General features: G+C 36.7%; 1 protein-coding gene across 1 annotated transcript; it reads right to left on the bottom strand.

Annotated features, from left to right (window-relative positions):
* Positions 1-9916: 9916 nt before the first annotated feature.
* Positions 9917-60481, bottom strand: KHDRBS3 (KH domain containing, RNA binding, signal transduction associated 3). Its single transcript, XM_010149650.1, has 6 exons — positions 60339-60481; positions 53155-53294; positions 40621-40813; positions 29138-29220; positions 13907-13965; positions 9917-10522 (listed from the first exon to the last, which is right to left on the bottom strand). The coding sequence occupies exons 1-6, from the start codon at positions 60378-60380 to the stop codon at positions 10431-10433; spliced, it is 609 nt and encodes a 202-aa protein (XP_010147952.1). The 5' UTR covers positions 60381-60481; the 3' UTR covers positions 9917-10430.
* Positions 60482-62539: the final 2058 nt, after the last annotated feature.

The raw sequence follows: 62539 nt of genomic DNA, 5'->3' as shown, positions 1-62539 counted from the left end.
AATGCTTAAAAAATATATATATTAAAAAAAAAAAGTTTTTAAAGTATTTGTTTTTAAATTAAATAGGAACTCTGATCCCAATACATGTTTTCCTGCAAACCAATGTTTTTCTGGGAAAACGAGTTTCTGAGAAATACTGCACCATGATAAATTTCAGACTTGTTTTGGCTGTTGTGTATAGTGCAAAATGAACTACTTACATCACCTCTTCCTTAATACAACAGTGTTTGAAAGTTTGCGATTTCCTTATATGCTAAGAATCACAGAAGTATGAAGTCTCAAATTTCCATTAGCAGAACCATTGCATAACTCTAGTTAAAAGAGTTTCTGCAGCTATTCCAAAGGAGAGTTAATCTTATTTATACAGCTCTGGATAACTGGATAAGTACACTGGAGGTTTTTATTTTCCTTTTGTTTATCATCTCATGGTTATTAGTGGGGGCTGGATACTAATATTTTAGACACTAGACTTAAATAGGAAATATTTTACTTGCAAGTGGTTTAAGTTTTTATGCACAGAAGTTTAACTGTATTTTCTAGTCTCTAGACTTCCCTTCAGCCAATCCCATTTAAAACTTGCCTTTAAGCAGCGAGTAACAGTCATAACACAACCATAAATTCCCTCTTGTACAGCCAGTATTCTAGTTAATCCTTAGATTTAAGATGCTCACAAACAAACAAAAACATGTAGCCATGTTTAACAGAAGGCTCTGGAAACAAAGACCAAGTATGAAAATATCCTGATAAATACATATGCTAAGAAGGCTATGTCACAGAAACATTTGGAGCAGAAGCCATCAAAAGATACTCTACCTTTCTTTTCTGCTTACAAGCACAGCACAAAACTTTTGCTGAAGAAGGACAGACAGACAACGGGTAACAAACGTGGTTACGTACACATTCTCTTACCTATTCCTACTTATTTGGAATAGTCTCCTCTATACCCTGTGGCAACCTTCCACACACATTACCATGACAGTTGTCTTCAGTGATTTTCTCCAAGTATCTATTTCCAGATCCCATCAATTGCTTCTCTTTTCAAGGTATCAACAAAGCTGCATTTGGAACAGAAATATGAGTGGGATTCACCTCGCTGCACTTCAGATGTCTAAGGTTTAAACATCCAAATAAGTTTTATCACCCACATGAGTCAAGGGGGGGAAGAGCCAGGTGCTTTCAGAGGGTGAGTCACCTAATCTTAATGTGTTTCTGTCTCAAAAAAATAAGTTATCCTTTGAGGTTGTTTCTCCTGGTTGACTATAAGGGGACCCTGAGAAACCACTCAAGAGTTTGTCATCCTAACTGTAGATAAATAAATTAGAACTAAAAAGTCCAGTCTGCTTCTTTTCTTTAACAACATTTAGAGACTTCAGTTGACTTAAGAAGTAGATGCTGTTTTTCAAAAAGTGTAATTTGCAAGTTAACCATAGCAATATACAAGATTTCTAAATGTTGCTTGCGTGAGGAACAAGAATTGCATTGGTATGTTAGCATCAGTAAATACCAATTTACCATCGTTTTTACTGTTTGTAAAGGCAGTGAGGCATGCATTATACATACAATATATATACAGAAACAAAGAATTGATCCTTGTTAATAAAAGTTATTCTGATCATCTTAATTCCTCGCAGATTAGCCTACAAATCAGAGAAAATAAGGGCTTTGTTGTGTTGGTTACCTTTATTATACAACAATCGTGGATACACAACTTTCAAGTTCAGACACGGTTATTAGATCATTCAATCTAGCCTGATAGTTGGAAAACCAGCAGAAGCCCATTCTTCTGTATGTAGTTTACTGCTGTGGTTAATCACTCTCATTTGAACCTAATTTCTTATTTAAAACTGCAGGGTTTTTACACATAGCATTAGTTCTTACTTTTTTTTTTTTCCCCCGAATACTAGATTAGAGTAATTTAGTAGTTATTTTCTCCCTGTGCAAGCAATTATAAACCATAATCAAGCTTTTCAAGTCTCTCACAGTAAGATACCATCTTCCGTCCTTTGAATTATTCTTCTGAAGAGCTCTTACTAAAAACGTTAAATTATGTACACATGCATACAAATATTCAGAAGTACAGAAAGTGACCTTTGAATGGAATATTGATTGTGGCATTTACCAAAATTATCTGTTCATACCTTTGAAGGATATCACTAAAAGTTAATGAAGTTATTCCTACTATGTGAGGGATTCCAATGTCAGACTAGATAGATAAAGGTTAAAAAAAAAAAAAAATAGTTATCATAGAACATGCCTGCAACCTGTGTTTCTCTTACTTCTCTGACCTAGGATACATTACTTCAACTTCCTAACATCAAATATATCTAAATCAAGAGCAAACTCCAATGAATAATTGTCAGAATAGTCTGTGCCAAAAAATGTAATTTTAAAGATCAGATTATCTATTGCATGGCTTTCCAAACCAGCTCACGGAAGATATGTTCTTGAATATGCGATCTTTCCTCCTCCATTCCAGAATTTGAAATCCAAAATGGCTTGTAGCATTTGGATTGCTTTCTAACAACCTATCCTGCACATTTCCAATCCAGTTTCATTTTGTGTCATATGCTTATATTACTTTTCCTTTCTCATTTCCTCAAATCTGTAGTAAGTGTAATAAAAAGATAAACGCAACTCATGATCACCACCATAAAACATGCCACAACTTTAACACAATTCCTTATGCGTTTATTCCACAGTTCTTTCAAGAAGAGTAACTGCCTGAGGATCATCTCTGCTTTCTTGACTTATACATCCTTAAACCTATTAACCTTGGAGGGACTATTTCTGATGTAACAATATAGTCTTCAAGGGAATAATGAAAAAACTACACACACTTTTCTTATTAATATGCTGCACAAGAAAATCTTCACTGAAATATTTTAAATATCTATGGGAATTTTTGTCAAAGCATTTCAAGTTGGAGCCTCAAGTGCTGTAAAAAGGTAAACTTTTACTTAACAGAATAAGCTTAGTTTTCACAAGTGGATAATTCTGATCATCACCATTAGCCAGATGACTTCCAATATGCATGTAGGCAGCATTCACCATCGTTTATATCTGGTCTTCTCATTTGCTTTCAAGCGTGTAATTAACTATCCTGAAAGGTCTTTTGGACTTTTAAAATAGTATTTATATTGATATGAACATTCAAAATTACTTCATAAAAGACCAAAGTCTGTGAATGTATGTTTAGCAGTGTAATTCTGTAGTAGCTTTATTATCGGAAGAAAAAGCATCTTTCTTCATCTATGGATTTTTGAAATAGTAATTGCGTTATCAAAACAATAAACTTAGAGAAGAATGTATTTTCCTTCTTTTTTAATATATCCTTAATAACAGCTCTGAATTCTGTGAGATGGAATCTGCATATTTTCTGTCAGCAAGAAACACACAGGAAACAGCTACATCCACATGAAGAAACCCTAACTCTTAACAGAAGAATGAAGAAACAAGCAATTTGTCAAATGGAGAAGTGAGTGTTTAATCTTTACAAGATGCTTGGGGTGTCAGGATCTTTCACAAAGAGATCAACAGCAATAACACAACTTATCTCTTACTCTTTATCCATAGAAGACAATGAACTATTGAATTCATAGGTTGCTGCTTGAGTAAGCATTTGGAGCAGTTCACTATGTTTTGTCTAAGAGGGATGGAAAAAAAAAAAAGAAGAATCAGTCTGTGGAGATCAGTAAAACAAACACCAACATCCCTTTGCCTTCATAAAGGGGCCAGAATTTCTCTTCAGGTGAAAAATTTCTTTCTTGATTTTAAATTTCAGTAAGAATATAATGATAAGATCATTTAAACTATGTTATACCAAATGGTTCTGGGCATAAATAACTAGGTGTTTAGCTTTGCAAAAGCAGATACTCAACCCCAAGGACAGATTTACATTTGATTTCTGTCAGGGTAATAAGAGAACATTATTTAGTCAGGAATTCTATCTCATTACCTTTTGATCTTGAAAGAGCATGAGTTGCTTTCATTACTGGACATAAAGACTCCTGAGAAATCGTCATATACTTTTATTACATCTAAATTATTTTAATTTCATAATTTTCAGGTACATCTTTGACTAAAAAGTGGACATTTCCATTAAGCCCATTCCCTAATTCGGTATTTTTAGAAATGAAGGCATTTCATAGTTTAATTTTTTGCCAGTAAGGAACATAAATAAGAACTACACAGCAAAGCAGCTTTATTTCTGCCCTCGGCTACAGTTTCTCAGCATTTTGCCAGAGATGTTCTCTTGACTCACAGTCACAGAGGAAGCCTGCCTGAAGACAAGGGTCAATGTACTGCAAACCCACTGAAGTATCTGAGGCTGCACAAACATTTATTATCTTAGCAATATGTGCTTTACCACTAAATACCATCAATAATTTCCATTACCAAAGGGGTTTTTCTCACTATTAAACAAATGCAGCTGTCTTGGACAAAATTGCTGAGCTTGGTAAAATAATTCTCAGCCTCTTCATCCAATAAATCTTTTCCAACTTCAAGATATTATTCTCAGTGTGCATTTAGTCAGCTGCAAGAGTACTGAGACTCTTGGTAACCTGGAAATTCTACTACAAATTGGGCCTTTTAGCACACAATTGTGAACCTGCTACGAAAAAATCTAACTATAATGCTGAAATAGTAAAAAAGACTAATGTTCTGTGTGGATAAATGGAAGCAGAAGCACTGAAAGGTAGATTTGATTCTATTTATCAGCAAACTTTTTTTTTTTTTAAGGTTAACTTTGTATTTTGATCCTTAAATTTTCAGTTCCATTGCCCAGAAGGATGAAGATCCAACCTCAACAGTACACTCTGCAACATCATTTAGAAAGACGTATGACCTTCAGGTTTGTTCTAATACACAGTCATAGAATATTATTTCATACATATTATGTACCCAAATGTGGGGACATCCCCACAGCAGTGAAAGATGACTCATTTGAATCGGTGGGCTCGTGTCCCTGCTCAAAACCTTTAAGTGAGGCAATGTGATGTATAACTGGTATCTCAGAACAGAGCATCAGGACTGTCTCACAATGTACGTTAGTCAGGAGCGACAGCACAGGCACGACGCACATAGATACATGGTCTCTTGAAGCGAGACTAAACTATTCAAATTATACCCAGACTGCACTCAAAACACAATCACAAGAAATACATTAATCTCAACTTAGTAATAATAAAAAACAGCAGAAAGGAAGTCCAAGCTTCAAAAACAGTCAGTCCTTAATTTTTTAGTGAAATCAAGCAAAGTATTTGCAAGACAAACAGCTGGATAGTCTGCAGACAACCCACTCTGACTGGACCCTAACAGTTCCTGTGTTAGGCCACTCAGTAAATCAGACAAAATGTCAGAAAAAATACTGGATTTGCTAGATAGTTTTGACAGTCACACATTAAAATCAGCCATACTAGCAAAATACTTTAGTATTGACGTGAAGAAGCTCGGTTGTTCATGACTCCAGAGTGGAAGGCTTGATACTTCACTCATTAAATAGTTCATAGTACTGCTCAAAAGAGATCGTGTTGGTAATCCTGATGTTCGGTCCAAATTACAGCATGTTAAATTGCATTCTGCTTATCTAAATTCCCTCCTCCGGTATCTACGTTCAATTTTTCTACTTGGCTAGCATTGAAAATGTTAGGTGCTGTTCCACACCAGAGGTTCCTGCCTGTCTGTCTGAAGGGAATCATTAGCATACATCCCTTGTTCTTATTCAAAGGTTTTGGGATTTTGCTTTTACTTGTTTAAATAATCACACTACTGCTTGCTGTGGAAGACAATACAGAAATGCAGTTGCAGTAGAGAGATGATGGCAGCAAAAATCTTTCCAGATTGTGAGATTAACTGATAAAATTAGTGTAAATATTTGAAAGTTAAAAATACAGACTTTTTTTACACTGCAAAGGTGTGGTTTTTTTTTTCATCTATTAAAAATGCTATCTTACTCAAAACACTTTGATCAGTGCCAAGATTAACAGGAAATCTTAATTTTTTTCACAGTCCCATGAATTTCAAAGCCATTCTTCAATAGTCAGCATAGGTGTCAGAAGTTACGAATACATGTTGAAGAGGAGGCATTTGTTGTGAACCTACCGAGCGCTACTGTTTATTTCCAAAATGAAATGACACACCCAAGTTATGCTGTCCTTGGGGTGAATCTGAGGTTCCAAAGAAAAATGCATCTGATGGAGAAATAACTGAGGAATGGGACACATACTCTGCAAGCAGCATTAAGAAAAAAACCAAGAAATTAAATTATCAGGATTTTATTTATGTTACAAATTATCACAGCTACAATTAATATAAAACAGAGAAAGCACTGAGAAAACATGACTTAGATACAAGATTTATCAAGGTGTAAAAGTCTCATCCAAGACCCTACTACTAAAAAACCTGTGACTGCATATTAGAGAAAACATTTCTATGCATCAAACACCAAGTGAAAGAGAATAAGCAGCATAGCATAATTGACAGGGAACAACACACCTTCATGTTATACAAGTTTCTGAAGGAAATGGAAGTTGGAGCATCATTTCTACCCAGGAGTCTTGTTTTGAGTAGGCCTGTTTACAATTAGCTACTAAGTAAAGCTTTAGCATAAAATACCAGTCTTTATTTTAACTTATCCATGTTGTTCATACATTAGACAATCTATTTCCAAAAGTTCTAGTCATGAGACTTCACACACTCTCTTACACTTGCTGCATAAGGCTAACAAGAGTCACTAAAGGAACATGAGGTTGCATTATTGCTTTGTAACAGGAACTTAGATGAAAATTCTTTATTGGGCTCCAAATAAATCATTGTTGCATCACTAAACAATGAGGAGTTTAAATATACAATTATTTTAAAAAGTGTATACTGTTATACACGTTAAGGCTTTACTACAAGAAATACTGAACAGGATTTTCATACTCCGTAGCCTGTCTCACTGCTGTCCAGGCACAAGGATAAGCAGTCCGTAATTAACATGGCAGAAGTTCCTGAAAGAGAGCAAAATATAATTTATGTGTATACATCCTCAGACTAGTGACTATGAATTCTCTGTAGACCGTCAGATTGTAAGTGGTGGGATCAGGCAATTACGCATATACTAAATGTATGTAGATTTACAGAAATCACTGCAGAAACTATTATAATTGAAATTCAGTGCAAATGTGATAAAAAGGTTCAATAAAGGCAAAATAATGATATGACTAATTTTAATTGTTAACATTATTTGTTTGACCAGTAACACAGAAACTGACCAGCATCAGAACACAAAATCCTACAGGAACGGATAAACATTCTGAAGTTTGTTTTTTTCATAGAATCATAGAATCACAGAATGGTTTGGGTTGGAAGGGACCTTAAAGATCATCTAGTTCCAACCCCCCTGCCACGGGCAGGGACACCTTCCACTAGACCAGGTTGCTCAAAGCCACATCCAGCCTGGCCTTGAAGACAGCCAGGGATGGGGCATCCACAGCTTCTCTGGGCATTTTTTTCACAATAAAAAAAGGCTGCCTTCTACACTAACTCTTTTCTATTAAATCTAGGGACCTTTTTAGATTATTTTTCCCTTTGTTCAAAACCTAACTGATTTCTTTGCATAGATTACTCCAAAGGAAAAAAATAAAACCCAAACCAAACTAACCAGAAATGAAGTGGTAGCATAACATAATTCTAGTGTATGTTATTTCAGGAACAACCAAGAGTTTTGTACAGCAAATACATAGTTTCTAATATCTAGTATCAGCTGTTTATGAAAATGAAAACACATTTTTTCCATTCATCCTCCATATAGGAGGTATTAAGGAAAGATGACGTAAAAAAAAAAGTTGGATAAATACTACAGAAGGTTGAATTCACTTCACTTTCACCTACTAGCCATCCCTGCTACTAGATATTTTAGTTACAAACCATCAAGTTTCATCTTACATGGTTAATATAAAATCTCATGCTTGCAAATGAAAACTTATGTAACTCATATATATGATTTAAAAGTGAACAGAAATAGAGATTTGACCAATCCCATTAAAAAAAAAAATTAAAAATATATTTATATACTCAGTTTTGCCATAGCAATTGGTATTGAATCTTTGCCCTTTGAGCCCCAGAAGGCAGAAATCTTCACGGCCTCCTAACCTTAAAAGGGTCCTTTGCTTTACATCTTTAAAAATTTGTTCTAAAGCCATTTTACATGTACAGAAAATTCCATTTAGCCTGTGACCACAGACTCTCGATTTTACTGTGGTATACAGAGGCAGCGTAACATATGTGGTATTTCAAAGTACAGAACTCTAAATCATGTCAACTAACAGCAAGGTCATGAGATCAGCATGAAGAACTATCATCCCAAGTAGGAAATAAAGGAAAAAAGTATGTTCTATGTAAAATATACAGCCCACTCATACTGTTATATTATTTCTTATTTTATATATTGAATGTACTAGAAACTATAGAATTCATTAGTAGAGCTGGCTGTTCTTCAGGCCAAAAATCAGTCTGCTCCTTGAGCAGAAATTCTTGACTTTGAACGCATTTTATAGAATGATTTTCTTGAGCTTTGGAAAACCATTTTAGACATGTTTGCTGACCAGATTAGAGTTTTAAATTCCCATTTGAACACTACTGGCATAAAATTACATTCATTTTTTTTTCCACTTTCCTCTCTCGAATTAAGTGCTTAACTGGTTGAAGTGTTGTCAAAGCTATGTATACCTTTCAATAAACAGAGGACAGCATCCACACACCGGGACAGTTTAATGTCCTGTTTAATGGCAGTTTAAAACTATGTCTTTTCCCAACAGAACTGAACATAGCCAATGATTTTTTTCTGGTCTAGAGCTGAGCACCTGTAAACATTACATAAATTAAGGCCTTGTGTATAAATAATTAGGGCCTGATGAAAACCTCCATTATTTCTCTAATAATTTGACAGATAAAAAAAGCTCCTTACCAAAGCATCAGACGATTAAGGTTTTTGTTCTCTTGGCTGTCCAAGGAGATGGGTTTCCTGTCAAGAGAAAAAAAGACACTTTTACTACATTTCAAAGATTTTAAAATAAAAATAAAGAAAACAGTGTAAATTAAACTATAATTAATAGAAATTTAATGATTGACAAAATGCTTTAGATAACATTTGTAATGTTTAAGTTACTGAATTTATGAAAAAAATAATATATTACAAACTATTTGTTATGAGGTTTTACAGTTTTTTAATAGGGAATAGTTTGTCCAAATTTAACTAGCTAAGCTAAGGCTTTTTAGATTACTAACACAAATTAAACGTTTTAAAATGAGAATTTAGGTGTCCTTAAAGTCTTTCCTACATTCTAAAATGAAACTTTCTAAGTTGTAGCCTCCCTGTTTTTATTGTTTATAGTAAGATAAATTAAGTGAGATTAAAATCTTATTTGATTTATTTACCTTTGGAAATGAAGACCGTTTTAAGGGTTACACATCCTCTGCCTCTGACGAAAGCGACCTCAATTAGTCAAGTCAGAAAGTCTTTAAAAGCTTTGTGTTTATTGCTTCCAGCACGGAGCGAAGTGGTCATTAACGTACCAAAATTCTCATAAAAATTCCAAAGTTGCACTAGTGAAAAAATGCTCAACAAGATGAAAACTAGTCACATCTTCTTCAGAAAATTCATTAGCTATTTTAAACCATTTTTTACAAAAATATTTTGTTTTAATGTGGCACTCAAGCAGATCCATACCATTTGGATACTTTAAAGAGCATTTATATCTACTGTGAGTATATATATACATTTAGGTTTATACCATTTTTTTTTAAAGAAGCTGTGCAATATTTAATAGGAGCCTTTTATGCTGATCACTGTTAAACGTATTTTTCCCTGTTTACTACTATTTATGAAGTTTTATTATAAGATAAAGCATAAAATTAATCTCACACACACTGATTTTCTTTCAAAAGTTTATTTAGTATCAAGCAAGGGTAAAACTTTGCTTAACACTACAGAACATTTCAAGACTTGAGTTACAAAATACCACATTATTTGCATTTGTAATCTGCTTCCCTTTTTACGCATATTTGCAAAGAGAAAAACTATAGCAAATGTGAAAATAAAAGCTAAAAACTAAAGTGTTGAAAACCTTTAAAATAAAAGGTTACGCTTATGTTAAAAGAATGGACTAACATATTTAGTAAACCTATTTTTTTTTAACACTAGTTAATCAAGGTTATTGTTTTGATCACCTATTTTTTCAAATACAGTTTGGAAATAACAAAGTTCTTTGTTTCACATATCTTTCTGTCCAGGTTGTTCTTTCAACAAAATATTTTAAGTTCAGTCCATCCATTCAGATTTTTAAACGCTATGATTTAATAAAAAGGGATTGTTCATAGAAAAAATTACTTTGAACAGTATACAGGACTGGTGGAGATTGGATATTTCACAACATCAGACAGTACAATCAGTATCTGGCATATGGCTGGTCTCTGTAGACTCCTTTTGTTGTCCTTGCAGAAGGTGTCTTGTGTCTTGAGTTGGTCCATTCTTCTTGCCCTGTAAGAAGGGAAAATATCATTAGACACCTTCAGTGTTCTCAGATGTTGTGCTTACTTTTTCCTTATTTAACTGTGAATTAGATAGCGACATGTACTGAAATCAAGGCATACAAAGTGAATTCTAACACTTGAACCAAAAAAATCCGTGTACAACACATCTGCATGAGCCACCCAAGAATGTTTTTCAGCATGTAACGGCAGGGAGTGTGACAGGCTTATGGGAAAAATATTTAGGACTCTACCATTCAGCTGGATCTGCTTGCTGCAAATACACAGAAATGCCAGCTATAGTATCAGACCCACAAATAATTATGGTAGGATGTAATGAATAGAAGATATTAATTATATATAAGCAAATAAACCCTCAGAAAAAAGTTTTTTTGCACAAGTACCAATTTAGGCTTCATTCAAATATGCAATCCAATAGTGAAAGCCTACAGTATCACTGCAAACACCTGTGGTTTCTAATAATCTACGGGCAATATTCACCTTCCCTGTAAACATACACTTCCTTTAAATGCAAGAAATAAAACAGTAATTTATAAAAAGTTTAAAAGGGGAAGGGAAAGTGCTTTTCTGAATTTTGACAACAAAATAAGGTTGCGAAACATTTGTGTTACATTTAATGCTTCATAGTTCCACCACATTTTAGTGGTAAATATTAACAAAAAGTAGCCACGTGTTGTCTCAAATGAGAATCAGACCTACTCTGCTAGGCATTTACAACAAGAGGGAAACCCAGACCAAATGCAGAGTGTAATAACGTGTACATAAGTACTGTTTCAATCAATTAAACAAATCACAGTACTTCCTCTGAGAGGGGGGAAAAACCCCAAAAACTCCAAAAAGCAAACACACTAGAAAACAGTGGATGTGCTTCCAGATCTGGTTCTGGAGAACTGCACTGCCCCAAGCAGACAGGTGTCCAAGTGAACACCATGCAGTCCAGAAATCAAGGCTGGAATCCAAATGACTAGGTATGGTAATCCAAAGTGTAGGCATCACTTTACCTGTCTTTCAAGTCAATTAAAAAAAAAAAGTCAAAGCAGCCCTGTACTTTTTTTGAACAGTAACTTCCACAGACAGTAAATATCTGAAATTGACAAAAAATCCTCTAAGTGAAGGGACCAATTTCACTATTTCTTCATAATAGCCTTATCATAGCTACTTTATTTTTAAAAGTTTAGGTGGTTAACCTGCAGAGCACAGGTTACATATCATACCTATAGTCAGATAATTTACCTAATGGATAAAAGAAACAAGTTCAAATTTGGTGTAAGGCTGAAAGAATTAAGCTTGTATACCTTGAACCTGATCTGGTTTAAGATGCGCCTGCTTACTGCAGGGGGTTGGACTAGATGACCTTTAAAAGCCCCTTCCAACCCAAACCATTCTATGATTTTATGACCTCAGCCAAATTCCACAGGAATCTGACAACAGAAACACACAAGGGGCAACCTCCTGTGTTTCTTCGACACACAGAGAACTAGGCTTATATTAAGCATGGAAAAGAACCCTAACCTAACAATAAAGGCAGCTGGCTGAGGGGTAAAAATTAAGGACTATCACAGCTTTTAAGCACCACTGCAAAAAACTGTTTAAATGTAAAAAGCATTCTTGGTTACAGTTTAAGAGGAATACTTACTCCTTTTCAAGCTTTTGGCTAAAAAGTAGTGTAAGGAGTCACCTTGCTTTTTACCGGTTTTCATTTTGGTGCCATTTAGGCATCCCAATCCTAAGAAACTGTTACTGTCCCTACATCCTCTGGATTGGCACCTGAGCTTTGATGGAGGAAAAGTTCAGGTATTTCCTGGAAAAGAGTGTTTCCTGCTGGTCTGCACTAGGCAACTATCTGCTCACTATTCAGTCGTATGAATTTTAGTCCAAGAAATCTAATGTTCTTTACATACCGTAAGGATGATTATTAGTATCTAACTCTTTGTTTAAGGATGTACTTGAGGGTCAGACAGTTAAGAATTAAAATATATAACTTCATTTATATGCACAAAAACTTAACTGGCTATAACCCATAATCAGTCTTCAAGGTATTTATAGTTTTCCTCTCAACTTGAGTAAACACATCACTTAATATTCTGAGTGGCTGTGCTTTGGTAAATTAAAAAAAAAAAAATTCAATGCAAAAGCAATGAAAAAAATCCATATTTTCAATGTTAAATACGGCAATCCACATTTTTCCCCATCAATCAACTCCATCTACATTAAGTTGTTTCGTAGTCTTAGAAATATCAGGCTTATAGTGGCAAACAGTTTATTTTAATGCTGAAATACAGATTTAAGCTAGGTATCTATCAAGACTAATTGAAAGTGCTGTGGGACAGCAGAATTTTAACTGACCTCTTCTTTCGGTGAACTGACTTTCCCCTTAAGCAAAACAGTTGATTTAAGCAGACGATGTTGAGCATAATTCTGTTTTAGGTGTGTTTATCACAACAACTTAGTAGAGGTCATTTTACTTTTCAGCAGAAAGCACTACAAAATGGAGTTCAAGAAATACATGGTGGAAAATTTTAAGTAGAGGTCTAAAAAAATCACTGAGGCATCTATTACCCAGAAGCACAACTCTTTTACACTAGTTACTAGCAATCCTCCAATGTTTGAGATTTGAGTGATCTAGATTATATTTCTCTGATCTCTAGCCAGAGATTTAACATTTATCCTTTAAGCAAAAGTGCCTTTTAACATGCCCTGTTCTTCTAATCCATAACAGATTTCTTTAATTAAACCTGTCACTATCACACTTTAGCTTAAAAAAAATGTAATCTTCATCACTGGCATATGGTTTTTTTGCTTCATTATGCATTGTTTTGTCTCCATATGAGTAACCCACTGCCCTCATGACTATTAGCCACCTAAAGTACTTTCATAACCTTTACATAATGACTTCCTGCTTGATTTCACAAGACTGATGCATGAAAATGAATACAAAAAGACCATACAAGTCTAAAATACATGCAGTTAGGCCCTGATTCAGCAGCGAACTTCAATATATTCTTAGCTTGTACCAATTTTAATGCCATTTATGCCACACTAGAAGCATTTGCTTTCATCTGCAAACATCTCCTGAAAAGAGGTCCTACAGCCCATTCTTTCCTTACATCTTACTGAATGTGACATGAAAAGGGTACTTTTTTTTTTTTTTAGTTCTTTGATTTTAGTTTCACATGAGTATGTCAGATGACAATCCACAGACACCTCCTTCAGTATTTTTCTCAATGACCACATGAGGAACTCTGTGACAGAGCAGGAATCCCTGAACAGCTGTTACCCACTGCAAGACTGAAGCTTACCTTATGGAAATTCTTTTTTGATTATATTTTTTCAAGAATCTACTACTATAGTTGTTCAGGTCAAAGCTACTCACCGTAAGAGTTGTATGCTTCTTCACTCAGTCCGTGGCCATAGTCATAGTAATCTGCTCCACTGTACGGAAGGAGGAGAGTAGGAAGAAGAAAGAACAAGAAATAAACCAGTTACATTTTAAGAAGTGATGCTTATCATTCCACATTCTACCTTTTAAAAGAAGAAAATCTGAAGGATGTAGACATGCCTTAAGGTGAGAAGGGTAAGCATCCATGTAACATAATGACAGCTTAGGTCCTACTTGTTCATGGATAAGAAGAGAAAATGTACACTTTTTACTTCCATTCAGTATTAACACCCCAGTGTTTAATGCAGATGTGGGAATTTTACGTTTTCTATGTACTTATAGTTGGAAAGGTTGTAGATCTTATGAGTGTCAATGCAAGAAGAGTAGGAAGTATAGGTGCTGAACCTAATTCCTCTGTCTTATAAACTTCTTTTCACTACCTACTGTTGTGTAGTATTTTGTCTTTGCATCTTTAAATTCACGGATAAAAATGCAATAAAGGACAAGCAACTTGATGATCAGAGGGTTATATAGTTTCTATATGCGTAGATTTCAGTGTCCTCAAAACAAGGTAAATGGACACATAGGAAAATGTTATAATTTTAATAGGTTGAAATGAAACAATAACAGGAACTCGAAAGTTAAAATCAGAAGTCTTAAGTCATTAGGATTCAAAAGTATATATGAATACCACAGCCATGGCCTAAACCAGTCTTCCATGTCATAACGGCATTTCTGTTTTGTTTTGTTTCATTAAAACCACGGAAGGGAAACTGAAGGGCAGGCTTTATTACCTACTACTTTTCCATTATGCTTTCATATTTCATCTAAGTATAGCTACGTATTGTCTTTTGCGTAACTGACAGAAGTCTATTAGATTTGTTTGTAGGACATCAAAGGAAAGTCTCTCAATTGATTCTTTCCATTCCTCTCTAATCACAGCCAGACCCAGGGCTGATAATATTCGGAAAAAACTCGATAAACTGATGTTACCAAGTCCTTGCTGTCTGAGTGAGAAGGAAATCACTGCAACATATGATCACTAGCAAGCAATTACTAATATTGACAAAATGTTTCTAACATTATATTGATTCTTACCAAAATAAAAACTAGAAAGCAATGGCAATTTATAGCCTTAACATGAATTAACAGGTAAAGTATTTATAAGTAACACATCACAATCACTTCTAAAATAACACAAGACAAAGATCATCTGTTGTATTTGGGTTGTTTCTGGTTTAGGTTTTTTTATTTTTTTAACTAAAATGTTGTAAACTTCACAAAATAATCCAGACCAGAAATACCACCATCCTGGTGCATGCAAATGCATATCTAAAGCGTGGATGCATATTTGTTATTGCTAGTGTAAGGCTTCCTAAACAAAACTTAACCAGAATGCACTACAAAGACCCACAAAAATGTTATCTATGGTTTGTACATCCATGTGATGAGGACCCCAGAATAACCTGGGCAAAATTTGAAGTACAAGAAATAACATAATTTTGCCCTGTTTGCCAATTTTGCCAATGATAAAAGTCTTTATTCTGACAACCACCTTAAAACTGACATTTACTACCCTTCCACACAGTACTTGATTATTTATTTTAAGGCTGTCATCAAGTTCAGAAGCTATAGCAGCTGAGCCCTATCCCCATATCTGTCAATCCTGTCAGCATGAATTTTGCAGGGTTTCATTTCATAGATCTAAAATATCTATTAAACAAAAAAATGACTCATTTTACAGCATGTAAACTGCAAAACAAATAAACATCATAAAGGAAAAAAATCTTCTACTTATGCTGAAAGTATATAATGACTCATCTTTATTAAGACACACAGCCTTCAAAATTAATAATCTGCCCAAAAACACATTACAACGAGAAGTTGCCTAGTGCAATTCAATACTCTCTACTCTGCTTTCATTTGTGCTCTATGAACAACCCCAATAGTCTCTCAATTCAACTGTAAGTTAAAAAAATTTAAAACTTCAGATAAAACAACATAAAGACGATGACCCAAAGAAAAGCTACATACTAATGGCTGTAAGGAATTCTGGATAAAAAAGATGGTATCAAAAAGGGGGTGGTTTGTTTCACCTGCAACGGTGTAAATAGCCCATGGGGTTCACAACCAAGACCAAAGATAACAGGTTGGGTTTTTTTAGAGGAATTACAGAAAAATCTACTACTATCAAGTTAGTTTACATAATCTTTGTTTTTTCCCTGAATCACCATCTAAAAGAAAACCTAGTCAAAGGAACCTCCAATAGTCAAATTCTTTCTAAACTGTGCATCTGAACTCATTAAGTGAGATAGTTGAGGTCACTTTTGTTGTGATAAATTAAGTAGCTATATTAATTCTTCCGCTGTACAGGAGGTACATGTCAATGTTATTTTAAAGGCATCTTTGACATAAATATTTTTTACATGGGTTCTCTGGCATCTCAGTGTTCTGACTGAAGACTATTCCAAATGTATTTCCTGTTAAAGGTTTTATTCTGCAATGCAACCCCTTTTCTTCCTATTCCTTTCATTTTGTCTCAAAAAGGAGAACAAAACCAGAAACGAGGTTCCTTCTCTTTATCTCATGTGCTTCCCTTCTTTAAGAACAAGGAAAAAACACATGATGGATCCGTTCCTTTTCAACCCAGCAAGACTAAACCTGGTGTCTGCTTTGAGTTCCTCTTTTGAGATGCAAAATGTCTTAAGGCCATTTTCTTCAATTTTCTTAATTTTTCCTTACATCTCCAGGTGTCTCTTCCTAACATCTAACCTCTACATCTTCCTAACCACTAACCATTAAGTAAACAGTAAAAGTGCCATCAACACTGTCATATCAGCTGTGAATCAGATTTTTGTACATACAGAGCCTTGCTTATATCTCCTCATATTTAGTTTCTTTTTTATTTCCATTCCAGCACAACATCTTTGGGCTGACAAGAATGGCAAAGAAAAAAATGCTTTTATTTTCCATGTCAACATAAAAGCTTGGAACCATTTAATAATATGGAAGTTTCAGCAAACAATAAATTTAAGCATGCTGTTTCTAATTGCTGAGAGTTGGATATTGATCTTGCAATGCTTAGAGGAATTGTGAAGTGAGGATAAAGTAGTTTAAATACAGCCAGGGGGCAGTGTCTGTTTTCTCTGTTCAAAAGACAGCCAGAAAATGATAAGAACCACCTCAGACTTCAGCACTGTGCCGTGCTTAGAGAAGCTTTTTTAAATTTAGCAAAACAGAGGGCTTGGAAGTTTCCTGGTATTTTCTAGGACCATGGTGCTGTGAGAAGTGTCTCAAAATACTTTAATTTAGAGGTATTCAACCTAAGCCCTCAAAGGTCTTATGGAATGTGACCTGAATTTCTCAGGATTTTCTGCTAAGCTGATTGTTTCTGAAATTATCTTGATGAACCATAATAGAAGAGTCTTTATGAGAAAACCAAATGTAACTGCTTTTGACATGATGGTTAAGTCCTAAGGAACTGTTACTTTTTGTATTATATTAAATAACAGCTTATTCTCTTCAGAAATCTTGGGATATTCTCTTGGGACAGGTAAACAGAATGGTGGAATTTAAACCTAACCCTCATGAACATCTCAGAATAGGTCATCAGGCTATTTTTGGGACAAACAGAACCAGTATGTCAACCACGTAGTGCAAGCGTTTTGTAGTATTTCCAAAAAACATACAAAGATAGTCAAAATGAACGCGATTGTATTAAATCCAAAGGGCCGTGGCAAACGTCTTAGAATCAGCACTATGCCATTTCTGTGTTTGAAAACCAGCTTTTGCAACCAGTTCAGCTTCTTGTAATGCTTACTACGGAAAAATGGCATAAAGCCCCAACAACTCTGCAATTTATTTTGCTCCTGGGTTTCACAAGTAGCTTTGGGACTGATACATTTAGACAGAAGCCAGGGCAGTTTCAAAAAGCGATCAAAAAAAACTTCCAATCTCAAAGGTTGCCTTTTGTGCCAAGAGTGGCTCCACAAGTATCACCTTTGTCCTACACAGAATTTGCACAGAACAGCAAAGTAGAAAGAACAAATGAGGGTCTCTTTAACAAGAGTTCTTGCATGACAGACCCTGAGTGATACAATCACATCTGAATAGAACCCTTCCCCAAGGACAAGCCTCCTTCCAGCAATCCTACTAGATCTTCACATTCAGCTGCTTCTGCTATCAAAAAGCATTCTTCTTCCTACATATGGTTGACAGGTGTCCCAAATGTTATTGTCAAGACAACAATCACTGTAGTGAAGCTTCTTATAGAATCACAGAATGGTTTGGGTTGGAAGGGACCTTAAAGACCATCTAGTTCCAAGCCCCCTGCCATGGGCAGGGACACCTTCCACTAGACCAGGTTGCTCAAAGCCACATCCAGCCTGGCCTTGAACACTTCCAGCTTCTCTGGGCAACAAACATAATTCCAACTTCCAGCTTCTCTGGGCAACAAACGTAATTCTCTGGGCAACAAACGTAATTCCGTTATTCTCTTGAACACTGGGTCAAGTATCTGTTCCATAGTAATTCTGTGGATCATCAGAACACCACTGCATTCTGTAACCCATTTTACAGCAGGATGGCATAAAACCACGATATGAAGAAGAGACCCACATCTTCTCTTGCATCTTGCAGACAGATCTTTATTTCACACACAGTTCTGCCACTTCTTAGCAGAAGTTATTGTTACATAGTCTCATCCCTGTACCTCAGTTTATGTCTGCAAAATAGACAATGACCTCAGAAAGCAATTGAGACCCATATGTGAAAGCTTTATAAAACACAAATAATGTAATCTTCCTTAAATTATATCCCACTGTACTCTCATATGGATAATTCAAATAGCAACTCTATTTCCTATAACACTACAAGATGACCAGAGTGCCCCCTCAAGGTTTCCCTGAGCTATCACTATTTAGAAATTACTTTATGGCAGAAATTGTAATAAATTTCACATCTGTAGCATAGCAAAATGCCCTCAGAGGCATCTGCATTTGTGTGCTACCTACCAGGCACAGAACTATGCCTGTCTACTATTTCCAGCAGAACTCCACACATTTCCCTACGGCTAACAGCTTTACCATCTGAAATGTCTAGTTACTGCTGTCTATGAACTCATTCAGTGTTTCCTCCCCCACTTCCACTCTCATATCCCATCTCTCAAAACAGGAAAGGTAAATGACAAGTAGCAGAGGTGAACGAAGCGCACAGTACAAATAAGGCTTCTTGTCAGGAACAGCAGCAGCAGGGAGCTGTAGCTTTACGTTGAAACTTTGAGTAGAATATAGCAACAATCCATTCTTAAACAAGCAAAATGCTAAATAAAATGTCAAAAATTCACCACATGAAACAAGAAAGCACTAGCAGAAAAACTGAAAACTCAGGCTGCCTAAACATTAGCATTTTGGTTTGGCTTCTGAATTAGAACCAAGCCTAAGCCATCCCCACATAACATTTGCCTACTGTTTGGAAAACAGTTTGGGGGAAGTGAACTAGACTGGAGAAAACTAAACTGGAAGCCTTAAATTATCCAGGTGGGTATCAGATGTGTTCCAACAGCTAAATAGAGAACAGAGATTTGAGCCAACATCAAGATCAAAAATTATGTGTTTTCTTCCCTTTCCCTCCAAACAGACAAGACTACTCATGACAGTAGAAACAGCAGAGACTAGTGAAGATCTAACAGTTACCAAGGCAACTTTAGACTATCCATTGCAATACTGGAAAGAGCTGTGGGTAGTACTCCATCTAATTCTGGGTTATCACTCTGGAGTCCTGCCTAAGATGTTGTTAGAGATCCAAGATAATATTAGTTGTCACAGACTGAAGTACAAGACAAGGCTGCCTCTAATACATATCATCCACAAAAACCGCACAGACTGTATGTCGCCATTCAGTCATCAGAAATACTCCTCAGTAAGATAGACATCACACCTTCTTGTCTACCTAATTTGCTGAATGAACAGTACAACATTTATCAGTTTCCTATAAATTTGATACTCTTACTCATCAGTTGAAACTGAAGAGCATTTGAGAAAAAAAGTATCATTCCACTCCAGTTTTCATAGAATCAGAGAATGGTTTGGGTTGGAAGGGACCTTAAAGTTCATCTAGTTCCAACCCCCCTGCCATGGACAGGGACACCTTCCACTAGACCAGGTTGCTCAAAGCCTCGTCCAGCCTGGTCTTGAAGACATCCAGGGATGGGGCATCCACAGCTTCTCTGGGCAACCTGTCACAGTGCCTCACCACCCTCCCTGGGAAGAATTTCTTATTGATATCTAAACTAAACCTCCCTGCTTTCAATTTAAACCCGTTACCCCTTGTCCTGTCACTACAGACCCTTGTAAAAAGTCCCCCCCAGCTTCCTTGTAGCCCCTTCAGGTACTGGAAGGCTGCAATAAGGTCTCCCTGGAGCCTTCTCTTCTCCAGGCTGAACAAGCCCAACTCTCTCAGCCTTTCATCACAGCAGAGGAGCTCCAGCCCTCTGAGCATCTTCGTGGCCTCCTCTGGACTCGCTCCAACCAGTCAATATCCTTCTGATGTTGAGGGCTCCACAGCTGGATGCAGCACTCCAGGTGGGGTCTCACCAGAGCAGAGTACAGGGGCAGAATCCCCTCCCTCGACCTGCTGGCCACACTTCTCTGGATACAGCCCAGGATACAGTTGGCTTTCTGGGCTGCCAGCGCACACTGCCTGCGCTTTTTTATATGATTATAATTCAAAAACAATAAATCTGCCATCAAGGAAAGTATTTGGTTAAAAAGATTATATTTAACTCTTTTTAGGGCTGCATAATCATAAGCATCTGACAGATCTTAAAAGCAATGCATTATCAGGTTTGAGATCTTTCCAGTGCTTCTCTAATACCCCTTACACCAGCAGGGTCTGAGCTTTGCAATAAAGGCAGGCCTTGTGGCAAAGAGAATTCAACCCATTTCACTGCAAAGACTTGCTTGCTAGCCTCATGTGGCCTCTTCTACTTCTATCAATAAGTATGTTGAAAGTGCATCACATACAGCTATCACCTGTCATGATTACACCACGATAAACCTCACATTTTGATCGTATCTAAACAGTATTTTTCATCATCTGTCATCTGAATGATACCAAACTTGTGCTTAGAAGTACAATTTATAGCTCCCAGTATTTCTTCTGATATAAAATACAAGAAGGAGAAACAGACAAGACCATTTTAAAGCTTTCCTGCAAATATCTCCCTTTTTAAAAATCTCCCAATAGATATTTCCACACCAATGGAAAGAAGCAAGATATTTCTTTCCTTGAAAGCAAACCAAATGCTACAGGATAGTCGCTACAAGAGAAGGCTGCAATTTTCAATTACTGCTAGTAAGCATAGTATGTTGACTGTCAACCAGTAAAATAGTGTCAAACCTTCACCTAAAAAAATGGTTTCTATGTCAAAAGTTCTGAACAGATTACGCCCAATTTCTTGTGACTCATTCAACTAATAGACATTGGCTTCTAAGTGTGAGTTTTCACCAAATTTCCTTCTCCACCCCACACCAGGGAAAATAAATCTTCCCTATGTATATTCTTCATTGTCTACTGCAAGCATGAATTTACGATGCTGTCCTTTATCTAGACACAGAGACTGTGTCGTCTCTCTTACTTATCTTGGTATCTCTTAACGAAACCGGTAGAAAGTTAATTATTAGGTAAGGCATTTGAAAAGGTATTTATAAATGAATAATAACTTTAATTTGTAAGATTTGGAAACCTGATTATCCACGTCCTGTCTCTACAGACCATATATCTAGCAGCGTTACAGCAGCATCCTGCTGACGCCTAGCAACTGCATAGTCTCCTTTCCCTTTGCTACCTCCATCATCCAAGTTAAAAGTACCTTTATTTTTGACAATATACTGTAATTAAATTGAAGCCCTCATATAATTAAGGTATTTTAAAACTACGACTAATTCCACAAGCTACCATTAATAACTACAGTATAGCATTTAATATCTAAAAAATATCCACTGCTAATGAGTTTTTCTTATTACTAAGGGCTTCTTAAAAGATCCTGTTTGATTTATGATTTTCTCATGCTTTCACCTGTGTAATCAGTCAGGGAAAAATTCCTAAATCCTACCAAATACTCATCCTCTTTAACTGTATTGTACTAATTAAACCACACAGTTTAAGATGCTATACAATCACCTAAGTAAAATTAAACCAATCATGCAAAATGAATAACCTAATTCTATGAAATAATTCCTTTTCTAATTCCTCAAATATTTAAAATTTCACATTGATAACTTTTATACTACTATAATACCTCTATATATTTTTTTTTTCCCAACAGGACTCTAAATTATTTATTTTTAAATGTATTTTATCATGCTTTCTGAACACTGAGGGACAGCCAGTTAAGTTTAATAGCAAAGCCATGAGGGAAATCAGCATTAATTTTTGCTATCTAAAAAGTATCTTACTAGGTATAATTAGTAAAAATTAAAAATAATCATAACTTTTCGTAGTGAAGCAACCTACTGATGTCAACATGATGAGGATTCTAAAAATCCTTTCCAATTTTATGATTGCATCATGTCATATGCTTGTGTTAAGATTAATTCTTCCTTCGAAGATAAGTTTTTTCTATCATTACATATGAATTTCTTTAGTCTTATTCCTATTTACTGAGGTTTCAGACCAGATTTCTTTAAATGAATTTAAAAATCCAAACATGTATGCTAGACTCAATTAAAGCTATGCTATTGAGGCACTTCTGAATATTTTATCTTGTCATATTTTAGCAGGTAAGAAAAAAGGAAAAAATCTGTCTAAAACTGAAGAACTAGATCTGAAAGACTGCACAAAATCTCTCCTAATAATAGAAGTATAAAAATTAAGCAGGAAACCACATGGCAGGGATTTTCAGTTAAAAGTTACATTAGCTTGTTTATGCTAATGCTTTTGAGGCTTTATTTGCACAGAATTATAACCTCCAATAAGCTCGTACACACCAGGTGTTCACAGACAACAACAATTGCAAAATACTAGCCATTTACACTATCCCCTGAAATCAAACACTCTGGATTGATTTGATTTAGAAGTCAGAGCATGAAATACAAACAGCTACTATCATTAAAATCCAGAGAATTACATCTTGAAAAGCTACAGTAACAGACACTGTTTTGCATATAATGCATATTTATACATCCTGAAATGTATGATTGCTGACAAACTTAACAATGTAAATTTAAAACACTGAGCATCACCAACAAAATGTTAGCAATTAACTTTCAAATACCAATAGCAACACCTCCACAAGCTAATTCCAAATCCATATACTCAGTTGTTTATGAAAATCCTCCCCTTATAAACAGTAATGTTGTCATTTTTTGTATGACTACTAAGTACAGACTGAGAATACACCTGAAAATTTAAGTTTGTAATGGAAAATGGAGAGTGCCTTGCCCAGAAGTACATACTAGGAATCAGCTTTTCAAAACCAAGGTGCCTCTGGGGTGGCACAAAATCAGGGGTTGAGATTTGAAGGATTTTAGCAAAGAAATTTAGCTGTATTATTTAGGCATCAGTTGAACAATGGCCACTGCTGGATTTCAAGGCGGGTTTTTCTTTTCAGTCCTCTTTTCAACCTGAAATCTAGTTACTTAGTAAGTAACTACCACAAGCTATGAAACACAAACTTCCTGAAACAATTTAAAATGTGAGATCTTTGGTCATAGTCTTCCCTACTATGAAGAAATTTTATGTCTTGAATCAGCCACTGCGGAAACAGAGAGTAAAGAAGGCAGCCTCACTGCACAGCATTCATAACACTGGGCTCTTAACCTGCTTGGAAATTACCACATGGGCAAGTATGTTTTTATGCTTTTAGATAAACAATTTAAAATACAGTTGCAGCATGGACGTTTCACTTCCCAACAAATTAACCAGTACACAGCATCAACCAGAGGCATTGAGTAAACGTAGAAATATTAAAGAGAATTTGGCAATTCCCTCACTTCAAATTAGCTTGACTGGATGGCTCTAAGGTTTACAGGCATCTTAGAGGTAATTTGAATACATCACATTTTGGTAGGATTTGAAATTGTAACTATTACTGTTAGACATGCAAGAAGAGCAACTGAGAAACACTATGTTTAAGCTGATGGCACCTGGTTGCTGCTGAGAGAAGCGACAGGCATTAATAGGGAAGTTTGGAAAGCAGAAAACATTGCAGAAAACGGTAGACAAAGCCAGTAATTACCAGAAGTCCTAATCCTCCCCTTTTATCTCAGTGTTTAGATTAAATTCCGCAGTGGAGTGAAGGTAAGATCACCCTGACTGAAGATCTAAAAACAGTTTTAAAATTCTAAATAAGTTATAATTATAACACAAAATGACTTATTCTTGCCCCTAAACAGAGAGAGGCATGTAGTTATACAAATATTCCTTTTGTAGTTGAGATTGCTGATCTCTGTTGTAGGAAAAAAAACAATGAAGCTAGACAAAAGCATTTTTTTTTCTCTAGAAGTATCCTGTCTTAAATGCTAGCAGACAAGCCTACAGAAGTTATTTGAAACTTCTAAGTGCCATGAAGCAGACAGATGGGGTTCTCCACTTTTTTTTGTCCTACAGTAACTGTGTTAGCCTTTCTCTCTTGACAGTAAACTTAAAAGCACACAGTAAACCTTTAATGCTGTTGGAGAGGTAACAAAGTCAGCCCCCTTTCTCGGCAACCTTGTCACATAATCTGAATTTTAGTAACGAACCTCGTTCTCTGGCATGTTAACTCTCGGCAGCATCTGTCACTGCTATGAATGGTTGATCATAAGTACCTCTGTAGTCATCTCAATGCTATTAAGCAGATGGCAGTGCTAAATCCGAATGATGTAGTACATCTCCCTGGTGGACTTTGTTTCCATACACTACCATTATTCTACAATTCCTCAGTGATAAATCTTATGTATTCTAGAGAACATTAAACTGTAAACTGACAGTGCCAATTGATTTATTAGCATCCATTTCCCTTTGCCCTATTATTGTCATCGCAAACACTTGTGCACATCATGTATGGAGCCACTAAGGGACGAAAGCACTTTTGCTCCATTTGAAACATCTCAGAGATTTAAAACAAATAGAATTTGTCTTCAGGCTGAAAATGATCTAAAAATTTGGATGAAGACCGAACTAAATGCTCCTGCTTCCTTCACAGTATTCTCTGAATTTTCATAATAAAACTGGTCTAGCAATGCTATCAGGCCATTAAAACACCCACTAATTTCTGCAATAAATTCAAGTAAAGGATTACAGTTCTAGACAGATTCGGGGAACTCCTTTAAGAGGCTGTGTAGATAAGCACACATATGCGCTCATGAGGGGAGCTGACATACATGCAACTGACACGGAAATATCAGCACCATCAGCCACGAGTGGGGTGTTTCACACTTGTAACTCACATTCTACCATGAATATCGCAGAAAGGTTTTTGGCAGACAACTGGACATGCTAAATTACTACATACACATATAAAATAAGTTTTATGAAGGAATTGCTGACTGAGTAACATGAAATCTTCCCTGCGTGAGAGTAACATTCAGCCTACTCTTGCTGCTGTCCTTAGGTAGGCACTGAGTATCAGGCATAAATGGCTACAGCTTTTGACAGCATTCGTTATCCTCTATTAAGATCTTGCTCTAGCTCTTAGCTAGCCTTTGATTTTCAGAAATTAAGAAATATTTTGTGAAATATTTATTATTTCAGATTGTTTTGGTTTATTATAACAATACTGAACAGTGAGCTGATTAACCGTCCCAGTTTATACTGGTAAAAATATAATCTAAAAATTTTCTGCAAGAACTATACATGTAATTTAGTCACATCTCTTCTGAAAAATCAGTTAATATATCTAGTAAACAACTGTACAGCTCCAAGGGAATTTTTTTCTTTTTTAAAGTTTTTCTGACCTTTAAAAAATAAGTCTGTTCAAAGACATCCTGAAGCACTATTTGCAGCCTTGTTGCACAAACAGACAACTGTGGACAAGAAAATATTTTTAAGGAATACAATTTTTTATAGCATTACAGGGCATTAAGATAGATAAGAACTTGGAGAAAACTTTAATGTTTCTCTGCCTAGTAGTGCTGTGACAGGTTTTAAGCAAAGTTTCAGATTGCAAAACACAGCAAGGATACAGTCCCACACAACGTCAAATAAAACGCTATTAAGCTCTGAAACACACGTGATTTGGTAGCAGCAAGCACTTAGGTTATAGAGCAAAAGAAATGTTTGCAAAGGCATGCAAAGTCTCAACTACCTTAATGCTCACAGAAATAGACAGTATGCTATGCTCCATATCTGAACATATCACCCACCCATCTCAGATTTGGCCACTTCAGAGAAACATACTAGACACGTCAAAATTCAAAACAATAAAAGGGAGTTGTGCTGTGCTGTACTGAATGGTCAAATCTGGAGAATGCAGTCCTGCACACAGAGAAAGATGTTGCTGTCATGCAACGCCTTATACATCTACAAAATTTCTAGACATATATCCAGTTTGATTGCAAGTTCCCATCTTTAACAGAGGAATCACTAAAATAAGCAAATCCTTTGAAAAACAAGTGAGTACTTGAACTGTCTTCACACATGTGGACTGTACACACGATGTACCCTTGGAAACAATAATCAAGTTTGAAGAGGTGTAGGAAGAATGTTCAGTGACCAAATCCATCTTTTCAGTTTACTAGATATTTTTCAAATTGCCTCTTCAAGACACAGTATCACTAATGCCACAATTTTCCAGAGAAATTACTATCAGAAGACATGGTAGAAATACTGTGACTTTTAAAAATTACTTTCAACTTAGAAAAGGAAAGAGGCAAAGTTATTTACACATACTAGTCACTAAATGATGCACTTTAAACACGTGAACGCCCTCTGTACGCAAATGTATTTTCTTCCCATGCTTTATGAGGGCAAAATATCAAGACGATACAAGGCTAGACTGTGAAAACAATACACTTTTCCCTAATTTCCTTCATAGTACGGACACTGTAATGCACCTAAATATGGTAAGTATCTCTTAGTGGTTACAAAATGACATCTTGCAATATGGGCTACTATTTTATATTCAGATTAAAGATAGGAACACTGTTCTAGGTAGCTCAGATGGCTGTTTATAGTTATTACTTTTTGTCTGCCAATGCAATCCTAAAAATCCTTTTGCCAAGCCAGAAAATGAGTGGCAACACCCCGTGAGAAACGTATAACTGAATATTTTCTTGGTTTTTTTTACCATGCAGCACTTACTAAAATTAAGGGGAAAAAAAAAATAATCATTCAGAAGATAACGAATTCAAGAAAATCTGACAGCATATGTATTGTGAAACTACAGGTAAAATACAGAGCACAGAAATCATTTTATGAAAAATCTCTGGGCTAAGCATCTGACCACATACCTAAGAATATTATATATGGTTTTTTGTATTAGCTCTTTACAAGAGCAATTTCATTCCTTGGGAGACTTGCTTCTTGATAATTTTAGTTCAAAGGAAAAAAACATTAGTGAAAACCTTCTTAACATGGAAAAGAATATCAAATCCAAGTAATGCTTAGTTTTGGCTCAGGCAAATGACTTTGTAATGAAGTCCAAATCTTTGTGTGCAATAAAACCATTTACCAACACTAGAAGTAATAAAACAGAACAGAATTACCAACATAAAAGTTGAGGACTATTTTGGTAATTTTCTTTTGGGGAAAAAAAAAAAATCCATTGCCAGCAGCTGCTCTCTAAATGTAACATCCTACAGAGGCTTGTATTTTGAAGGTCCTACACTGCTGGTTTCTTAAGTCATAATTTTTACCAATTTTCAGTAGCTTACAAGATTCTGTAGACTCCAAGTATCAGAAAAAGGGATTTTCATTCTCTTAGTTCTCAACAATAATGACACTTGAACTTTCCACTAAACTTTTTCACATTAACTAAATTGTTGGACACAGGAAAATATTAATTTATACAATAAAATTTAAGTTGGGTATGTGAACACTACAGCAAAACAGATGTCAGGTGTAAACAACTTTATTCACAGCAAAGTTGAGAACAGTTCTGTACTATTTCAGACAAGGCTACATGGTTAAAAGTCTTAAATATTTAGCAGAAGGTAAATCAGTCTCATCAGCATCTATTTATCAACACTAACCACCAATATTTACCTTTCCTGTTTTCTTTTTCTTCTCAGAGAGCAAGGTTTGATCACCCATAAATCCAAAGAAGTAATGCAGAACTACAGCATTTTATTTTATTTTACCATTCTCTCCACATTCTTGTTTCAACTATTTCAAGTTTATAGCTGTAAGTTTCAAGAAATTCTCAATGCATTCCAAAACTGACTAGTGATCAAACAATGAATGCTTGGTTTAAGAGAAAGAGTGAGAATGTAACTCAGTAAAAGGTGCACTGAATGTCCCTTTCCAGAGGTGCGCATCAGAAGCACCTAACAGTGGGGATGATCAGCCAAGCTGCCATGTCTTATTTGCCATTAAGTTTAAACAACCACCTTATACAAGCAGTTTGTACTTCATTGCATTTCTCATCCCTGGCACACATTAGATTCCTTGTAATTCATGGAGTTTCTAAATAGCAACTCCTTTGATGAAAGCCAAGTTTTAAGAAAATAAATCAGAAGTGCTTCAAAAAATACTGTTGAGAATGAAGTGGGTGAAGGAACACAAATGGCAAGAGATCTTAAATTTGTTGAAGACAATTCCACAAAGCAATAAAACAAACTAAAGGCTATACTACTTTTTTTCTTTTGTTTTGTTTACAGTAAAATAAAGGTAAAATACTGGAATATAAACATGTTTAAGTAGTAAGAAAATGCAATCAGCTCTGTTTCAGATAATTCAATACCTTTTATAAAGTCTTTTTTTCTACTCTTCCTGCCTCCACCTCCTTCCAAAATCAATCTGAATTAAATTTTCCTGCATTTTCTGAGTTTTTGAAAACTTTCTCATTTATGATTTAGCATCACCAAAACTCTTCGAAATTCACATTTCTGTTTCTTTTCAACCACTCAATAACCTGACTTTTATACTTATGTGATACTAGAGACAAATAACAATGGGGGTTATTCCTAATAAGCCTCTTATAACATTTTTGCTTTTTAAGATGAAATTGAAAAAAATCTTTAATTAAAACTAACTTTCCAATAGTAGCAGATTTCAAACATAGTTACAGCAGGTCTGAGGACTTACCTTTGTGCTTGAGTGCTATAGCTGTTATCATAAGAATCATAGCTCTGTTCATCATAAGCAGTTCCATAACCATCATCATACTCCTGAAATGAAATAAAAGGAAGGTAGCATTAAACATAAGCACACTCCAGAAACAAAGTAGCAAACCTAGTTCTAAGTATGAAAGACAATACTCTCCTGAAATGCATATATGACATACATACACCATGAAGTGGCAAAAATCTTAATGATATTAATAGAGACTACTCCCATTTAGGAGGCAACACACATCTAGTACTATAATTACTTTAAAGGTATTTTGAATTATTTGCAATGTGCTTTGAAAAGATTTTTAGTTATCACTGGCTTGTTCGGAGACAGTACAAATGCTTCCTGTCTCAGTGTACTTGAACTTGAGACAAGTGAGCTACCCATCTTCAAGAAAGCTCTAGGAAGCATCACAGGAATCAAAACCTCAGAACAAATATTGTGCAACTGACTTAGGTAGCCAACTTACTTCTGGACAATAAATTCAATATTGTACATAGACTACAGATGGGAAAGAAATTCCCTAGAGCTAAAAGTAGCAAGAATGATGGCTTTACTTCTTTGAATGCCCCCTGTATACTCTTCAACTTGTGGAAGTTTAGCATCCATTTAAGAACTAAAAGTAAGGATTTCTTATTCCTCCCATATTATCCATACTATTTAAGTCTACAGTGTAGTAACACACTTCCCAGAATGTCACTGGATTTAAATACCATGTTGAGCAAACCAGCTACAAGACATACAGAAATTTAAGATAAAAGCAAGTGACAATGATGCTGTGGTTTCCCTGAGAAAGATAAACTACAGACACCCAAAGAACTGACAACAGTTTATTGTTTCATCCAGTAATAAACCTGAAGTAAACACACGAGAAGTAGAAACAGCACTTCCTGTGTTCTGATTATTAGGAAATCCTAATATCCAAATCCTAAATATGCCAAAGACCTTAACAGGTATCCTGTCCAGTTTTGCCAGATGAGAAGGACCTATTGAGAAGACACTTGGAAGATACAGGAACCCAGAGAAATGGAAGTCAGGCATTGTCTCATATATGGTGTTTTCTGAGTGTGTATCAAACCCTGGCAACATAAGGATAAATTCTCATGAAAAAACAAACTTTCCCAGGAAAAGGAACCTTTAAGAATATTTCAGTGATGACAGAAAACAAAACCTACTTGCAGTATCAATTAGGAAGCGATGACAAATGATGGATTGTCCAACTCTAGTAGAAAACACATCCAATGATTGGAGTCAGACAGCCTTCTAGACATTGTAAAGGAAGCTTTCTAAAGCAGAAGCCAACAACATCCTCAAAACAACTAATGGGAAACTGAATTTGCTAAGAGTTTTCAGCATTTTTCCAGTCAACTGAAATTGCTTATAGGGAAAACCAGGCAATCTGCACATCAGTACTGCTACTCCACTGCTGGATCAGTGAACATGGTTGTTTCCCAGCAGTGATTAGTAGAAGGGTGTCTATGAACAATGGCAGGCACAAATGAATGACAGCCTATTCAGAGGTCTGGAAGAAGAAACGAGGATTATTCCAATAGTGTGTGGAAAAGAGATCCATGGATAAATAGTCACACTTGAAGAGGACGTGCATTGTTTTTTCTTTCAGTAGTTCACCATCCTGAAACTAAAACTTAAAATAGTCTCATCATTTTCTTTGCCCATCTGATATGGATATAGGTTTTTCTTGATAAGCCACGCACTAAACCCACAAAACCATTGCCTCCTGGCAGCTATTACGAACAAGCACTTTATTACTTATTGATGCAATAGACAGACATCTGTTAACAATACAGACATTGATCTACAGCAGAAGCCGTCTGAGCCAACTTACGTGCTGTGTTCCAGAACATTTACATGACATTTGGTCTACTCTCATAGTATCACCCAACTGTGAAGCAGCCATCCCTAAGAGGGATTTCCAAAATTCAAACCATGCACACCCAGCAGTGACAATAAATGAAAGCAGAGGACTGAAATTAACCTTTCAACATGTTGAATTGCAGCCTTCCAGTACCTGAAGGGGGCTACAAGGAAGCTGGGGGGGGACTTTTTACAAGGGCCTGTAGTGACAGGACAAGGGGTAATGGGTTTAAATTGAAAACAGGGAGGGTTAGATTAGATATCAGGAAGAAGTTCTTCACAGAGAGGATGGTGAGGCACTGGAACAGGTTGCCCAGAGAAATTGTGGATGCCCCATCCCTGGATGTCTTCAAGGCCAGGCTGGATGAGGCTTGGAGCAACCTGGTCTAGTGCAAGGGGTCCCTGCCCATGGCAGGGGGGGTGGAACTAGATGATCTTTAAGGTCCCTTCCAACCCAAACCATTCTGTGATTCTTCACATTTATGTTAATTAGTTTACTAAAAACTGATCATGAAAGAGAAGTGGAAACACAATTCTCTGAAAGCATGGTGTATTTATGACTTCTTGCAGACAAACTGTTAATTTCAAATAGGGAAGACCTTATGTTAAAAAGATGTCCATCAGATTAAATGGAAAATTCTGGGGAGGTCCATCCTGTATCAGACTTAAGTTCTTATTAGTATTTGCATTTCTCTTCCAGAGAAGTTTTGCCCAGAAATCACTCCTGTTCACCACTTTGTGTGTTAATAAATTGACAACAGCAGAAATTAAGTCCTGCATTATTATACTGTTGAAGGTAGCTCTTACAGACTAGAATGGAAAGATAACTGGTTGGTAGTTTATGTAGGACTCCTGTCACTTAGCATTAAAAAGATCAACCTATGCTGTTGCAATTACTATAATCTGCTTAAATAGATCAATTCTTCCTCTTTATTGCTGTACTTACATTTATAAACCCAAAAATTTACATTAAAACCAAGATAAACTTCATGTGGAACATGCTGCATAGAACAGGTTTAAAGAGCTGCTCTCAATGGCCTGTTACAAGATAAGAGATTCAAATTCGAAAAAAATTATTTGCTGTGCACTATTCTCTTGAAGTAGCAATTAGACAGGGGCAGCTGAAGTATGTTTCAGAGCTTTCCCTGAATTAGTTCTGACACATTATTTTCTTAGTCATACAGTATTTGAAAACTTTCTCTTTCAGGAGGTTAGAAGAAAGACTGGCCAAGGCAGAATGTTTTATATTAAATCCATGCTACTTGAGTATTTTCTTTCTCCCCCACAGACCTCTTGTGGCTTCAATAGATGTTTTCTTTAATTTTATTTGGTATATATGTGATATATCACTGGCCATCTGGCATGTTTAAGTACTAACAAATATCATGCTAACTTAAATGAAAATAACCAAAATTTTTACCCACATATAATGAAAATGGACAGGACAGAACATAAATATGCACAGATATCCTCTGCTAAAGTACATCACATTCACTGACAAGCATTGCTATAGAGATTTCTTCCTGCATAATACAGGAAGAATTGCACCTTCAAAGGAGTATTTTAACTGCCTTTTTCCTGCTGTAAAATCATTTTACATTTCAGGTATTTATAAAAGCGTTCATTTTTGTATTTAAAGCCATTCTTGTACTTCACATGGATGACAGCATTTGCACTCCTGCTACCTATCACATGCAATGTAAAGGACTTCCCCTCTACTCCAATTACACGAATCTATAAATAGCTCTTCCAAAAGGTACTCGGTAGCTAGAAAGTTTACTGGTGATGTCATATCTCCTGTCCCACTCAAAAAAAAAAAAAAAAGCCCAAACAAGATCATATATTTTCATCCCATGAATCGTAACATTTTATTTCTGTTACTCATTATTCTACTTTTCGGGATAACCTAGAAAACTAACTCTAATCACATTTAGTCTGATCAATCGAAGGCAAGTGTGCTATACAGTTTGTGCTTACAACCAAAGTGTAGAAGAAAAATGAGCTGAAAAGGCTAAGGTCCTCTTAAACTACACATATTTTCCACACAACATTTGAAATATTAACCAGGAAGGTATCAGGAGCAATCGTCCTGCCTTCTGTTAATTTCAGCGCTGAGAATCATCCCCCACAGTAGCAGAACAGCTAGAATTACAAACCGGATCTCCTGAAAAGAATATGAAATTATTCTAAAAATCTCAAACCTGACTAATAAGTCCTCTATTCAGCCAGCATCACACTACATTTCCACTTAAAGAGTTCCTGCCTGCAGTTGTCTCTGATAGTGCCCCCAGTTGATATAAATCCAAAGAGCGGCACTGGCAACAGTAATTGTTCAGTGTAAAGTGCAGGAATGTTTCATGAACAGAACAAAACACAGTGTGTAAATATGAACCCTTCAAATACATTAAATAGTAAGTTACTGTCACAGGTCAAAAGATGATAAAAGCAATCTTTGCCAAAACCTCTGCACTACCCAAAATATTATAAATCATGCTAAGCCTTGCTCATCTAATAATTAAGTACTATAAACATACCCTTGTTCTTGGGGAGTAGGAAATGGTGGCTTTAAATTAGAATCTGCTAGCAGTGACAATGACAAACTAGTGTTTGGGCCCTCTTTATGGAAAATTAACTGTGTTTCAAAGAGAACAAGACAGAGAAACAGGATGAAAGAGGAGGGTAAAAAGTTCATTTTAACAAAAAGGCCATTTGCAGTGCAGGGAAAAAAAATCATGAAATCAATAAGAAATCAATTTTCCAGCTCTACCCAACTAAGGAAATCCATCCAAGGGAAAAAAATAAGGCTTCTATGACTACAACTGAATGTTGTTATTTCTTTTCCTCATCATTCTCTGAAATTAATACCTACACCCGTACTTTATCACAGAATACTGGAGGAATGTCTCCCTTTCAGATAAAAACTGTCACATTCAAAAAACTGTTTACTCAGAGATTAACTTGAAGAACAAACATGAAACAACATCAGTGCAGTGCAATGAAGATTTTTTTTTTGGCAAATTAGAATTGTAAAGGGAAGGAATAGTCATTTTGTAATGTGGAAATAACATCTCACCATCATTTAATCAACAGGGAATATGGGGCAATCAAAACAAATATGGGTAGCTACTACCATCTAAAGTCTGAGTGATAACATCAAGGACATTAGCTGCAAACATGCACAGACTGTAAGCTCTTATTTTGTAGATTTTCATCTGTTTTCATCTAGAAGCAGCCTAGTGCATATTCAACCAGAACAAATAAGGTATTCCCAGAATGAGAGATGTACTAGTGGATTGTCTTCCATACTATCAGGCCAAAACAATTATGTTTTTCTATATACAACAGCAGGAAGCGGTGTCAGAATCAGGAGGACACAACATGCTTATTCAAAAATATCAAGTCAGAAAATGATCAACTTCAAGCAGCAGCTTAAAGTCTAAAATTATTTGAGAGGAAAATATTTTATATGCCCCATATAGGTGAACTCTCAACTTTGAGACAGGCAGGTGAAAAAGTTTTTCAGTCTTTCCCCAAAACCACTCTATTGTTTCCACAGCCAGTTGCCAGAGTTCCTAAAAAAATGAAAAGATTTTCCATTCTCTCTCCACCTCAGCCTGAAAACCCTGGAGAAGTTAAATTGAAAAAAAAATTAAAAATGAAACAAAACCATTGAGGGACTTAACTTAAAACCTTATTTTTTTAAACATTTATTTCTTTTTGCTTGTCCTATTTAGCATGAAAAAGAATGCTAACTGGCAAAAAAAAAAAAAAGCACCAAAAAATAATGTCTTGCTGTTAAAACCCTGCTTTCCAAAATCTTACCTGGATTCACCTTGATTTTAAGAAGAGTCAGCAGTTCTGCAAAGCCACAGCTCATTACATAGATTGCTTAAACAAGGTGTAAGGCCTAAGTGGAAACCACAACATTATCCACAAAGGGTTACAGAGACAGAAGGGAAAAAAGATAATTTCTCTAGTTCCTAGAGAATAAAGCTACCTTAAACCCTTTTCCAGGAACCCAAACAAAAATCTTTACACTGAAAGCAGCTAAGCAAACAAAAACACTTGAAATTAATTTGGTTCAAATGTTGCAGACCACAGTAAATTAAAACATGGTGTGGCTATTGCAAAGTGACATTAAATTTTTACTTGAACTCTACCCGGGAGTGTTTAAATTCTTTTTGAAGTCTTATGTCATTTGGATCAGCCCTTACCTTGGCCACCTCAACTCCCAGAAGCATTTATTTGTAAATAAAAAGCTTGGGGTTTTCATATTGCATGCAAATATTTTGTTCTTTTTTTCCTGCAGATCTTTTCTTTTTTAACCAAGAACAGTAAATGAGCAAATGAACATTAATGAGAAAAAAGTCTACTTTAAACATAGTTTACTCTGCAAAATCAACATTGCATTAACAGATCACAAAATTGCTTCTACAGTATGCTTATTTAATCCTAATTTTAATTTGTTTTTAATCTAAATTAAGTATTATCTCAATGAGGAGATACAGAATTCAAGTTTAATGCTGGAGATCAAAAACAGAATTTGTAAAAAAAAAAGCTTTCTAGAAGGGGCACTAAGTAATAGGGTGTAAGTTATTCAGCTGAATGGACTCTCAATTGTAAATAGTAAGATTTTGTGTTCATTTCTTTCACTAATGGATATATACATGCATATTTTATAATAAACACTGGATCATGAAATGAAATTCTGTTCTTAACCATCTTCCCTCAGATCTTCCTATAAATTTGTAAGGATTTCTTGCAAAATTGAAAGGACAGAAACCACTGCTCCTGACAGTGTGTATGCTAGGGCAGCCAGTATCTTGGTGGTCAGCACACCACCTCAAGAGAACCAAGGGAATATGAATATCTGCAACAGGAATTTGAACCAAGGGCCTTCTACTAGTGGAGAAATGCTGAGCTTTCAGTTAAGAAGAGACATATAGCACCACTTCTGCTCATCATTTGTGTGGGATCTTGTTAACCAGCATGTTATGCCATGTCTTTTGGGTCTTCCCCATTTCTCATACTTGGAAACAGTATGAGTACAGTCTCATACTACTGTAGTATCGATACCATATATCTTCTAGTATATGTGGAGTGACTACAGTTCATGGCACAGACTTAATATAAGGATTACAAGCCTAAGTAATAATTCAACCTGAAGCACTGCTTCATCAACCAGTAAAACCAACGTATTTCTGAAAATATCCAGAAGCGTATGCTTGAGGAAATATAAAATTTTAAAATTTAGCAATCCCTAGGCTTTAGAATCTTCTAGAATCAGACGATAACTAAACAGATTTTAAAGTCTGTTATCAGCATCCCTTTTGTATCCAAGAGTTTTGTGCACCCTAAGTAGGCTGTATCTGCATATTTAAGTTAAAAAAAAAAAATCTCTTCACATGTAATTGGAAATAGTTCATAATGTCTTTTTCCAAGTTACAATGTACTTAACATTAAAAAGGCTCCCTAGGCCTCTTACTGCTAGACATTCCATCTTAATGCAATTCGTTATTACAGAAAGCAATCTCACTAAAGCATTAACTGCTAGAAATTGTGCATGTGGTCACTGCATTAGTAAATCTCTGCCACTGAGGTAACCCAGGTCTGAACAAAAGAAAACATCAACAAAATTGCCGGAAAGACGTGAAGCTCTGCCATAACTTTCCAACAGACACATGCGCAGGAGGAACATTTAGATCTGACTGACTTCCAAGGTAGTGTTGAAGCAAGTCTTGGCCATAACCTGACAGACTGCAGAGTTTTATTTTTCAATGCAGACACTCCACACTTCCACAGCAACAGGTTTTAAATCCATGTTTGAAGCCCAATTTTTAATGCCTAAGCCACCTTATTATCAACTCAGATAAATCTCACTTTGCATTTAACACATTTAAGCAGCCAAAACAGGACTCGACATGGAATGATCTCAAGTACATTCATACAAAGCACAGAACTGAAATATAGACAAGACCTTTGAAAAATATTTACCTTTCTAAAACGAAAATAGCAGCAAATAAAAATCTAATCTGAAAAAAGCCTCAGATACTTTGCTGTGTTACTAGTTTGGAAAAAGCCTCAAAGTTTGAAGCTGGTAAGAAGAGGACAACAGGAAGAGACAGAGAGCAGCAGCTGTTACTGGACAGTAACTGAGATTGAACAGTTATGGTCTAACCTATGTTTGACTGAACGCTGGCTAAGGAATTGACACTATTAAAGAGTAGTGAATTGCTAGCATACAGTTCCTAATTTCCTGCTTATTGAAAATTATGGAAAACTTTAAAATCTCCAGCTAGTGGTTAAATAAAATTTCTGTTTCTTGACAATTTGTCAACTTAAAGATACATGAAAATATTTTTATCTATTACACAGTTTAGTTCAATGAGTAAAGAAAAATTCTCATATGATTAAGAGAATGATGTGCCTGAAACTATCCCTAAGTTCTTCAATAAATCTAGCAAACACCTAATACGATTTCCCCTATCCAAGTATTATAAAAATAATCTTGGCCAGCTTCACACATCATACTAGGCTTTCTCCAGACCTGAGTGGCTGAGGACATAAAGATGAGAGGCATGTTAGCCTTCACAGAAAGTTTATCACCCCAGACAGAGCAGTGAGGTTAGAACAGTGATTATAAAGCTGGCTGGCCACAGAGAACTGAATTTTTGCTATCGTCTAAGTTGATGCTACAGCTATTAAAAAGACAATGTTCACAGAAAATGATAAAGAACTGTCATTTCAGTGGCTTCAAAACTTCATCATGGTACTAACAATATGGTGAGGTCCCAGGAGGAATGGGTCTTGGGGCTGAGAGAGTTATATAAGTGCAACTGGCAACACTGGAGTGGAAAAACTAGTTATATTGGACAGGAAAAATGTGCAGATATTGCTGCTAGACCAGTATGTTGCATAACTTCACCAGAGAAGGCCACACCAAGCATGCCAGACTCAGCATTACAAAGAGAAAGCTGCCAGACGATGGAGGTAAGTCTACCTCAGTGAAGGTAAGTTCTGGACAACTTCCCTATGGGCTCCAAGCACAGGACAGCAATGATCACCTAGTCTGTTCATCCTGAGCCCACATTAAAATGCATCTATATTCAAATTCATGGTTTTTTGCCTATGGCATGATTCTTCCTGTGAGATATTGCCTCCAGAATTAACTCTTCCACCTTTTCAGAATGAAGTAGGTATTCTACTGCCTGATACTCTTTTTTAAAACAACATTTTAAAGAATCAAGAAGAGAAAGGACAGAGATTAGGATAGACAGGAGGCAGAACTGAGTAAATTACTTACAGCTGTTAGAGATTCATGTGTCTCAAAGGCCACAGAAAAAAGTTAGCAAAGGGAGTGATGCCTCCACTTTCTGTCACAGGGTATACTTAACAGTACACCACAAAGGAAAAGGGCAAGGATGTAATGGACCAAAGCCCTGCATATCTGAGATATCTGGAGAGTTACAGAAGGCAAGTGGTTGAAAGACTCCATCCAGAATACAGTTTGCTTCTTTCTGAACTTGAAGAGATTTGTATTATTTTAATGAGTACAAAGCAGGGGCTCATAAGCCTAAGGGAATGAAAAGCTTCATGAATCCTTGCAAACTTTCCAATCCTCAATCGAAAAGTTCCAAAGGCTGCTGCTCTGTAATCTCTCTGGATATCCCAGTGTCCGAGGCTCTGAAACTATACGGTGCTTAAAATAACTTCATATGATACCTACAATCTCAATGATGTTTTCATTCTGCAGACACTTCTCAGCACACAGTGACACCTTATCCTGCTCAGATATTCAGGTTGGCAGACGAGCACTTACTACTAGATGTGGCTGAACAGCAATTAGTAAAAAAAGGAAAGGAATACTAGTAATGACTCCTACCATGTTATCTTAACCTGTAAGATAGAGCTGAGGTACTTTGATAATATACTAATATACAAATGGGCAGATAAAAATACCATGTATTAAATTTAACATACAACACAGTAATGGTTCATGTCAGAAAAACTTTATTCTAATGAATCTCCATTTTAACAAAGGAGACACAGAAAATACAGAATATTAAAATTAAATAGCTAGTATTGGTTTACCAATTGCAACTTTAAATATATCTATCTCAGTTAAGATACCTTGTTTGGAAGATAAGAGATCCAGTTCTGGGGAACATTCTTTTTAGATGTTATTTAGCACAGCACTATTTTTCCTTATACCATAATGAAAACTGTAGTACATTATAGTGTAATGTAACAGTAAACTTCTGAGTTTACTCAGAAGCAAGATGCTGATTCAAACAGCTGTTGTTTCCATGCCACTTCTATATACAGATGCTATGAACAGCAGACACATATAAATATGAAGTTACGCAAAGAGGCTGATTTCCTACCACATCACCATGCATTCTATAGCATGTGCCCTGGAAACAGGCTGTAAAATGAATAGTAATTCCCCTGAAAGCTTTATGATATAACTACTTATTTGCAGTACCCAACTTGACTAGTCAAGAGACATATAGCCAGGGGACATATAGATACATTGTTCAAGTACTAGTTCTCATAGCACTAATAAATTACATTAATTCCTCCTGTATTTTTCATGTACATGTATGTTTGAACTAGCAACATTAAACTTCTTTCTCCGTAAAGCTGTGTTATATGGCAAATTAGGCTTCTGATCAAAAGGATGAAGGTTGAGATTTGATTTAGGGGGTGGGGTGAAAGAAGAGGAAGGATGTAGGTGGAAGAAAGGTTGAGAGAAAGGCAAAAATGTCTAAGTAACAAAATTACTTTCTGGAATCAGAAACTCCCTTTTTGCTAGTCAGAATAACAAAGACCAAGTCCAGACAGACTTGAGTGTAAAGAGGGCACACTAAAAGCTTTGAGATATATAAAACTTTAAAAGCATTGTCCGTGAAAATGTTATTTTTCTATAAGACTAAATCCATTTTTATGACAATAGTTATGATTTAATAAGCTTTTTTCTTTATCTCACTGCTCTGTAAGTTCCATTCAAATTAAATTTAGCCTAAGAATTCATAACTGTCTATAATTTTCAGTCCTGCACATTTATTTTGATTTTTTTTTTTAATTTTTAATACGATAAAAATCAAGATAAATATGGCTTATTGAGATACACTATACATTGTTAGAATTTTAGGATCAACTCTGAAGCTTTCATAAAAACATTTTAATTGTCTAATCGTTTAACAGACCACAAAGATAGGTTTAGGAAGAGGAGTACAATATTATTCTCAGGTTTAGTTGAGAATTAGAAATCTAATGACATTGTGATTTTTCAGATTGTTGTAAAGCAGAAACCTAACAAAAGAGGTTAAAATAGTACATAATTATTTTGCTAAATGTACTGTAAATGTCTTTATGGCAGTATAAATAACATGGTTTTGTTAATACGAAACAGTAAGTCTGAAAAGGTGATGAGAGATGACCATATTTGCTGTAGATCCTGGGTACACAACTCAATTAGGTACTAATTAAAAGGATTCTAGTGAATTCTAAAGTTATAGTTGGGATTATCACTCCAAAGTTATACACTTTACGTATGCCATGTCAACAGCTTGACTTACATATTCACCATAAGTCTCCTGAGCTGGAGGTGGTGGAAGGGGCCGGTAGCCTGCAGATGGAGGCACTCCTCTTGCTCTGGGTGCTAGAAGTCCACGGTTACGGCTGACTGGTCCTCTACTGGGAGGCACTCCTCTGGGTGCTGGTGCCCCTCTCGGTACTCCCGCTGGTGGTGGAGGCACTCCTCCACGTCCCCTGTGAATATATGGATCACTTACTATTAAATACTATACCCTTGGCCTCCCTTTCAACAACTCCCACCCCCACAGCATGACAATTTTGCTTTGCTACAGCCAGAAAAAGTCTAATAGAGGTTTATAATTTATAATTTTTTCCTATATGCTTTAATCCAATTACACACATTACGCAACAAATGCAGATCAATACAAACTAGACACGTGATTCAGAGATTAACCTCACTAGTTTGAGCCATTCTCACATACAGAGACACCCAAGCCAATTTGCTGGAATCAGTCAACTAGAATTTGACTTACATTATGTGAAATCACAATCATTGCATAACAGGTTAATTTGAAGCTGTCAGGCTATATCATACTCAAACCCTGTACACAGGAATCAGTTGCAACTCCCTTCTGATCCTGTGTAAACTTCTAAATGCAATCCAGAAAACACACTGCATGTAAGAGATTGAGTGGGTTGGGAAAATGACATTTTCTTCTGGTTGTAAAGAAGAGATTTCCAGCTGTTGCAGGAAACATTCAAACATGCAATAAATGTGCAGGGTGATTATAGCATATAACCTGATGTTCTGTATATATTTAAGGAAAAGAAATAACAGTATTTTTGTTGTTAAAATTCTGAAAGAATGATAAGCATTAACTTGCATTAAATTACTTTGGAAACTTAAAATATGGATTAAAAATCTGAGAACTGAACCAGAACAATTTAATCCATTTATAGGTGGCGTTCCCACCCGCCTCCCTATAGTAAAGGGAGAGACTTAAGAGGTACAACCTCTTAAGAAATCTCATCATTTATCCTCTTCAACAGAATTTCTAAGACATTGCTAATAGACATCTCTTTTTTCAAAGTGAAAATTTCACCCCATGGTCTTTAATTAAGTTTAAATGACAGCTCTGTAGGCATACAGACTTTTTCTGAAGAAGTCACACCCTTATTGTATACTGTAATAGACAGAGAAGAATACAAGCAAGCGATCTATATCACCTTTCTACCTATCAAGCCATCACCTAATGAACTTCAAGAGTAGCAACTGAGTAAAAATACTCTGTCCTGATTTCAGTATAAATTTCCAACTTAAAACACTATTGTAAATTAAAGTCTAGATTTGGCTTTAAGATTTCCTATCCCATTTAAAATATGTCATGTAACTTCTCACTGTTAAGCTTATCAGAAAAAAAAAATTATCACAAATAATTAGTATTTGAAAACCTGCATTACTAAATGAAGAATGCAAAACCTTAAATACTCGACACAATCAGGATACACTTTATTAATTCTAATTACTGATCAAAACACGGTCAACAAGGTATTTTAAACAAGCCTAGAGAGTAAGTGATTTAAAACTGTGCTTATTACTTGGTTTTGGCTAATCTGTAGAATGCCTCCTCAGGACAGGGTACCAGCTGCTTATTTGACTTCATTGAGGTGGGGGCAGGGGTGAGCAGTGATGTTCCCAGACACAGCCTGCTGAAGTAATATAAAGAAATATCAAATGTGATACTTTCCAAGTGAAGCCAAAGAAAGGGAAATAAACCTATTGGCATAGACAATAGTCAATACCAAGTGAAAAAAAAAAAAAAGTCAGCAAAAAGACTCAAGAATCACTAGCCATAATCTTCATGGCATCCTTCAGACAGGGTGCAAGTGAAAGCAGCAGTAGTGGGACATGCTGAAAAACATGGAAAGACATTTGAGGGATGGGGGGAAAAAAGTACAGTTTTTAGAGCCAGCATAGATTTTATTCTTGAAGAGTAATTAGAACACCAGATGCATGTGATAAGGTCTTTTCTGCATTTCAAAGACAGTTTATAGGATTAGAGTGTGATGGGTGGAAAATCATATTTCTCCTATATTAGGAGACCATTTACATGCTTTTTCTTAGAGTTACCGTAGGAAGAATAAACAATCTGAGATGTACAGTCCTGAATTACACACCTCTGATGGTTACTGCACATGACTGGAGGAAACTAGAAAGGTGCAGACACAGGAAAGTTCAATTACCACTGCGCAGATTTGAGTCATATCAGGGTATGATGATAAGAGAACATTTTTAGAAACTGTAAATTTTTATTTCATTAAGAAGGTATCGGGGAACTAAGGCAGTTTCAATGATGTGAGCAATGAACAGAAACTGACTGAAAATACTGAGGGACATCAGTTTGAATAGGAACTTTCATAAACAAGAGATCAGTTCTGTTATTATTTAATTTGAAAAAAAGCAGCTATTTAAATTAAGTTTAAAAATATTTAAAAGAGTAAAATATATATGCACAATATAGGTAGATATTTAGAGAAATCTCATGGGAAGTCAGAGCAAATACACAACAATTATCAAAAAAAGAAAAAACTTGAGAAAGGACCAAAGGCGCTCAGTAAGACTAGAACAGCAGGGTAAGGAGAGGTATTACAAGAGGCGTCACTAGAAAAGCTGAATACACTTCAAACATGGAAGAAAAAATGCTAATAAAATAAACAAAAAATTCAGAAAAGCAGGTCAGAAAATTTAAATAATTTCAGAAAATCCTAAAAAAAATAAAAGCTTTTCAAACATTCTTGAACTGAGAAACCTGACAGTGTGAGGCCAAATCACCAGTGAAGAACAATAAGAAGATATGCATGTGTATCTATGTACATATTCATTACAAATGAATTACGGGTACAAATTGAAAACAGGGAGGTTTAGATTAGATATCAGGAAGAAATTCTTCACAGAGAGGGTGGTGAGGCACTGGAACAGGTTGCCCAGAGATGTTGTGGATGCTCCATCCCTGGATGTCTTCAAGGCCAGGCTGGATAAGGCTTTGAGCAACCTGGTCTAGTGGAAGGTGTCCCTGCCCATGGCAGGGAGGTTGGGACTAGATGATCTTTAATGTCCCTTCCAACCCAAACCATTCTGTGATTCTATGATTACGGTTTTTTGCTACACAATCAAGAAAGACCAGACAAGGATCTCATGCTAGAGTCTTTCCTTATGGGGAACACATTGGATAGTGCTGCCAACTGACTTAGAGACAAAGTACAAAACAAAAGGAGCAATTAAAACTAATCGAACTATCTTTCTACAACTACAGTGGGAGTTCAGATGTCTCTCTCTAATCTGTAGCTGAATCCCAACCTGAATGTTAAGGAAAGAAAAATAGGAAAAAAAAATTAAAAGCAGCAAACCAAGAGGGACCAGTTGAGACTTCATATATACACACACATGTATATATCTTAACACTACACAGATTAATAAATTCTGAGCTATATAACATTTATAAATTAAAATTAGTTCATTATTGAGGATGGTAGAAAACAAGATTTAGAAAATAAGAAACTACAGAAAACTGTTACCCTACTGTTTGTACTTACAATCCTGCTTCCTAATTTGGAAAGAACATAGAAGAAATAGAAGTGCCTCAGAAACTATGTCAAAGATGACCAACAGTATAGAACAGCTTATATATAAGGAACAATTAAGTACATTAGGCACTTCATACTACAAAAGACAATGGAGGCTTATGATAGAACCTAAGAGAAACATCAAGTGAATGGCGAAGGTACATAAAGAATGATTAATGTCCTTCTCAATCTAAGAATCAGGGTGACTCAGCTGGGAGAGATAGAATATTAAACCGAATTGCCTTAGCCTCCAAGCCACTATGGCTGCTGCCATGAAATGCAGTCACTGAATGAGAACATGGGTGATGTCGCAAGGGATCACCTCTTAAAGGTCACTCCCTTGCTCAAGCAGAACCACGTTGAGCCAGTTGCCCAGGACCGTGTCCAGAGGGCTTTGGAATGTCTCCAAGGAGTGAGACTCCATAATCTCCCAGAACAAACTGTGCCAGTGCTCAGTTACCCTCACAGTTTAACAGGAAAAAAAAAAAAAAAAAAAGGCATTTCCTGATATTCAAAGGGAACCTCCTGCACACCAGTACCTCCTGATGTTTCAGTTTGTGCCCCTTTGCCTCTTGTTCTGTCACTGGGCACCAGAGAACAGAGCCTTCTCTTCTCTAGGCTGAACAGTCCCAGCTCCCGAAGCCTTTCCTTATGGCAGACATGCTCCAGAGCCTTCATCATCTTTGTGGCCCTTCATCAAACTCTACCCAGTATGTCCATGACCCTCTCATACCTGGGAGTCCAGGCACTGGCCACAGCACTCCAGGATGGGTCTCACCCACACTCAAGGGGAAAGATCACCTCCCTTAGCTTGTGAGCAACACTAATGCAGCTCAGGATACCAGTAGCTGCCTTTGACGCAAGGGCACATTGCTGGCTCACGTTCAACTCAATGGCCACACAGGTCCTTTTCTGACAAGTTGTTTTCTAGCTGGGTGGCCTGCAGCATATATCGATGCATAGGGATGTTCTTCCCCAGGTGCAGGACTTCACACTTCTCCTTGTTGAGCTTCATAGGGTTCCTGTGAGGCCACTTCTCCAGACTGTCAAGGTCGTTCTGGGTGGCAGCAGGACCCTCTGGCATATCACCATTTCCAGTTCAGCATCATCTGCAAATGTGCTGAGGGTACACTGCCCCATAATCCAGATCATTAACAAAGTTAAAAGGACTGAACCTAGTACTGACCCCTGGAGTATGCTGCTTGTTACTGGCCTCCAGCTGGACTTTGTACCACTGAGCAGCATCCTCTGGGCCCAGCCATTCAGCCAAATGCCAATCCAGCTGTATCCTTATCCAGTCACACATCAACCATTTCTCTATGAAGATCTCATAGGAAACAGTCTTCCTGAAGTCACAGCAGACAATATCCACTGGTCTCCCCTATATACCAGGTCAGTCACTTCATCAGAGTGATACCATGTTGATCAAGCGTGACTTCCCCTTTTGAATCCATGTTTATTACCACCAGATCACCTTCTCATTTACGTACCTGGAAACAGATTCAAGAATTAGCTGCTCCATCACTTCCCAGGGATTGTGGTGAGGCTGACCAGTTAACTAGGTCTTCTTTGCCAATTTTGAAGGTAGAAGTAACATTTGCTTTCCCCCAGTCCTCAGACACCTCTCCTAATCTCCACAATTGTTCAAAAATTCAGAGTAGCTTCACAATTGCATCCATCAGTACTCATGGGTGCATCCCATCAGAGCCCATGGAACTGTGGCCAGTTTGCTTAGCTACTCTCTAACCAAATCCTCTTCCACCAAGGGTACGCTTTCATCACTGGGTCTCATTTTTGGGTCCTCAGATTTCAGAAGGCCCCTCTTACTAGTAAAGACTGGGCCCATAATGTCATTAGGTACCTTAGTCTTTATCATGCCCTGTGTCACCAGGGCTCCTGCTCCTTTCAGCAGCAGTCCCACATTTTCCCTGGTCTTTTGCTACTTACATATTCATAGAAGCCCTTGTTGACTTTGACATCCCCCACCACCACACTGCTGACTCCTGTAAGCCATCTCTACTCGTGGCTCTCCAGCAGATGTGTCTAACCATTAGGGGCACAACTGAGGGCTCCTGGGCAGTTTAGTCCCCACAAATCTCTCACACTTCTCATCTTACATCTATGCTTTAGCTAATTATTTCTCAATTCTAATCTCATCTTGCCAACTCTTGTCTTCCATTTCACTCCTTTATAATTTACATATTTCTCCAGGTGGTTAAGGCTGAAGTGGTTTTATACTACTTTTTAAGTCAAAGCTTCTCGCACATACTTAAATGTAACTCACTACTGCCATTAAGTTTAGTGAATGTGCTAATAGTCTTTTCTCTTCCCTTTATACCCTGGACTTTCAGTAGTGTGTAAATATACGCAGAATATCAGACCACACTCCCCATGAATATCTAGTAACTTTTCAGCTACTGTTCCTACAGAGTTTCTCCACATATTCTATTTTGTACCTGCTATTTATGGTCCAGTGACATTTTTCCTTTTGGAATCTCATTCTTTTACTTTCCTGGGCTTTCCCTCTCCTAATCAACGACTTTTGAGAGCTCTCCATCTGGTTCTCAGCTCTGAAGAAACTGCACAGAGGGTCTTTTCTCTAACCTTTTTCTTCCTCAACAGTCTCAACTACAAATTCAAAATCCTTGGTGCATCTGCTAACATTGAGATTAATTCTTCTACTTATTTAATCCAAATCAAGACATGCCCACTCTGTTCTATCACATTCAGAGATATCTTACCATCAAGTTAAATTAATCACGGCTCCTAGTCCCTCTAAGTCTTTAACTGCTTTCTTCTTTGGCCAAGGACATAATTCTGCAAGCCAAATTTCAGCTGCATTCAGCAACTCTCCTTGTCTTTGCACACAGCTGGCAGACTGTCAGTTTTATAAAAAAACCTGTCTTTTGCTTTATAAAAACACTGAATAGCCTTTCTCTACAAATTACATTAAAAAATATTTGGCATGGAGATTTCAGGTGACATCAAAAGTTTAAGACAAGGAAGGACTCTTCTCTCAAAATCAGATATCCTTTAATGTTAATTGAGGGTTTAGAAAAGTAAATTTTGAAACTTTCTGGAGCATCAGTGATTAGAGACAAAATTCCCATTTATTTTAAAGTTATGACACATTTGTTCAAATAACTCTATGTGCCATAGAGTATTAACCCCAAACCTTAAAAGTTGTACGTTATCAAAACTTGTTTGTCAGCCCATGTCAGCCTTCACTTACATTCTAAAATAAGAGAGGTCTTTATCTTTATTTTCCTTCCTCACTACCATGATGTTATCTCTTTGTCTTTCAGAAATGTATTGAATGTCGTCTTTACCTCAGATTGCATAGGAACATCTTTTATGTTACTGAGACTGACACTATATCCAGGCTAACGGTGTAACATAAATGGGCACTGAACCCACCCTGCATGTGTCTTCAAACTTTTTGTATACTTTGATTGTGTAAGTACTTTGAAACAGAATTAATGTGGCTTATTTTCAGGACAGCTGAAATAAAAAGGTCCTTGCCTGTGATTCCTCAGATTTGTGATACTGCAAATAGACAGGTTCTGTTACATCACAGGAAACACTACTGTTTGGGGGTTTTTTGCTATATTTGTAAGAAAACGTCTAGGCACACGAATCTGATGTCACTATTCTATGCAGAATCTCATTGATTTCTTTGGATGAGGTAAACCTTATTCCTTATGTATCCATTAACTGTATTTTATACTAAATAGACTGTAGTAGTTAAATAGACAGTATTTAAACATACTCACTAAATCCTAGCTTCTAGCCAGATGCTATTATCACCTCCAGACATGCTTTAACAACAAACTGAATATCTATGTACTTGAAACTTTGAGTCCTCAAAGAATCACAGAATGGTTTGGGCTGGAAGGGACCTTAAAGATCATCTAGTTCCAACCCCCCTGCCATGGGCAGGGACACCTTCCACTAGACCAGGTTGCTCAAAGCCTCATCCAGCCTGGCCTTGAAGACATCCAGGGATGGGGCATCCACAGCTTCTCTGGGCAGCCTGTTCCAGTGCCTCACCACCCTCTCCATGAAGAACTTCTTCCTGATAGCTAATCTAAACCTCCCCACTTTCAATTTAAACCCGTTCCCCCTTGTCCTGTCACTACAGGCCCTTGTAAAAAGTCCCTTCCCAGCTTCCTTGTAGCCCCTTCAGGTACTGTCCTAAAACAGGCAGATTTGGCTATGTGAGATAATTGGAAATACTTCTTTCTTTCATCTTTATTATTAGTTTGGTTTTGATTTTCCTGCATTTATTAATCTGGCAGTGGTGAATCCAGTGAAGGAAGTTAACCCTTCCCCATGAAATGCACAGGTAATTTAGGTGTTTAAATTATGAATAATTTTACTCTCTTAACTATGTAATTATTTATAGGCTCTGCTATGAAAAGGGTTTTTTTCAATCTGGATACCCCGGATTAGACCAAATAAAGCAAATACCAGTAACTCATTAAATATCTTTTGTTTTCACTATGTGGTGAACAAAGTACCAGAATGGTATCAGAAAATAATCTATTTTAACTTATATCTGACAGCATCCCTTGAAGATAATGTCATGAAAACTATTTTTGTTAGATCCTTGAATCCTCACCCCATAACACTGTTTCACTGTTTATACTTAAAATATTGTATGAGAGGGGAAAAAAAAAAAAATTTGAAGCCCTAAATTTCTATAAAGCTGTCAAATACATTTGAGAATGGGAGAGCCAGCCTTTCAGAAAACTCTTAGAACACATTGGTGTGATTTGTAAATACAGTATAGTAATTGTTGAAGACAATGTATACAAAAACTGAGAAGTGGAGTTTACTGTGTACTGTAAAAAAATTACTCAAGAATATAATTTTGTAACTCAATAATCTTTCACTGTTTGAATAAGAGTTTAATATGTGGGAAAACTCTAAAGAAAAATCATCCAGTACTACACAGAGAAACATTATACTATGTTAGACTGAACATTTGTGAATGTTTAGAAGTAATTCACAGGTAGTAATCTAATCGCTGATAGCCACTAAAACAGTATTTTACCAACACATAAGTTAAATACATCTACAGGAAACTACTTAAATACTTCCTTTTTGGCCTTTAGTAACAATAATTTGACATATCTACTTTAAAATAGTCCTAAATTTTTATATTAGACATATGAAAAAAACCAAACCTGTCATTTTATAGTGTCAGTACCAAAATATTGAACACTGATATCTGGATACCACTCAGCAAGCCAGGATTCCTGCCTTCTTTTTTTGTTTTGTTTTAATGAGAGAGACTATTGAAGCTAACACACAAGTTTTATTTCACATTTTTATTAGAAAAAATAATATGTATTGTCATGCTTGAATTGTGTGGAAAATTAGAGATTTATCACATGACCAAAGAAACAAAACCCACAGAACATAATACCTGCCTCTTTTCTGGATCCTGACCTGGCTTTGCCAAGTATTTTTTTGTGCTACAGAATATTTTGCGGTCCTACATGTTCTGAGCAAGAAGTTATTCTTAAAAAAAGAAACCAGTTGATTTCAGGTATAGGACAGGAATGATCTAAGTTTGATCTGGTGACTAACGAAGAACAACTGGAAGTTGTGAACACATTCCAGTGGTAATCCATATCATCTCATATTACTTCTGACATGTAGTACAGCAAATTCTAACCTGCAACTTCTGTAAAAAGGGGCAGTAGTTTTAAAATCAAAAGAAGGCAGGTTTAGATTGGACATAAAGAAGTTCTTCACGGAAAGGGTGGTGAGGCAGTGGAACAGGTTGCCCAGAGATGTTGTGGGTACCTCCATCATTAACAGTGTTCAAGGCCAGGCTGGATGAGGCTTTGAGCAACCTGGTCTAGAGGAAGGTGTCCCTGCCCATGGCAGGGGGGGTGGAACTAGATGATCTTTAAGGTCCGTTCCAACCCAAACCATTCTGTGACTCTAACAGTGATTTCTAACTCTAAGTGAAATGAATTGGCTCCCCAAACCCAAGGTAGTAAGACAGATTTATCCATATTCCTAGACTTACTATCATCATCCTCTAAAATTTCACTTTTCCAATGCATTTTAGTTCAAGTCAGGATTAAGTTATCCTTATATCATATTCTTACTTATTCTTAAAATAGGAATGTGAACTTCTAGAGAGAGGAAATGCTATTTTATTTGCACAATGTCCTTAGAGGTGTACATTACATGTATGTTAACACAATTTTATTTGCAATTTTTAGTTAATCAGAAGTCTCAATTCACATTTCAATAGTATTATCGTTTGTATTGCACTGATTCAGGCTGGGAATTCAAAGGCATTAAAGAAACACTAATTCCAAAAGAGGTACCTCTTCTATCCACTCACTTTAAGAGCATCACATTAAACATCATGGATCCTCTAAGCTTGCTAGCAAAATAAATTAAAAAGTAACTGGAATGATCCTTCAATTGTATATAGTCACCTCCAAAACTCCACTTAAGATCAAAGTCAGTTTACAATAAAACAAAGGAATCAAAAGCAGACTTTCACCAGAGAAATAATGTCATGTTCCTTCTCCTGTTGCACTGAAGAGGCAGGTACTACCTGAGGAGGTTAAATGCTCAACATAAATTTCACAAAAAATAGAAGTGTTGTGATTGCATCTGCAGGTCATCTTTAACAATATTAGGATGAAGGAAAAAATAAAAATGAGGGCAAGAGAGCATGAGCTATACATGGTCAAGATCGATGATGAGAAAAGCATATTCCTAAATGTAAAGCTCAAAGCACACACAACCCTTGTACAGCAAATTCCATCCACTCACCCCCAAAATCTTACTTGGCTCTAGAGTCAAAAAAATTCAGTCATGAAAATCTGGAACAAGCCAGAAATAGCAGAATAAAAATTACCAAACCACAACCATGAGGAAATTACTTACCATATACAGGAATACCTGTGCACAAGCTAGAATTTTGTATGCAAGCATAAACGTATTGTTTTCTAAAAAGTAAAATTTTGGTATGGACTAAACATACACGTAACAATTCTTCTTAAAAGAAGGCACTTGATAAGATGCATTATCTCCAGTTTCAACATGTCTGATAAGGAGTAAAAAAAGGCATAAATTAGTACTTTAGTTCTTTCAAATGAAACTATTCAGGAATAATAAAGACTTAAAAAATTGGGAACTTAAACACATTAAGTTATTGCATCCACAACAGGATGTTTCATGTATCAAAGCTGGTATCTTAAAAATTTTCTATGGATTATAAAGAGATTCTTCTCAAGTTTTGCTTCAACCTCTCTGGATATCTCAGGAACGTTTGGTATTAAAACTGTTTTATGTCTGACTAAGACAAAGCCTTTAACAAAGCCTTCCTTCAACAGAAGTATTACTCACTGAAATCGATTTCTGCTAGAAAGAATCAGAGCATTACAACTGAGTTTAAGATCTTTAACTCAAAGGCTGTAGTGTCTTAGTAGCAATGGCATTAAATTCCACTTCAGGAATCTTTTACGCTAACAGAGCACTTTGAGGGGAAAAAGTCTTGCAGTTTAAGAGAATCCTTAAACCAAGGGCAAGTCAAACAAACACACCACCTTTTAGTTTGCTTTAGCACACATTCAAAAAGGAGATGACAAACAACTTTGAGCTGTCATCTACAAATTAAATGCTAGTAACATTTAAATATACCCTGAAGACACTTCAATAGTTGTAGGCCAATAGGATTAACTACAATGGCAAAAAGGGTTTTGTGATCTGCTTAACAGCATGCATGTCTTACAGAAAATGCAGTTTTGAAAAAGTAATTTACTAAAATCCACAGTACAGAACACGCGATATTAGAAATTCAGCACTATGAAAAGATGATTATATATGCATGTGCCAGATACTGGAAGTGGAAATTCGGTATGAAACTCTAGTGATAAAATCAGACCAAACTCTAAATTCTGTATCATAAACACTAGCTTAAGGTCATATGAAAAATGAAGAAAACATGAAATACAACTGTGTCTGTCTGTACTGAACATCTGTCCGTAGCAGAGCTGTTACAGGCATCTTTGGGAAAGTTAAAAACAGATGTTTAAGAACTGAAGCAGAAATCAAATGAGATCTCTAATTTGCAAGCACTTCTGCATGGCTGATTACAGTGCTAAAGAAGTGAACCTTGCTATATCATTACCACTACTCTGAATAACATTCAAATCAACAAAAGAAGCAGAATAGATCTTACACAGTATTCCTTAAGAATATAAGAACAAAAAATTTGTTGATTTGGAGAAAGTTATATTCTTACAGGATACAAATAGCAGTAAGTGTAAATTCTTCCAATTATAATTAATTCTACATTGTGTTTGCAATCATTATTATGGGATACATGTAACTAAATAGATATGTATTCATGGAATAACTCCTCAGTGATTTTTCTTTTAATATGTTTAAGCCAAGTTAAAACACTTCAGAATATTATTTTAAAATTATTATAAAAGCTGAAATCAAAGTTTCAAGCTTGCATTAATAGACACTGTAGTCACAAATGAAGGAAAACAGTTCACTGTAGGAAACCATTACACCTAGGTGCTGCAGCCTCAATCTCTGTAACAGAAACAGTTACACATTTTAGTTTGTTTTCACACTACAGGACTCAAAGGAGTAGAAGCTGTCATCTCAGTACTGGAATGAAGATAAGGGATGCTAGAGTAAAAATAAAACATCTCCTGTGTCAAAGTAAAATAAAGAAGCAGTAGACTTGTCTATTCCTGAATCACAAGCTACGCTTTATTAAATAAGCACAGTGCAGATCCGACTACATCCAAGTTCTACCTCCAAAACTTGATATTTTGCTCTTCGTTTGGGTGTCCTTCATATATTTCACTGTCGTACTCTGGAGGGGTTATTTTTATGTCTGAAGGGAGAAACTTAATATGCACATTCAAATTAAATTCCACTGCAACTGAAATACTTACCTTGACAAAGCAGGAACTGGTACTCCTCTTGCTCGAATAGATGGTTTTCCACGAACTACTGGAACTTCTGCATTTTCTGAACCACCATTTAAATATGTTAACTCTTGAAGCTGTGCCTGTCTGATTTCATCATTGTAGTCCTAAAACAGGGGGCAGAGCGAGAAAAAACCCAATTGTTTAACCACCACACCAAGTTAGTTTCAGCAAACACTGCTCCTGAAAGTTTCCTCTTAAAGAGTTGAATATCCCATTTGAAAAGTTTAATATGCAAAATATGATAAACATATTATTCTGTGAAAAATTTATGAAAGAAATCTATATATTATTGTAATAATATTGTAATTTTTACTCAGACATTTTTATTTCAATACTCCATATTACCGCCGTATAGGGTTACCAAATAAAATGCAAATGTTAAAATGCTGTAGATAGGGGGAAACAAAAACAAAAAAAATTAAGGTCCCATTTTGGAGCAGAGACCTGGATTGTAGTTCCCAGTGGAGAATGGTAGTGTCTTAAAGGCAGGAAAAATTGCATTGCCTTGTAATGCAAAGCAATACAGAATAAATACATTTCAGATAACAGCCCCTGACAACTATGGAATAGAATAGACATCTAAATTTTTCAAATCAGGAGTTAAAGAATAAACAGTGCAACTTACTTGATACACACATGCACTATTATCTATTATTAAGAGCTCAAAAAATTTCAATTGTAGAACATGCAAGGATAAACAATTTGAAGACACAGCTTGTTTCTTATTCTGCCCAAATGTTCTCTCAAGCTCTATCAAAAGCAAGCTGAAGTTACTTACATGGAATATATGCTACTTCTCAAATACAAAAGAGTCTTTTCAGGGACCTGGAGCCAACCTCTAAAATTAGCACATTACTAAGAAATAAAATAGACACAGCAATAAACTTGAGTTGTGCATGTATTTCTGCCAGTCTTCCTCCACTTAAAGTGACCTAAAGTATGCACCTATAAAGGTGAATCAGAAATAGAAATAAATTACTTCATCTGCATATGTACACACTAAGTATTAAAATATAAATAGGTCCCCTAATAAAAGTGAAGTGATACTTAGAAACATAGAAAGGTTTGGGTTGGAACGGACCTTAAAGATCATCTAGTTCCAACCCCCCTGCCATGGGCAGGCACACCTTCCACTAGACCAGGTTGCTTCAAGCCTCATCCAGCCTGGCCTTTCCTGTTATCTAATCTAAATCTCACCACTCTCAATTTAAACCCATTACCCCTTGTCCTGTCACTACAGGCCCTTGTAAAAAGTCCCCCCCAGCTTCCTTGTAGGACCCTTCAGGTACTGGAACTTGCTATAAGGTCTCTCCGGAGCCTTCTCCAAACTCAACAAGTCCAAATATCAACTTTTCATCATAGGAGAGGTGCTCCATCCCTCTGGTCATCTTCATGGCCTCCTCTGGACTCTCTCCAACCAGTCTATATCCTTCTTATATTGGGGATTCCAGAGCTGGACACAGTACTCCAGGTGGGGTCTCATAAGAGCAGAGTAGAGGGGGAGAACCCCCTCCTTCAACCTGCTGGCCACACGTCTCCTGATACAGGATACGGTTGGTTTTCTAGGCTGCCAGCGCACACTGATGGCTCATATACGGTTTTTCATCCACCAGTACCCACAAGTCCTTCTCCACTGAACCTGTATTTGTGCTTGGGATTGCCCCTACCCAGGTGCAGGACCTTGCACTTGGCCTTGTTGAACTCCATGAGGTTGGCAGTGGCCCACCTCTCCAGCCTGTCCAGGTCCCTCTTGATGGCATCCCTTCCCTCCAGCGTGTCGACCACGCCACACAGCTTGGTGTCATTGTGAAACTTGCTGAGAGTGCATGCAATTCCAGCATCCATGTCACTGACAAGAATATAAACAGCACCAGTCCCATTATCAAACCCTGAGGAACGCTGCTTGTCACTGGTCTCCACTCAGACATTGAGCCATTGACCACCATTCTCTGAGTGTGACCAGTAAGTCAGGTCTTTATCCACTGAGTACTCCATCCATCAAATCCATGCCTCTCCAATTTAGAGACAACAATGTTTTGCAGGACAGTGTTGAACACTTTGCACAAGTCCAGGTAGATGACATCAGTTGCCCATCCTCTATCCACCAAGGTCATGACCCCATCATAGAAGGCCACCATGTTCGTCAGGCACGATCTGCCCTTGGTGAAGCCATGCTGGCTGTCACCAATCACATTGTTTGCCATGTGCCTTAGCATCGTTTCCAGGAGGATCTGCTCCATGATCTTGCCAGTCACAGAGGTAAGATTGACTGGCCCATAGTTTCCCGGATCCTCTTTTTTTTTTCTTTTTAAAGATCGGGGTTATGTTTCCCCTTTTCATATCAGTGGGAACTTCACCAGACTGCCATGACTTCTCAGATATGATGCCCAGACATTTAGCAACCTCATCTGACAGTTCTTTCAGGACCCGCAGATATATTTCATCAGACCCATGGACTTGTGCACCTTCAGGTTCCTCAGGTACTCCCAAACATGATCCTCTCTAACCATGGGCAGCTACTCCATTCTCCCAGTCTCTGCCCTTGCCTTGATCATATAACAGGTCTTAACTTCTGCAAATCCTCCCATTTCAAAGGCAGGAGTATGTCCAAATGCTCTCTACTTTTATATTTCAATTAGAAAACAAAGGATCTGCATCTCTTAGTGGAAATCTGATTCTATTCCATTTATGCACTCAGCAGTTACCAAAAGTCTGCCAGTCAGACTTCCACCAGACAACTCACTGAAATGTAACTTCATTGAAAGAAGATTAAAACATCTATGAACTTAAAGTTCTTGATTATTCTTGAAATATTCTGCTTCTCCTAGCTTCTACAAACAGAAATGTTTTCCTTTACATGCCAGTGTTGAAGATGCTTAGTACTGTTAAAAAAGTGGCACTACAAAGGCATTTTGTCCAAAATATTTTAAGTAGCTCTGAAATTTAACTCACAATTGTTATAGAATCATAGAATGGTTTGGGTAGGAAGGGACCTTAAAGATCATCTAGTTCCAACCCCCCTGCCATGGGCAGAGACACCTTCCACTAGACCAGGTTGCTCAAAGCCTTATCCAGCCTGGCTTTGAACACTTCCAGGGATGGGGCATCCACAGCTTCTCTGGGCAACCTGTTCCAGTGCCTCAGCACCCTCTCTGGGAAGAACTTCTTCCTGATATCTAATCTAAACCTCCCTGTTTTCGATTTAAACCCGTTACCCCCTGTCACTACAGGCCCTTGTAAAAAGTCCCTCCCAGCTTCCTTGTAGCCCCCTTCAGGTACTGGAAGGTGCTATAAGGTCTCCCCGGAGCCTTCGCTTCTCCAGGCTCAACAAGCCCAACTCTCTCAGCCTTTCTTCATAGGAGAGGTGCTCCAGCCCTCTGAGCATCTTTGTGGCCTCCTCTGGACTCACTCCAACTGGTCTGTATCCTACTTATGTTAAGGGTAAACATCTATCCATCTGAGATCATCCTCTGTGTAGCAGCATAAACAAACACGCAAACAAAATGATGAAAAAAGTCTCGAAGACTGACTCAACCTTTTCAGACTGCCTAATTGAAGCTTTTTTAGTAACAGATTCCATCATAAAACAGGTTGGAACCAATACACAGCCAAGTCATCACAGGGAGTAAAATAGAAACAGGCCACTGAACACTACTTTGGCCAACTACTGTACAGAAACTTACTTTATATTTGCACTTTGTTGCTGGACCAGATCTAGCTACAAATGCAAAATTCTATGCCATGTAAGGAACAATGAACTTTAATCTTGAAACAAAATGCTAACAAGTTGTTAAAACTCTACCACAAACTCAACACTTAGGTTTCAAGTTTGGACATAGTACATATCAGTGTTGCCTTGTGTTACATCTCCACAAGACATCCTCCTCAGAATTGGACTCCCAGAAAAATACCTTGGATCATCATTTGATATGAATTTCTTTTAATTTCTTTACAAAGACTTGCTTCAGTTACTACTGTATATGTTGTCTTTTTTTTTCCTAACACTTTCATTCTCCTGTAGCATATTATTAGACGTACCAGCAGCCTCAGTAATAGACAAGGACTCCACTGCACAAAAGCGCAGAGCAGAAAATATGGTCCTTGTCGCATATGCCAGAGGCAGCAGGAAGATAAAATGAAGAGGTAGTACAAGGAAGTGGCAATACAACTAGCCATGATAACCAACAGTGTTAATACATTAGACGCTGAAATGGATTCTTCAGTTAAAAGTAACAGATGGTCAATTTATGAATTGGATAAAAGCACACTTCAAGTCAAAGATCCTTCTGGATGGCATCCCTTCCCTCCAGCGTGTCGACTGCACCACACAGATTGTTGTCATCAGCAAACTTGCTGAGGGTGCACTCAATGCCGTCATCCATGTCACTAACGAAGATGTTAAACAGTACAGGTCCCAACACCGACCTCTGAGGAACACCGCTCATTACTGGTCTGCACTCAGACATTGAGCTATTTCCCACCACTCTCTGAGTGTGACCGTCCGCTCACATTCTGCTTGCCATGGGCAGGGACACCTTCCACTAGACCAGGTTGTTCAAAGCCTCATCCAGCCTGGCCTTGAAAACAGCCAGGGATGGGTTTGAGTTATAACAATTGTTTAAAGGAAGGAACACCGCTGCAGCTGCTTGAGGCTAAACTTCAATGCAAAGGTGCTTGTTTGTGGATCTAAAAAGATCTGAGACAAGAGGCTATGTTATTTTTGCTATAGTCAGCTACTACAAGGGTATTTTGTATCCTACATTCTAGCACCAATTGTGATTGTATATTCAGGCTTGATCTGAAAACAGAACAATGACCATATTCATAAATTAGGAGCAGCATCTAAAGTTGTTGGAAATATAGTCAACTTACAGTATAAAGAGAACACAAATTGAGATCATAATCGTATATACTGATAGCAGGACTTCTTAGTTGAAATAAAACTGATAATGTAGTACGAAAGTCACAACAGACCTTATAGAAAATAAAACTCAAGTTTCATTTGGCAGCAGTTAACCCAATGGTTCTAAAGAGGACAATGTGCTTCTTATTGCTTCCTGGAGTGACGGATGCAAGGAGGAGCAGGGCAGCAGAAGAGATTAAGGCATTTAGAACCATTCTGATAAGATTACATTTGAAAAGCCAAAGGGAAATTAAGACAGCGTTGGTTTGATCCCACAGTTAAGAAAAGATTATGTAGCATCAGTTCAGCTCAGTACAATAAAGATGCAGTGATCAAAAATTGAGATGGAAAAGTATTCCACCAATGAATGGAATTGCTCATTATCAGTCTTTAATTCTACTGTCTTTGCAGCAGAGTAATGACTAGTTTTGATAAGCTTACTTCATTTATTATGATATTAGGTGAATCAAGCTCCATGAAGAGAAATAATATCTCTGATGAAGGGGGTAGGAGAATCAGACATATCTTTACATCCAGTGCATGCAAAAAACACTTAACAAATTGAGCATATTTTAATCTAAAACCAGCTGTTTGCTTACCAGAATAGCAAGAACTTAATTCTCCCTTAGCTCTTCACACAATCAAATCATGAACTGAGTAAATACAGTAAACTCTGACATTATGACAGCCCAGCATTCTGACAAATATTCTGTTCAGTATCCCCTACCTAATTAGTTAGGGTGTTTGAACAGCAGTATGTTTATTTAGCTCCTCATATACATCAAGAAAAAAGCTATTTGGAATCTAAAGCCAATTATGATGTGGTGCTAACTTCTTTATAATAGAACATAATGCTCAGATCGTTTAGGGGATGTGGTTGAACTTTCTTAAGATGCATCCACATTAGTGTATTATTTCACATTAGATGCCTCCTGATGATCATTACTTACCACACTTTGGTTCAAGTCATGGGGTGCTATTTGGGCATATGAACTAGTTTTCTTTCAGACAAGAACAAGACAAAAGAAACACGCAAGGAGCACACAATTAACTCCAGGTACTTGGCAACTTGGTTTCGTGAATCTAGACTAGAGTTCACACCAACAAAAACCCCCAAAGTGCCTGCACTAAGTATTGTCAGGTCATCAGCACCAGCAGCTTCACTCTAGAATACAGCTGGCAGCTCAACTCCCAGCGGGATGTAGTGACTATACAAGCATCCCCAACTGGTCCTGAACACAGCTACACTGACTACAGACTCTCAAATATTTATGTGATGCTGTCACTCTGTCATACCTTAGTGAAGTTTCCTTAGCCACATCTCCCACGTTTACCAAGATCTGATGTTAATCAAGAATAACACATGGATAACATTTTCAGAAGTAAATATGAGCAGAAATCAATGCACGTTGAGGACGCTTTGCTATCTGTCTTCAGTCATTCTAACCAATAAAGACAGAACATTCACTGAAGGGCTAATACAGTTAGGAACTTCACACATAGTAAGATCACCTCAAATGCCCAGCTTCTTAAGAGAGCTTGGACTGTTCCAAGCAATTTAATGCAAAACAATTCAGGCTGGTCCTTACATGAGAAGCAAACAAGGGAATATTCTGTATAAATGACTGTATAAAGTCACTGGAAACCCTGCAACACCACTTTCTATACACACCCCAAACCTGGAGTACAAACTTATACTGGAAATCACATCTCATTTTATACATTCACACATCGCAAGTTGAAGAACACACCAGAAAACAGGTATAATGCACGCATCACTAGTTTTGTGAAAACAATAAAGCTACAAGATAAAATTGTATTGATTCTCAGCACTGAACACCAAACCAGGATTATGGGTGTGAACGATACTACAACTTCAAGTTTATTCTTAGTGAAACAGAACCCTTATGCCGATGCTCCACCTGTACCAAGAACGCAAAAAAGCCCTAGCTTATTTTTCCATATTTACAAATAGCTGTAAAAATCTGTAAAACTCAAATACATCGCACAACCAGTTAAGCAGGAACAAGTTGCTTTTTTACTATAGGTCATATAATGAGGTGAAAATGTATGTGCATTCTCCCAATAACTATCTATATCAGAATGAAAAATATATGTAAACATAAGTCCTTTCACAGCTGAAAAATTACACAATGTGACCTGACCAATATCATACACTGTTGTTTTCAAAGAAAATTTCTTACTCAAGACTCTTAGAATTCTTACCAAAAATATTAATACTCACAGGGATGAGGAACTTCTTTATCTCTTCCAGTGCATGTCCCATTCTGGCATATGCTTCTGCAGGTGGAGCAAATACTTCAATTAAAACATGCAGGTCATCATTTAGGTGGAAGTACTTTGCCTCTCCACTTTTTCTCAACTCTTCCTCCTAGGAGATAAGAAAGAAGTTAGGGGTTTTCTAGCCTTCTTATTTTAAACATATTATAATGCAAGTATTAAAGTTGTTCCAAAGGCATCTGCACATACTGTTTACTCACATTCAGATGCCAACAAAAAAAGTATAAAATTACATACTTCATTGATACAATTTAAACCAATCATGTTGCTAAAATATCAGAATAATATGTTTGCCGAACAACACTAAGTGACTAGTAACAAAATAAGACCCACCAGCTTCTGCTCACATACACAAACTGTTGCAGAAGGGAGAACATTCCCAGTTGTTTTCCCAAGTGCACCAGATTCACAGAGAAGACACTCAGAAACATAAGTGAACTTGAAGCTTCTTTTCTCAAAAGTAAAGTTGTTAGAAACAGGTTTGATCTAATATTTCACAACAGCACGATTCTTTATTCAATGATTTCAATCTCTTCTTTGTATTGTTGCACAGTTTGTACTTATTTATTTTCTGTTCTCACTGAGATTTTTACACCATGAGTACATCCTTCACAGAACTGTGTAACCTGGACATGAAACTAACAGTTCAGCATATGAGACAGGGAGGAGAACATTAGGAAAGGAAAAAAAAATTATTAACTGGCTATTTCAGAACAGAGTTTATTTTATTCTGCTTCACCCAACTCACTTCAACATGACTGAAAAACTGTGATTTCAATGTAGTGGAACAGAGCTCAGTTCTCTCAAATACTTGATATCACATGAAAAATGTTCACAAAGCTAAAGGATATTTGGGACTCTCAGAAAGGCTTCCTGCCCCCACCATGTGCTTGGTGCATTTCAAGAGGCTAAGCCACCATAAAAAACAATTCAGTTATATTTCAAGGTAACATTGTATCAAATTCTTAGCAGTACTTTTATCTAAAAACCAAAGCCTTTAGAATTGTCCCCTGCTGCTTATTATATTTAGCAAGCACCAGGTAAGTACTTCATCTTTTAGATTACCAAAATTATATAGTTTCAATGATAGTTGAAATTTCCACCACGCACACCCCTTAATTATGGGTTGAGGTTTATAAATTACAATATGTTCCTGCTTCTCATAAATACTGTTGTCAGACTTCATTTTGACTTTGGGAATATTTAAAAAAAAAAAAAAAAGCGTGAATCTATTTAACTGTTAGAGCATGCACAGCAAGCACACTATGAGGCCAGTGTCAGCAGGATTAGACTTTATCAGCAAAACCATTATCTTGTCAATACAAACAACAGATCTTAGAAATAGGAAGTAAATTAACATAAATGTCACAGCCCAAACATGTAGTGTTAATAGGAACTCTTTCTCACTTAAATACTTAAGCTCAGTTATTCATGTATCATCATCTACCATAGGAAGATAAATACTTTCAGTAGTGTTCCCCATATACTCTTCCCCTTTTTCAAAGGGAAAAATCACTGTGCAGTTAGATGTGCAGAAAATCGAAAATTAAGAAAATTCATTTCTGTGGTAATCAAACAGCTTGCCTGGGAATACCAGTGAGCAATAGAAACATCACAATTCCACGTGCAATAGAGAAAAAGGATTCTAATCGCAGTTTTAACAAAACATGAAAGATATTTCAGAGTGCAGGTTGCCCTAAAAAAAATAAATTCCCATAAGTAAGCTTTAACTTCATCCTTCCTTCTTTCTTCACTTGCAAAAGTTCACTCTTCTCCCACCCTCCCCCCCTCCAATTCTGTAACATACTATTCTTTACAGTTCTTCATAAATCATAGAATGTTATGGGTTGGAAGGGACCTTATACATCATCTAGTTCCAACCCCCCTGCCATGGGCAGGGACACCTTCCACTAGACCAGGTTGCTCAAAGCCTCATCCAGCCTGGCCTTGAACACTTCGAGGGATGGAGCATCCACAGCTTCTCTGGGCAACCTGTGCCAGTACCTCACCACCCTTTCCAAGAAGAACTTCTTCCTGATATCCAATCTAAATCTCCCCACTTCCAATTTAAACCCATTACCCCTTGTACTGTCACTACAGGATCTTGTAAAAAGTTTGCCCCCTGGTTGCTTGTAGCCCCTTCAG

This window comes from Eurypyga helias, unplaced genomic scaffold (genome assembly GCF_000690775.1).
Source record: "Eurypyga helias isolate BGI_N326 unplaced genomic scaffold, ASM69077v1 scaffold2334, whole genome shotgun sequence".
In the NCBI taxonomy this organism is placed as follows: domain Eukaryota; kingdom Metazoa; phylum Chordata; class Aves; order Eurypygiformes; family Eurypygidae; genus Eurypyga; species Eurypyga helias.
Note: the sequence above shows the minus strand (reverse complement) of the source record. Positions and strands in the feature narration are given on the sequence as shown.

Coding starts and splice junctions, on each gene's coding strand:
- KHDRBS3 (XM_010149650.1), bottom strand. CDS start 60,380: ATGGGACATGCACTGGAAGAGATAAAGAAGTTCCTCATCCCT. Junction 40,814..53,154: donor CCAGTTCCTGCTTTGTCAAG/GTAAGTATTTCA, acceptor ATATATTCACAG/GGGACGTGGAGGAGTGCCTC. Junction 29,221..40,620: donor AGGAGACTTATGGTGAATAT/GTAAGTCAAGCT, acceptor ATTTCATTTCAG/GAGTATGATGATGGTTATGG.